Genomic DNA, 72,089 nt, shown 5'->3' on the forward strand with positions numbered 1-72,089 from the left:
CTTCTTTGAGAAAGAAGTGGACTGGGGCACAACTTTTAGTCTGAGGGGAGCTAGTGGAAATCTAGACGATCGAAATCATCGATAGCAGCTTTTCCTCAAATGTGTGACTCCTCAGGGGCTGAACTGCTCTTAGCTTAGAATTATGCTTTACTAGAGATCCAGCAGAGAAGTGGGTTAATCACTACCATCCCGTGACTAGTTACATAGCTTCCAGACATGAGGGAGACTGATATCAAACAGGGACGGAAGCAACCCCAAGGATATGCAAGAAGGGCATGATGAGCCCCCTTCCCTCTGGCAGGAGAACAAGGCCAACCAAGGGACGGACTGGAAAGCACTTAGATGTTTAAGGAGGGAAAAGGGGAAGCTTTGGCGAGCCCTCCCCTTCTGCCAAGTTCAGCCAGTTCTCTGCTGCTTGCAACCCTCTAGCACAGTGACATTTGCAGAATTGCAGATTTTTTCCCCCAGATACTAGGAGGAAAGGGACTTTGGGGGGTGGGGAAGGGGTCGTGGTGTTTTAAAAGCATAAGTTACCTGTTTGCACTGTTTTAAGATAGGAAAAAAATAGTGGGCAAGGTGAACATCAGACGTAAATTTGTGTGTTTTTATTTTGTCATGCTCTTGAAAATGTTTGACCATTTGTAGTATACACAGTGAAACTTGATTCTCTGTTGCATAAAACACTATATTTTTTTGGAAATGTTACTGTCCAAAAGCCTCTTCCCTCCCTTTCCTTTTCCTGTGTACTTCCTTCATACTTGCTTTACTGATCGGCCAGGCAATAGCCATCCAAGAGCTAGAGCATGAAACAGGGCCCTTTCCAAGTAGGCTCTGGGTGTCCTAAGCCAGCGTGTGCCCTCTGGTTCGGTGAGCGTAGTAGAGTCCCTGGCACCTTTCTTTGCAAACAAGGCTTACAGACCAGACTGCAGCAAGTTGTCAAATTCCTCGATCAGATGCACTAGGAGTGAGGAGCCCAGGGATGGAGGGGATTCCTGAAGTGTTGCAGTTGGCTGTGGTAGCTGAGTTCTTTTCCATGTTACCGAAACTGTAGCCAGTTACAGTTTACTCAGGAAAACGGTAGATCAATTCAGCCATGGTAGTGCTGGTCGGCAGGGATTGGTAACGGAGAGAACTGCTTAGCAGCCAAAACTCAAGCCTTGCCTTTTAGGAGGCCACCGGCAGAGGGACTTGGTCCTCCTTGTCTGGCACTTGCGTCCATGCCAGCGACCTGAGGACTGCACTCACACTGGCGACCAAGAAGGGAACAGTGATTCTCTTTTCTCTCCCCACCCCCTGCCCTTTGTCACCAACACCAGTTTCCCAGGGGGTACATGAGTTTTTGAATTTTTAAAACATGTGTTTTGGTTTGGTTTTTCCGGGGACTGATAAGTGCTTTAAGCAACGTCCATAACCCGTCAGGACTCCCAGCTTAGTCATTTTCTTGTATTTTTCTGTTCACGGTATTTGTGTGTGTGCTTGTTTTGGCAGCTCATTTTGGCTGTATTATATATCGAGTGATGAATTGATCCTCTTTTTTTCCCTAAGGGATATGAATTGTTTTTCTTGTGTTATATTCTGCTTGTGAATAGCTGGAGCAAACCTGGGGCTGACACACGTAAGCTAGGGCTGCAAAGCGAGAAGAGAGCCGGTGGAGTGTACTTGTCCCTGACAGGCTGACCTGCCTGAGTCTCTGAGCTTTTCAGTCCAAATCTTTGCAAGGCTCAAAATGCCACAGAACCTCTCCTCTTCTCCCCACTCCTTCCCCATGGCAGGAACCGGACCATCCCTACATGCAACATGCTGTTCCTCCAGCCCCTCCCACTGCCATGGCAAAACAGGTACCTTGGGGCAGGGGGGCATTACATGGGATGCTTGTGTAATCGACCACCCAGCCTTCTCTGTCCCCTCCCGGCCTCCCCCAGAATCACTTCCTAGGACACCCGAGCTGCTTGCCCAGGGTCCTGTTTCCCTGCTAACTCCAGAGAAGCATCCCAGGGCTTTGTGACAGTCTCTAATTCCCTTCCCTTCTCGTTAAGAATCATATTGTATAGTAGCTTTCAGACCATACAGTATTCATTGGGTTACTCCTATTATTATCAAGTAGCTGGAATTGTGAAGGTCGGAGTAGTTAGATCTTTAGCTTTTATTCCTTATTTTTTTGTATTACTCTCCATGTGTATAAATTATTGATCATGTTGCTGGCTTTTATAAACTCTAAGCGAAGGAGGAGCACTGCCTCAGCCTTTGCACATGGTAATGAAGCACTGTTTTTAAATAAAAGAGAGAAACACCATTCTTTGGCCTGTGTGTATTAATCCTCGTTCCCTGTTGCCTCTGCCTGAGGCTCCAAAGATACAACTTGGATTTGACTTTTTAAGTGGGGGTCGGGGGTACAAGAAGGAACAGTGCCAGGCGTTCTAAGGTGAGACATTCTAAATGGTGACGATAAGCCAGAAGGTAAACGAGGCCAGCAGCTGGGTCCGTGTCACTGCTCTCAGCTTCCCCAACTGCTGAACTCCAATCTGTCCAAAAGCTGGTTTTGTGCCTCTGCTTCCGAAATCTTTCAGCTTCACTTCTTCACCGTCCACCCTCCCCTAGACTCAACTGCTGCCTTTACTGCACCACAGACACTGTCCTTATCACTTGACCTTATCAAAGTGTCATTTTCCTGCCTTGCCTCCTCTGTCGCTGCTGCCCCTAGCTCTCCGGCTGCCACCCAGGCTCCCTCACTTTTTGTTCAGCCATAAAAAATATGTCCTGCCTCGCCCTTTCCTTCCTGTTTCTTTTCTTTTTTTCCCCTTAAGACAGGGTCTCACTGTGTCGCCCAGGCTGGAGTGCAGTGGTGTGATCAAGGCTCACGGTAGCCTCAAACTCCTGGGCTCAAGTGATCCTCCCACTTCAGCCTCCCGAGAAGCTGGAACTACAGGCACACACCCCCACACCTGGCTATTTTTTGAATTTTTTTGTACAGATGGGGCTCCACTGTGCTGCCCAGGCAGGTCTCGAACTGCTGGCTTCAAGTGATCCTCCAACCTCAGCCTCCCGAAGTGCTGGTATTACAGGCGTGAGCCACCACACCTGGCCTCTTTTCTTTCTTTCTTGTGCTTTTCACCCATCCCTTGCTGCGTTTGTTTTGTTTCTCAGCCAATAATTCCCAAATCTCTGAAATTCTCCATAATCCATAAATCTGTAACTCCCTTCCCTTAACCATATGAGATCATCATGCTTCCGGTTTCACAGAGAATACGGAGGTTGTCAGACACAGTCTCCCGGAATGAGTGTTCACTACCAGATCTATAAACCGACTTGCATCCCACACAGGGTGTCTTTCCCCTTCTCTCTCTCATTCTGTTAAGGGCATTCTTCACATCACTGTGAACCCCACACCTGCGCTCTGCATCCCAGCCTTTCCCACCTCCTCGGTGCTTTGCTTCAGTTTCCTCCCTTGCCTGGTTTGCCTCTTCCTCTCAATAGTCCCTTTGGCACTTAAGCATGCTTAAATCTTAAAAAGTTTTTTAAAAAATTGGAAAATCTCAAGTTATTCCTTGAACTTTTTTTTCTTGTTTTTGGGTTTTTGTTTGTTTGTTTTGTTTTGTTTTTTGAGATAGGGTCTCACTCTGTTGCCCAGGCTGCATGCAGTGCAATGGCGCTATCTTGACTCACTGCAACCTCCGCTTCCCAGGTTCAAGCAATTCTCCTTCGTCAGCCTGCTGAGTAGCTGGGATTATAGGCACGCACCACCAAGCCTGGCTAATTTTTGTATTTTTGGTAGAGACAGAATTTCACCATGTTGGCCAGGCTGGCCTCAAACTCCTGACCTCAAGGATTCACCCGCCTCGGCCACCCAAAGTCCTGGAATTATAGGCGTGAGCCACCACACCCGGCCCTAAGTTGTTTCTTTTGTGGCAAACTTCTGGAATAAGTTTCTACCAGCTGATTCCAATTACTTGATCTTCACCCCATGGCTGCCTGGCTTCTACCTCCAGTACCTGGAAGCAGCCCCTGAGGATGACAGTTAATGGATGCTCCTCTGTGCACTTACTTGACTGCCGAGTGTTCCCAAGGCTTCTTCCCTTGTGTGTTGGACTGTGACAGGCCAAAGTAGGCAAGTACCTCCCCACCACCACCCACTCCAAGCTGGCATGCCCTTGCCTGGCTTCGTCTTAGCTTCTAAACTGGTCTCCTTGCCTCTACCTTTTCTCCAACAGCACCCCATCTCTGAAGTGTGTTCTCTCAACAGCCTGTTCAATCGGATTGTGACATGTTTTTGTGCAAACTTCCTTTGGCTTCCCATCCCGTAGGCAGTTCCAAATCCTTATTTTGGTCTACAAGGCCCTGTACAATGTGCTCCCCTGGTAGTTTATTTGGTGTCTGTCTTTCTGTACTAAAACGTAAGCACCTGGAGGTCAAAGACTTTGTTCTGTTGGCTGCTGTATCGCCATTGCCTGGCGCGGTGAAAGCATTCAGTACATATTTGTTGAATTACTGTTTTCCATTTGGGATGTAAGTGATGCAGTTTTCAGCCCTGCCTTCCTCCACATTGCCACGCCTAGTAACAACAGTGGACATGTGTGCGGAGCACTGTTGGTGGCACTTGCCCATTTTCACTCCTTTCATCTTCCCAGCAGCTCTGTGAGGCGGGTGCCCCCGAGGCACCTCTCTCTGCTCCTGCTCCTGCTCCTGCTCCTGCTCCTGCCTTCCTGCTGGGTTTGACAAGCATGCAAAGCCTGGATTGCCCCTTCCCCAGGCCCTTTCTGGGGGTTGTGTTTGCAACAAGGAAACTTGTATCCCCTCAGGACAAAGAGCAAGCTTGCTTACTACCTGTTATAAAACAGGTGGATCCTCTAAGCTCAGTGCCCCTCAGCTGAGTGCAAACCTACTGCCTGCACCACATCCATCCAGGCCTGTGGGACTCGGGGGCTCATGCTGCCTGCTGCACCATGAGGAATAAAGTCCTTTGCCTCTGGCCGAGTCTTGTGTCTTCCACCAATATCCATGAAACTGTAACAGGTGAATGCATCAGCTTCTAAGGCGGGAGAAATCAAAGCCCATACCTGACAGTATTGTTATTCCTCTGTTAAAAGATGAAGCTGGAAGCATAGAGAGATTAAATAACTTTGCCAAAGTCACATAAGTAGGAAGTGGCAGAACCAGGATGCAAACCCAGGCAGTTGCTCCCAAGTCTGTGCCTTTAACCTCTGACTGCTAGTGTTTCTAAGTGCTGCTCTTGTAGAAACCCCACAGAAATCAGAGCCAGCACTGCACTCCTATCTCTGGCTGCCTCTCTGCCTCTTGTAGGCTCCTCTTCCTCCAGCTCTCTTTTAAACCTTGTTATTCCTCTAGGGCTCAGTTGTAGGCCACCTTCTTCCCATACTCCACTGAAAAGATCACTGTTGAGACCAGTGTCTGCCTGTAAGCTAATGACTCTTAAATCCAAACTGGAGTTCATAGAGCTTTCCTAGAGTCTAGACTAACATCCAGCTGCAGCCCCATAGGCTCCTAAAATTCAATGTGCTTGAAATAAACCCTCTTTCTACTCAAAACCTATGTTCCTGTCTCTAGTCCCTTTGAGCTGATAACAAAATACCATAAACAGTAATTTTTAAATAACAGAAGTTGACCAGGCTCTGTGGCTCGCGCCTGTAATCCCAGCACTTTGAGAGGCCGAAGGGGGTGGATCTCCTGAGGTCAGGAGTTTGAGACCAGCCTGGCCAACATAGTGAAACCCCAACTCTACTAAAAATACAAAAATTGGCTGGGCATGGTGGCGCATGCCTGTAATCCCAGCTACTCAGGAGGCTGAGGCAGGAGAATCGCTTGAACCTGGCAGGCAGGGGTTGCAGTGAGCCGAGATTGGGCCATTGCACTCCAGCCTGAGCAACAAGAGTGAAACTCCATCTCAAAAAAAAAAAAAGAAAATTACAGAAGTTTATTTGTCACAGTTCCAGATGCTGGGAAGTCCAGGGTCAAGGCTCCAGCAGATTCTATGGCTGGTGTGGGCCCATTTCCTGGTTTAGAGCTCCTTCTCACTATTCTTCAAATGGTGGAAGAAGCTAGCGAGTTCTGTGAGGCCTCTGATAAGGGCACTAATCCCATTCATGAGGGCACCATCCTAATGATCTCATCACCTCCTGAAAGGCCCCATCTCCTAACACCATCACACTGGGGGTTACGATATCAACATAGGAATGGGATGTGGGGGAGACAATCACACCAAGCAGTAAGTTGGACAACAACTGGCAATCACCATGTCAAAACCCTAAGGAGGAAAGAGAGAAAATGATGTAAAGAAAAATAGTTTGCTAAAGGTGGGTGTGTTTCTACTTTCATGTTGGGCGGCCGCCGGTCCTCAGTGAGGACCTCTCTCCACTTGCAAACAGTCAGCAAGTCGAGCTGATTCCTTGGTCTCCACCCATAGTCCTCAGGTGTAGCACGTGGCTGTCTGACCTTTTATCAGGCAGTGACCTCTGGACCAAGTAGACGGACAGCATCCAAAGATAAGTCATCTTTGTCTAGCACGTAGTAGATGCTTTATACATTTGATTTTTTTTTTTTTTTTTTTTGGCTCAAACCCCTTCCACTTACATAATTCTTCCTGTTTTGACAGGCTTTAGCAATGATGTGTTTTTCTCTGACTCAAGCTCAGCCCCAGTCCGCAGCCTCCATTCATCACATGAACATTGATTGGTGACGTGCAGCCATATATTGGTGCCATTTGGAAACAAAGCCTGGAGAAGCTGGATTTTCTCTTAGGTAATTCTGTACATGTCTCTCCCCGCCACCAGACTGAGCTTCCAGAGGGCAAAGGACCAGATTAATCATGTCCAGCTTCCTAACACCTCACTGAGGCACCTGCTGGAGCTCCCATCATATAAACCATACTGACGGTTCCACAAAGAGACACAGACTCAAATGCACAGCCAGGAATATGACAAGCACAGGCAGAGTGTCTAAGAATGAAACCACACATAATTCTCTGAGACTTTATTTAAAACACAAGGTGAATTTACAAAAAGTTCAAGATGAATCAAAAGGTGGCCCTGGCCTCAGGCTTCCATGTCTGTGCCTCTGTGGAGCAAGGAGTGCTCAGAGCAGCTGCCTCTCCATGCTCCCAAGTAGCCAGTGGCCCCTGTGATGGCAACCAATGATGCAGGTTTGTTTTTTATTGTTTGAAAAGAAAACTGAATTTCAAGGAGCCAAGTTTCTCTTTCTCCCTGAGCCATAGTAAGCTGTGTGGTCTCAGTCAAATCTCTGCCCATCTGCCCCACAGCTTCCCCATCTGTAGGATGTCAGGACAAATCAGCTATTCTGGCCGGGCGCGGTGGCTCATGCCTGTAACCACAGCACTTTGGGAGGCCGAGGCGGGTGGATCATCTGAGGTCAGGAGTTCGAGACCAGCCTGGTCAACATGGTGGAACCCGGTCTCTACTAAAAACACAAAAATTAGCCGGTCATGATGCTGTGCGCCTGTAACCCCAGCTACTCAGGAGGCTAAGGCAGGAGAATTGCTGGAACCCAGGAGGCGGAGGTTGCATGAGCTGAGATCGTGCCACTACACTCCAGCCTGGGTGACAGAGTGAGACTCCGTCTCAAAAAAAAAAAAAAGATAAGCTATTCTGTGGGCCCCTCCCAAGGCGGAAGTGCTGACTCTGTATTGTTGATAACAGAACTTGTCTCTCCAGGTGGAAATCAAGCCTAAACAAATGCTCAGTCCCAGGGACAGGGCTGATCCCATCACGCACTCCCACGCTCCGCCTTCCCCTGGGAGCTCAGTTCCTTCTACCTCACAGCTCGTAAAATGCCTGTGCATTCACTAAGTCCCGTCAGAAACTGCACAGGAGCAATTGTGACCAAGTAGTCACAAAAGCTGGCACCACACAGTGGCATGTCGGGAAAACGATGCCTCCATGTTGGAGACTGCCTGACCCAGTTCTAGGCCGAATATCGGAGGTTCTCAACCAAAGGAGCAAATCAGAGCCCCATTTACACGCCCAGGCTGCAGACCCGCAGGTTCCAACTCATTGGGTCCAAGTGGGGTCTGAGCATCTGGATTTTGTGAAGAGGCCAAAGATGATCCTAATGTGCACGCTGGTTGGAATCTGCCACTACAGGATTTTGGATCCTGCCGTCTTCTCAAAGCGTGCCGAGAGACAGAACAGAAAAGTTCTTTTTTTTTTTTTTTTTTTTTTTTTGAGACAGAGTTTCGCTCTTATTGCCCAGGCTGAAGTGTAAGTTGTGATCTTGGTTCACTGCCACCTCCGCCTCCTGGGTTCAAATGATTCTCCTGCCTCAGCCTCCCAAGTAGCTGGGATGACAGGTGTGTGCCACCATGCCTGACTAATATTGTATTTTTTTTTTTTTTTTTTTTTTTTTACTGGAGACAAAGTTTCACCATGTTGATCAGGCTGGTCTCAAACTCCTGACCTCAAGTGATCCACCCACCTTGGCCTCCCAAAGTGCTGGGATTACAGGCGTGAGCCACCGTACTGGGTCGAAAAGCTTGTTTTTAAAAAGGCTGGGACTGATGTCTCTATGAAGGTTCATCGGTGGTGACCAATGTTACCACACGCTCTGGATGATGATGGTCTAGGGTGAGGGGAGAGGGTGTAGGGGAGCGCTCTGTGCTTTCCACTCAATTTACTCTAAAACATAATTCACGTTAAAGCCTATTGATTTAAATGCAGGGAAGAGGCAGCCAGGGTATGATGGAGTCAATGGAAATATTCAAGGATCGTGGTTCTGTCCCTCTCAGCCAGATCACTCTTCCTAAACACCTTTGTTCTCAGATGAGCTCCTGCTCCATCTCCATGGACGGCTTCTGCTGTCTGTGGGCAAAATTCTAAACTCCTCAGCCCGGCATTGACGGCACCTCCCGGTCCTGGCCTCAGACCGTCTTTCAGGCTTAGAATCAATAACGAGGAGCCCAGACTGAAAGGGACCTCAAAGACCATCCCCACCAGATTGTAAGTCCCGCAAGGGGGGCTGTCCTTGTCTGTTCACCACAAGGACCTAGGACGTGACCAGGGTCTGCAAGGGCAGAGACCTACACCCGGATCTGGCTCCCGGTAGGAGTACATGCCCTGGCCCAGCCACCAGCCATTGCATTCCGGCCCGGCCCCCCTCCCTCTTTTTTTTTGAGAGGGACTCACTCTGTCACCCAGGCCGGAGTGCGGGTGGCGCGATCTTGGTTCACTGCAACCTCCACCCCCCAGGTTCAACTGATTTCCTGCCTCAGCCTCCCGAATAGCATGGATTATAGGTGCCTGCTATCACGCCTGGCTAGTTTTTGTATTTTTAATAGAGATGGGATTTCACCATGTTGGCCAAGCTGATCTCAAACTCCTGACCTCAAGTGATCTGCCCGCCTCAGCCTCCCAAAGCACTGGGATTATAGGCGTGAGCCACCATGCCTGGCCAGAAATCCCCTTTTTCTTTCTCCCACACAGCCTGTCCTTCCACCTCCTTTTGCCTCAAGACCATTTCTCTGAACATTTCCGACATACTCCAGCCCCCTTCATCTCGCTTGCCTCTGAGCTCTCTGCAGCATGACTTTATTCTTGCCATACTTGGCTTCGTGCTGCATTATCTGGAATTATTTGAGGCCAGGCCTCTTTTGTATTCAGCTCTGTCTCCAGTGCCAGAGCCCTGGAGCTGCCATGCATCCCTCAGTGTCTGTGGGACCTGCCAGGCCAGCTGTGGGAGTCAGGACTAGGATTGATCTGAGCAGAGCCTTCATGTGTGTTTTTTTTTGTTGTTTTGTTTTTTTGTTTTGTTTTTTTGAGATGGAGTCTCACTCTGTCGCCAGGCTGGAATGCAATGGCACGATCTCGGCTCACTGCAACCTCTGCCTCCCGGGTTCAAGAGATTCTCCTGCCTCAGCCTCCCAAGTAGCTGGGATCACAGGCAGGTGCCACCTGCTCCTCTGCTCTAAGAAAGCCTTATTCTTTTAGGATGTAAAGCATGGGCTCCGGATCCCAGCCGTCTAAACTTGAAATCCGGCTCTGCCACTTCCTGAACGTGTGCCCTTGCAGGAGTTGCTTAGTGTGCCTCAGCGTTTCCATCTGTCAAATGGAGATAGTATTAGTCTGTACTTGAGAGTAAGGATTTTAAAAGTTCATATAGGGGCTGGGTGCAGTGGCTCATGCCTATAATCCTAGCACTTTGGGAGGCCAAGGCGGGTGGATCACCTGAAGTCAGGAGTTCAAGACCAGCCTGGCCAACATGGTGAAACCCTGTCTCTACTAAAAATACAAAAAAAAAAAAAAACTAGCCGGGCGTGGTGGCGGGCACCTGTAATCCCAGCTACTCAGGAAGCTGAGTCAGGAGAATCACTTGAACCCGAGAGGCAAAGGTTACAGTGAGCCAGGAACATGCCACTGCACTCCAGCCTGGGCAACAAGAATGAAACTCTGTCTCAAAAAAAAAAGAAAAGAAAAGAAAAGAAAAGAAAATTCATACATGTAAAATGCTTAGAAATACATGGCACATAGTATTCACTCAATACATGTTCTATTATTGTTATTGTTAATCGTGTGATCCACAGGGATGAGCCAAGCACTCTGGACAACCATCCCAGGCTCCAAAGACAGGACAATGACATGGGTTCTGAGCCTTAAGTTCCAACATCCCCTTGACCTCCCAGTTCTAATTGGTCAGGTCCTATCTTCCCTGCTGAATTATTTGCTTCTTGTGTCCTCAGGAAACTGAGGCACAAAGAGGTCATAGAGCAAGGCCTCAAACCCCAGCAAGAACCCAGGCAGCTCTCCTGGGGCCGTGTCCCTAGGCCCCCCACAGATCCTGGCACCCAGTGGTCATGGGGGCTCCATGAGCCTTTCTTCACTGAGTGGAGGCCCTTCCACTCCTTCCCCCTGTCTTATTCTCTTCATCGGTTCGTACAGTCAAGGTTGTGGAATTGTAGAGTCGGGCACAAGCCTTGACGTTCAAATAGTTCAAGCCTCTATTTGACCAATAGGAGCAAAAGGCCCAGAGAGGCTACACACAAGAGCATACGGCCAGTTATTGGCAGGAGTCGGGGCTGAGGAGCCTCCCCTTTTCCAAATGTTGCCTTGCTGGTGTTTGAAAGTGTTTGCCTGATAGAATAAACAGGAGCATAAAATGGTTTTTCCAGCAGAATGCTAAGTTCTCTAAAGTTGGGGTCTTCTGTGCTAGCTCGGGGTTCCTGCCAGGGTTCTCTTCATCCAGAGCAGTCAGTAAATGCTTCCCCAGTCTCCTGTCGTGCTTTCTGGAAGCACAGCATTGGCTGAACGTCTGTCAGTTACCGGGGGTGGCCTTAGGTGCCTTCGCATATGAGATCTCATTGAATTTTCACTTCAAAATGAAACTGAGTTATTCGTAAGAACTCCTCATTCTCATCCCCATTTTGTGAGAAAGTCAAAACAGTGGCAGGAGGAGCCTTGCACAGTTTCACACAGGTGGAATGTTTTCTGAGCCTGGATCCACGGGTCTTGCACAGTTTCACACAGGTGGAATGTTTTCTGAGCCTGGATCTGTGGGTCTTGCAGTTTCACACAGGTGGAATGGTTTCTGTGCCTGGATCCACAGGTAAGCTGAGGAATAGTGCAGAGAGAACTGGTCTGCCGGTGGAGAAACAGGCCAGGTGGAAAGTGGGGCAGTGAGCTCCTTGGGGGCGGGAGGGGCGGGGACAGTGAAGACTGCCCAGCGCCAGGCCTCTCCTGAGGGCGGCACTGATCCTACCCCCAACCTTTCACCTTTCACACTTGAGGGCTGCCTGGCCCTGTGACAGAAAAGAGGCAAGTGTGCAAAGTGTTCTCACAGGAAACACCATCGCCCCCTGGTTCCTTCTAGGTTCGGAAATCGGCTTCCCGCCCCACGGATGGCAATTTCTTATTTTGAAAGCCAGAATTCTAGATCCTCAAAGTTGCTTGTCTTGAATCCTTTGGACCAGGGGTCAACCCGCTGTTTCTGAATAGCAGCAGATAGTAAATATTTTTGGTTGCACAGGCCTTTCGGTCTCTGTCACAGCTTCTCAACTTGGCCACTGTAGCACAAGAGCAACTGCAGACAGTCAGTGAAGGACCTGGTAATCTTCCAATAAAACTTTTAAGAAACAGGCGGTAGGTCTGATTTGGCCCACGCACTGCCGACCCTTGCCTGAGTTTGGATCAGTGCTTAAATCCCTGCCAAGTGCAGACTGACTGTAACTATTAATTTTGATGTGCATGTGTGGAAAATATTAATCTCCAAATCATTTTAAAAGTGTTGCCAGAATTGGCAACACTTGCTCAGGCTCAAACTTCAAATTTCTGCCTTAGGCCTATAAGCACAGGCATGTATGAATTTCAGCCCTCCCATGCTTTAGTGGTGTGACCTCAGGATAACCAAGGCAGTGCAAGGTAGTGGTTAAGAGCAAGGAACCAGGCCGGGCGCGGTGGCTCAAGCCTGTAATCCCAGCACTTTGGGAGGCCGAGACGGGCGGATCACGAGGTCAGGAGATCGAGACCATCCTGGCTAACATGGTGAAACCCCGTCTCTACTAAAAAATACAAAAAACTAGCCGGGCGCGGTGGTGGGCGCCTGTAGTCCCAGCTACTCGGGAGGCTGAGGCAGGAGAATGGCGTGAACCCGGGAGGCGGAGCTTGCAGTGAGCTGAGATCCGGCCACTGCACTCCAGCCTGGGCAGCAGAGCAAGACTCCGTCTCAAAAAAAAAAAAAAAAAAGAGCAAGGAACCAAGAGTTGGAAGGTTCTGAGTCAGATCTGCCACCTGCTAGGTGGATTACCTTGAGCAACTTATTAATACTTAACAGCTCTGCACCCTAGAGTCCTCGTTTATAAACTTTAGACAATAAATGTTCCTACTTTAGCAGTGTTTTGCAAGGATAAGACAGGATGTGTAGAGTACTCAGCACCGTGTCTAGAAACTGTTAAGTTTTCCGTAACTATTTGCCATTTGTCATTCGATGAAGTTGGGAAAGCACTTAGCAGAGTTCCTAGTGCACAGTAAACTTTCAGTGAATATTTTGTCTTCCCTTTTTGTCAGGGAGGGGAACAGGGATCAAGGAGTTTCTGGGCAGGCTGGAGTGCAGTGGTGCAATCTTAGCTCACTGCAGCCTGAACCTCCTAGGCTCAAGCGATCCTCCTACCTCAGCCTTCTGAGTAGCTGGAACCACAGGCATGCACCACCACAGGCATGCACCACCTGGCTAATTTTTGTGCTTTTTAAAGAGATGGGCTTTCACCGTGTTTGAGGCCAGCTGGGCAACTCCTGAGCTCCATTAATCCTTCTGCCTCGGCCTCCCAAAGTGTTGGGATTATAGGCACAAGCCACCGCACCCTGCCTGAAATGAATCTTGTGGCTGGTAGGGGATAGAGCAGGAGATTCTCCAGGATGGTATTCTTACACATCCACACTGAGCTCCTGGTGTGAAAAAGGAGAACTTACCTACAGAATGTCATAGATCAGATTTTACTGGCACGTTGCCATGTATCTCTAAAAAGCATGTTGCAGAGGGTGTGGGGTAGGTGGGACAGAGCTGGCTGGGAGGTGCCGCCAGGATGTATGGTCTGGAGACAGGGTTCCAGTGCAGGCTGCATCCATCACAGGCACCGGGAGCTGAAAGGGTGGGGGACACTCCCTGGGCGTTTCCTCCACCATCTCTTCCTTATTGGATCATCCTCATCAGCACAGAACCATGCTGGTATTTCTTCCATCTTTAATTTTTTTTTCCCTTTCTGACCTCACTTCTTCCTCCAGCAAAACCCCTCCAAAACATTGCTTGTACTTCCTGCTTTTTTTTTTTTTTTTTTTTTGAGACAGAGTCTTGCTCTGCGGCCCAGGCTGGAATGCAGTGGCGCAATCTTGGCTCACTGCAACCTCCACCTCCCAGGTTCAAGGGATTCTCCTGCCTCAGCCTCCTGAGTAGCTGGGACTACAGACGTGCACCACCACGCCCAGTTAATTTTTGTATTTTTAGTAGAAACAGGGTTTCACCATGTTGGCCAGGCTGGTCTCAAACTCCTGACCTCAAATGATCCGCCCACCTTGGCCTCCAAAGTGCTGGGATTACAGGCGTGAGCCACCGCGCCCAGCCTTTCTGCCTTCTTTTAAAACTTCTCCATTCAGGCTTTTTGTCCTCAGCCATTTCACCATAACCACTCTAGTCGAGGCCACCAGTGGTCTTCATGTTGCTAAATCAGATCGATTCTCCTGTCCCTGACCTGTCAGCAGCACTGGCCTGGTGCATCGCTTCTGTGCTTTGAGGCTTTCCTCGCTTGGTGTCCTGGACACCTGCTCCTGGTGCCCCTCTTCCCTCAGTGGCTGCTTCCTTCTCAGTCTCCTTTGAGGGTTCCCCGGCTCTCCACATTCTCTTCAAGCTGGGGTGCCCAGGAGTTGGCCTTTGACATATTTCTCCGACCTGTGTTCACTCTTCTGATAATCTTACCCACTGTCAGGTTTCAGATACCATCTATTTACAGATTTGTATCTCCGACTGATTTGGTGTTGGAGACCCCACATCTTGAACCGGATGCATGGAACTCATCACCTACTCGGCACCTCCCCTTGCGTGTGTCTCTGGGCATCACAAACGTGACACGTCCACCCCCAGCACCTTGCTCTCACCCCACCCCTGCTCCCACCTGTCCGTTTCAGGTGCCGACAGCTCCATCCCGCCAGTTGCTCAGGCCACAACCCCCCCATTATCCCAGCTCTTCTTTCCCTCACACCACAGGTCCAGTCCACGAACAAAGCCTGCGGGCTCTCCCTTGAGACTGGATCCAAAATCTGGCCCCTTCTCACCGCCTCTGTTGCCACCACACTGGTTCAGGTCACCAGCCTTTCTCCCAAGGGTTGTTTCTGACACTTGCTAACAGAAGTGTCATCACCTTGCCCTGTGGTCTCCTCTCAACGCAACAGCAAGTGATCCTCCTAAAATCTAAGCCATCAGGTCACTCCTCTGCCTGAAATCCCCCATGTGTCCCCACCTCACTCAAAGTAGAAGCCCAAATCCTTACTGTAGCTCTAAGACCCTGCACCTTTTGGCCTCCAGCTCCCTCTCCAGCCTCCTCTCTACCCTCCCTTCGCATTCCCCTGCCTCTCTCTGCTCCCGGCACCGCAGGCACCGCACCCCACCTGCAGCCCCTGAACGTCCCAAGCAGGTGTTTGCCCTCGCTGCTCCCTCTGTCTGGAAAGCTCTTCTCCCAGATACCCTCACCACTTCCATGTCTTTGCTGAAAGATCAGCCTCTCAGAGAGGCGTGCCCCGATGATCCTATTTGAAATTGCGTTCCTGCCCCATCCTACACTCCGTATAACTCCTTCCCAAACTCATTTTTCTCCCCAACACTCATGACTTTATAAGACACTGCAACACTGATTTCCTGTGTTTCTCCCCAACACTCATTACTTTATAATACACTGTAACACTGATTTCCTGTGTTTCTCCCCAACACTCATTACTTTATAAGACACTGTAACACTGATTTCCTGTGTTTCTTTTCCGTGTTCCCCTGCCCCCACCTTGAGAATGAAAACTTCGTGAAGGCAGGATTTGTTTTGTTTACTGCTTTTCCCCAGTGCCTAGAACAATGCCTTTTTGGGTTTGGATGGACGGATGGGTGGATGGACAGATGGGCTGGAGGCTCCCTACGCTTTCCAGCCATTGCTAACACCATGGAGTGGTCGTCCGTGGAAACACCCATTCTCCCACTGTTGCCTTGTTCCGTGATGAGGAGTCTGCGTGCACTCAAATGAAGACCCGCTGACTATGAGTTTGTCCTCTTTTGTTGTTGTTGTTTTGAGACAGAGTCTCGCTCTGTCACCCACGCTGGAGTGCAGTGGCGCGATCTCGGCTCACTGCAACCTCTGCCTCCCAGGTTCATGCTATTCTCCTGCCTCAGCCTCCCGAGTAGCTGGGACTACACGTACCTGCCACCACGCCCGGCTAATTTTTAGTATTTTTAGTAGAGACAGGGTTCTACCGTGTTAGCCAGGATGGTCTCAATCTCTTGACCTCGTGATCAGCCCGCCTCAGCCTCCCAAAGTGCTGGGATTACAGGCTTGAGCTACTGCACCCGGCCTCTTTTTTTTTGAGAGGAAGTCTCCCTTTGTTGCCAGGCTGGAGTTCAGTGGCACAATCTCAGCTCACTGCAACCTCTACCTCCTGGGTTCAAGTGATTCTCCTGCCTCAGCCTCCCAAGTAGCTGGGACTACAGGTGCGTGCCACCCCACCCAGATAATAATTTTTTTTTTTTTTTTTTTTGAGACGGAGTCTTGCTCTGTCACCCAGGCTGGAGTGCAGTGGCCGGATCTCAGCTCACAGCAAGCTCTGCCTCCCGGGTTTACGCCATTCTCCTGCCTCAGCCTCCCGAGTAGCTGGGACTACAGGCGCCCGCCACCTCGCCCGGCTAGTTTTTTGTATTTTTTAGTAGAGACGGGGTTTCACCGTGTTAGCCAGGATGGTCTCGATCTCCTGACCTCGTGAATTTTTTGTATTTTTAAAAGAGATGGGGTTTCACCGTGTTGGCCAGGCTGGTCTCGGACTCCTGATCTCGTGATCTGCCCACCTCGGCCTCCCAAAGTGCTGAGATTACAGACGTGAGCCACTGCGCCTGGTCGAGTTTGTCCTGTGTTTAAACATTTTATTTTAGATTTGCTGTAAATATTTATTATCTATATTCCTTCTATTTTATAAAACAGTAATGTGCATAACTGAAAACTTGAAAAACACAGAAAGGCAGAAAGAGGGGAACACATCACCAAATTTACCCCTGAACAGCCACACTGTGACCTTGCTGTACTCCTTTGAAGGGTTTTGTTTTCCTATGCACAAGTTTGCGAGATGTGCTTTCCTTAGGTAAAAGGTAAGAAAGTCCCTGCTCTTTTCCACCTAATAATACAAGCAGCACTTTCCCCGTGAACCCAGTCATTGAGGGAGCATCATTTCTGACAGCTACCTAGTGTTTTATCAAGTGGATGAATATTTTGCATGTAACCAGTTCCCTAGCATTGGAACATTTTAATGGCTTCACATTTTTCATGATTATAAATTATGCTACAGTAAAGGGATGATTTTCTCCCAATAACAGCTTTTCTCAAATCATTAACTTGTCATTGCAAGACCCTGGGAATGGAGAATGGATCTTAGCTTGAGCAACAGTCTCCACGCAAAGGTGCTGACTGCAGAGTCATGACAGATGACAGGAGGGAAGAGGGGGAGGAGGGGCAGGTGATAGTTTAAAATTTTTTTCATTTTCATTATGAAGGTACTATGTAGTTACATACAATTTGGAAAATACATGAGTTTGGAATGTGTTCCAGCTCCAGTTTTAATTAACATGAACATGTAGGTCTTCTCGGCCTCCAACTCCATCTGTACCCACAAAAAACCTGTTCTCTTGCAAATGTGTCTTCCACCCCAGGTATTTCTGGAGTCCCCAAGGGTGACCACAAACCATTGCAGGTTTGTCTTCTATTATCATTGCTGCTGGTTTTATCATTGCCACTAGAAGCTTCCCTACCCCCTTATTCTTCATCAAAGACTTGCATTTTGCCTCTGTTAAATGAAGGTTCAATGGTGACAGGGTGACCCACTAGGGTAAAAAAAAAAAGGAAATAGTTTACTCACTTCTGCAGCCTCTTAGGGATCCCACAGTGGGTTCACTTGAGCTCCCAGAAATTACAGGGCGGGGCGAGGTCATTCTTCACTTTGCACACCTAGCCCTTCTCTGTCTTATTCACTGCTAGGCCTGGCATGATGCCTGGCACAGAGGTGTGCCCAATTGAGATTTGTGCATTAACCTCATGAATGAGCGAATGGCCCATCTGGCAGGAAGTACAGAGAGAGCTCCGTGAGATGACTGGCAAAGGCACCAGGTGACGTGGCAGGGGCCAGATGGAAAGCTAGCAGCAGCCCCTCTTCCCGTTAGGCCCTCCCTTCCCTTCTCCGAGGCCTGCCCACCCAAGGAGGGGTTACTTCACTGTCAGGGGTTCCCACAGCTCCTGGCTTGCTTGCATCCCACTTACCTCTTCTCGTTGTCGGTGTCTTCCCGGGGCCTGGTGCTGGTGGGGCTGGCTGGTGGCCAAGTGTCCTTGGGGCAGTGACTGTCCTCTTTGGTATTCTCGGTGTCCCGCCAGGGCCCAGACTAGGCTGGTGCTCCACGACAGGCCAGGGGAGAGGTGAGCGAGACCCTGTGGAACATGAGTCTCTGCGTCTCACAGCTTCCAAGAAAGTGATTTCTCTACATAGGAAAGTCTACAACTATAAACTATCTTTCAAATAAAAATCCTTTCCCAACTCATTGGAAGTGTCATTTTTAATCACGCAATGCCACATTCATGTCATTCAACACGTATTTCTGGCACACTGGCTATAGGCCAAGCACTGCTAGGTGCTGGGGATACTGGTATGGACAAGAGGGACACGATGGCCCAGCCGTCGCCACCCAGACTGATAAACTGGCTCATCTGGTCTTGTCGCCTCTACCCAGGAACCGGCTCAGCACAAGAGGGTGACTTCGACTTCCTATGATGTCATCTCCAATCCGAGCAACCAGCACTCCTCACTCCCCGGACCCCTGTTCACCAAATTATCCTTCCCTGCTGGAGCCTGCAGACCACAAGAGAGGCAGACAGGAAGCACCCCCACAAACACACACATATGGGATTTCAAGAATTTATGGTTATTTATGGTCAGGGCTTTGAGAGAAGAGAATGCAATCCTGGGAAGAACTGAGGGCAGCTAGTTAATGTCAGGGGTGTGGGGCAAGTCCTCTCTTTGAAGAAAGGACAGCTGTAGTTATGCATTGATGTGTCCGTTTGCTTAGCATTCCTCGCCTCCACCCCCAGGCTAAGCTTTTAGAAGAGCAAGACCACATCTGTGTTATTTGCTGCCTTCCTACCTTCTGGTTTAACCACACGGGATCCTCGAACAGCCCTTCCCCGGCAGCTGGAACAGGTCCGGCTTGCCTTCTGCAGCAGGTGCTGGTGGCGCTCAGTGAGCTAGTTCAGGTCCTGCTCCAGCTTCTTAGCAAGTGTCCTCAGTTCCTCTGCTGTCTCTGTCCTTGCCCCATCCTCCAGGTGCTTCCAGCTCTGCAGGAAGCTGCTCATGTCTTTCAGAAGTAAGAAGCCAGCCCCAGCAGCACCCATCACCCGGGCACCATTGGTCATGGCCAGAGTTGTGCCCTCAAAGGCTCTCTGCACCCCTCTAGCCCTCCAGAAAGGGATGTGTCTTGTGACCACAAAATTCTTGACCATAGCCATGAACCCAGAGTTGGCTTTGGCCATCTGGTAGGCACGAAGGTCCCTGATGCCCATGATGGCTTTTACACACTTGTCAACACAAAAGCTAGCAGCCCCGATTTCAGACCAATTTATTTCTCCAAAAGCCTCATGTGATGTCGTCAGAGGCCCCAGTCGGCTGGCTTTGTCTCTTGCTGCTGAATTGCTCCTATTTTCTAAAACATTTGTTACTATGTTGGTGATGGCAGCTGCTGCCCCCAACTCTGTCGCAGCTGCTGAGAGCACGAGACTGTCTCCTGCTGTCACAGGTGCTAGGGCCAAACCCAGGATGCTCATGACCCCAGAAACAGCCCCGGAAGAGCTGGCCACCGGGCTGGTCTTGGTCAGCAACTTGTGAGTGGTGTCAACTTGGTCCGCAAGGATGTTAAGTTCTTTGATGTTCTGTTCTAGCTCAAATTTGTGCAAAGGAAAATACGAGAGAAACAGTTTTTCTTCCTCTGACAGCCAGCCGTCTGGCATGGAATCTTTGTCACACCGCATCAGTTCTTCAAACAGAACACAGGACAGCACATCAGCCTCATCACTGTGGACAGCTGACATCAAATTGTTAATTTTCCAACTCGGCACAGGTTCACCAGTGAGGCTAAAGACATCGAGGTAATCTGAGTACTAAAATGTGTGTAGGAGGCAGAGCCCTGGGAATCGAGGTATAATGTCAAAACCACCTTTGCAGAAATTCTAACAGTGGGGAAATTATGGCAGTGAAAGGGGTCTGACCTAGCCGGCTTCATCTTGCTTCTAACCTCCAAGCTGTTCTTGTTCTTTCTTCTGGGCATAGGCTCAACTAACTTTGGGAGGAACTTAGTTTATAGTTTAACTTTGAAACAAAGATGACAACAGCCCCTTCCCGAAACAAACCCCCTTCTTGCCTAGGGACCAGACTGCCTTTACAGGACTAAAAAATTAGCCATAATATTAGAAATTATAATTTAGGTGTTATTCAACCAGAGGCCACAAGATTCTAAACCTCCCCACTTGCTCCTCGACATAACATCACTATTGGAAAACCTAACACGAGTGCTTGAGATATTTTTCAGACCCTGCACTCAGACTGATCAACTGGCTCATCTGGTCTTGTGGCCTCTACCCAGACACCGGCTCAGTGCAAGACGGTGACTTCGACTTCCTATGATTTCATCTCCAACCCCAGCGATCAGTACTCCTCATTCCCTGGACCCCTACCACCAAATTATCCTTTTAAAAAAACCAGTCCTGGCCAGGCGTGGTGGCTCATACCTGTAATCCCAGCATTCTGGGAGGCCCAGGTGAGCGGATCACAGGGTCAGGAGTTCAAAACCAGCCTGGCCAATATGGTAAAACCCCGTCTCTACTAAAAATACAAAAGTTAGCTGGTCGTGGTGGTGGGCGCCTGTAGTCCCAGCTACTCCGGAGGCTGTGGCAGGAGAATTGCTTGAACCTGGGAAGCGGAGGTTGCAGTGAGCTGAGATCGCGCCACTGCACCCCAGCCTGGGCGACAGAGTGAGACTTTGTCTCAAAAAAAAAACACCACCACCAACAACAGCAAAACCCACTCCTCGAATCTTTGGAGAAACTGACTTGAGTAATAATAAAACTCCAGTCTCCCATTCATCTGGCTCTGCATGAATTAAACTCTTGATTGCAATTCCCCTGTATTGATAAATCAACTGTATCTGGGCAGAGGGCAAAATGAACCCACTGGGCTGTTACAGTGTGGGTGGCAGACAGACAGACAGACAGAAGGTCCACTCTGGCCTGGAGCCCTGGGTGGGGGTGGCCATGTGTTTTGAGCAGGAGCACAGCTTGAACTACCCCTATACAGGCCCAGGCTGGTGGCTTACTATTCCATTCATCCACAAACAGCTCTCTTCCAAATGTATGTGGATACCAGCCCAGGCACAGTGGCTTGTGTCTGTAATCCCAGCACTTTGGGACACCAAGGTGGATGGATCACCTGAGGTGAGGAGTTCGAGACCAGCCTGGCCAACATGGTGAAATCCCATCTCTACTAAAAATACAAAAATTAGCCAGGCATGGTAGTGGGTGCCTGTAGTCCCAGATACTCAGGAGGCTGAGGCAGGAGAATCGCTTGATCCTAGGAGGCAGAGGTTGCACTGAGCCGAGATCGTACCATAGCACTCCAGCCTGGGCAACAACAGTGAAACTCTGTCTCAAAAAAAAAGATAATAATAATAAAATAAATGTATGGGGATACTGATGTTATGAATAAAATGTAACTTAAAAGCTTTACTGACTTTTGTCACCAAGTCTTTTCCTAAAAAAGACATACGTACATGTATACATTTATAATTTATACATATATAAGTTGTGACTAATTTGATTAAAAAACAGTACCAAAAGTATACAGAGCAGATGCCTTGATCTTCTTTCTTTCTTTTTCTTTTTCTTTTTTTTTTTTTTTTTTTAAAAAAACATGTTTGCTTGAAAATTGTGGTTGCTTCTGCGCAGGGAACCTGGGACATCCGGAAATAGGATTTAAGGGGAGACTCTTTTTTTTGTTTTTGAGACGGGGTCTCACTGTATTGCCCAGGCTGGCCTCAAACTCCTGGGTTCAAGTGATGCTCCCCAGCAGCTGGGACTACAGGCACATGCAATCACACCTAGTGACACTTACTTTTTACTGTTTGCCCTTTTGTTCCTCTTAGCTTTTGTGTCATATGCATGTATGATCATTTTTAAAAATTAGTAAAAGAGTCTACATTTCCAAAGCAAAAGTTTGGGGATCTCCAAGAAGACAACCACATATCCCCCTTCCACGGGAGAGGGCTCACTGTCATTCAGTTGGACAGTGTTGAATATTTTGAAAACAAAGTAGATTTTTTTTGTTTGTTTTGAGATGGAGTCTCACTCTATTGTCCAGGCTAGAGTGCAGCGGCGCGATCTCGGCTCACTGCAACCTCCACCTCGAGTTCAAGCCATTCTCCTGCCTCAGCCTCCCAAGTAGTCAGGCATGAGGCACCACCATGCTGGGCTAATTTCTGTATTTTTAGTAGAGACAGGGTTTTGCCATGTTGGCCAGGCTGGTCTCGAACTCCTGACCTCAAGTGATCCACCCCCTCTCGGCCTCCCAAAGTTTTGAGATTACAGGTATGAGCCACCGCGCCCGGCCCAAAGTAGACTTCTAACAAAAGTGTGGTTATACTTAGAAATAGTGAGATCTACTCTGGCCACTTGTTAACGGGCAAGTGACTGAAGCTTGTAAATCTTAAGAAAAAATGAGGAAAAGGGAAAAAACGCACAACTGGGAAAATTCTCTCCACTCAAACTTTTCCTGTAATTTTAAAAAAGAATCACCATTCAGTTTTCCTGTTGAATCATTTTGGCTCAGTATCTGGAACTTCAGGGTTAGGCAGGACCTTTGAGAATCACTGTTCTTAAGAACCTTGATCTTATGAATTTGGGACTCCCAGCGTGGGTATTGCTGGACTATGGACTGTGTGTGTGACTTTCTACAGCACGTAACACGGTCTGACTTGTATGTTCCCTAGGTTGGTTCTGGCCTGTCTCCTAATGGAGCATCTACAATAGACTTGGCTTGGGTTTGATGGATAGTGAGAGAGGGTCTATGGGAAAGGATGCAAGGCTGTGGGCAAACCGTACTTGGACCAAGGAACCCCAAGGCCTGAAAGGAACTGTGGACAATGGACTTAGAATCCTCTGCTCCCTAGCCAAGGCCATTAGCAGCCTCAAGTGGACCAGCCCTGGGTCCCTCCCTCCTCCCTCCTGGGGGAAGCGGGAGGGGCCTTCTGACATCCTTCCTCATCTTCAAGTCACTCTTTTAAGAAAGGACTTCATCGGGGTTTAAAGTGAACATCTCTGTAAACCTAGGATTTCAGTGCCCCCTCTCCAACCTAAGTTTTAGAACTATGAGATGTTAGACCTGGAAGCCCTTCCAGGTCGCCTGGTACACAGATGGCAGAGGCATAACCTCCCCGCTATTTAGTGAGGGTGTCTAAAGCACAGGAGAATCGCGGTGCCGCATCTAGGCTCTTTGGGAAAGAGTGCTGCTGTGACCTAGTGGGCGCCGTCTAGGCGCAACACAGAAGAAAAACAGTCATCTGCCACATTTTTGCCATCAATGAGCCCAGTCCCTCATTTACAGAGGAGCAAACCGGCTCCAAAAAGGAGGGACATTCCCTGATTACAACTGAGTTAGTGGTGGAGTTAGGCTAAGAACCTAGGGCCGGGCGCAGTGGCTCAGTAATCCCAGCACTTTGGGAGGCCTAGGTGGGCGGATCACTTGAGGTCAGGAGTTCGAGACCAGCCTGACCAACATGGTGAAACCCCGTCGCTACTAAAAATACAAAAATTATCCAGGTGTGGTGGTAGGCACCTGTAATCCCAGCTACTTGGGAGGCTGAGGCAGGAGAATCGCGTGAACCTGGGAGGCAGAGGTTGCAGTGAGCCAAGATCGCGCCATCGCACTCCAGGCTGGGCGACAAGAGGGAAACTCTGTCTCCTGAAGCCTCTAGTCTGCCTCAACTACTGGCTGATTTTCCCCGAGATACAAAAAATCATCCCTCTCCCTTTACCAAAGGAGGAGAGGTGAACATTGTACAAGCACATAGGAAGGGCCCCCGTTAACTCCAGTCCACGCAGCATGCATCGGCCAGTAGCCAAAGTCACAGATAAGTAAAATGGTTGTGCCTGTGCCTGAAAAATCAATGCCTTTGTTGGGAGCTTTCCCAGACTTAACGAGAGCCTTAGGGGGAAATCTTGACAGCAGAGGTGGGAGAGAGAACAGTAGAGGGAGGTTGGGCCAAGGACACTGAGAAGTGAATGACTGTACCTGTGCCTGAAAGCGCAGGCAACCCATTTGCATGACGCATGAAGATTTTATCTTTAGGCGCTTGGCTGCTATAAATTGCGGGAGCACTGCAACCCACTTTAGAGAACCTTATGGACACTTTGGCAAGAGTGAAGTGCAGCCTCTGTTAGGCAGCAGAGTCTGTTGTGAGTCTATTGCTGCAGCCGAGCTCTGTGGGAGAGTCTAAACGCCCAGGCCAAGGCAATAGAAAGGCACGTCCCAGGAGCTTGGATCTCAAGGCAAGACTCAGACACTTCATGGGTTGGGAAAGGGTGAAGGCAGACCCAGGAAGGAATATTCCTGGATTGGGAGAAAACCAGCAAATTCTGCTTCTAGGATTTCATTGCCCTCTAAGCCATGTGTCTGGGCATCTATCCATATACAATGTACTTACCATTACCAAAATTTTTTTTTTTTTTTTTTTTGGATGAAGTCTTGCTCTGTCGCCCAGGCTAGAGTGCAGTAGTGGTGCGATCTTGGCTCACTGCAACCTCTGCCTCACGGGTTCAAGCAATTCTCCTGCCTCAGCCCCCCATGTAGCTGGGATTACAGGCATGCTCCACCACACCTAGCTAATTTCTGTATTTTTAGTAGAGACAAGGTTTCACCAGGTTGGCCAGTCTGGTCTTGAACTCCTGACCTCAAGTGATCCGCCCACCTCGGCCTCCCAAAATTCTGGGATTACAAGCATGAGCCACCGTGCCTGCACTTACCAAAGGTTTTACATTTTTTTTAACTAAGATATTTTTTATGCGGATGTGTATGTTTTTCCCCTTTTTTGCATATCTCCAATTGCACATGAGACAACATGAGCAACGTGTCAGCCAACTTGGTTGGAACCCATTTGTAGTTTCATCCCTCATGAAGGTGGCTACAGATCTGGATATTAACAATCAGATTTTATTCCTTCATTCAAATACTCATTGACGGCTAGGCGTGGTGGCTCACACCTGTAATCCCAGCACATTGGGAGGCCGAGGTAGGTGGAGCATTTGAGGTCATGAGTTCAAGACCAGCCTGGCCAACATGGCAAAACTCCGTCTCTACAAACAATATAAAAATTAGCCAGGCGTGGTGGCAAGCGTCTGTAATCCCAGCTACTCAGGAGGCTGAGGCAGGAGAATCACTTGAACCAGGGAGGCAGAGGCTGCAGTGAGCTGAGATCGTGCCACTGCACTCCAACCTGGGTGACAGAGAAGAGACTCTGTCTCAAAACAAAACAAAACAAAACCCAAATACTCATTGAGTGCCGGGTCTGTGCCAGACACTGTTTTAGATGCTGGGATTGTGGCCATAAGCATAACAGTCCGTTCTCTGCCCTTACGGAACTCAGGTTCGGGGACTTCCCCTAGACATCACCTCTGTAGATTGCCTTTGGAAGCCACATTTCTTCACAACCTTCTCCCAAGCCTGGAGATGGACGAAGATTAGGGACATTTCTTCTTGAGTCATCTCAGTCCAAAAAGACGTAACAGCGCTCCGGGAAAGTCGGCTGTCTAATTACAATATTGGAGAATTAGAAAAAAAAAAAAGTTAGAATACAACAAAAATGTTAATGTCTCAGAAATGTCACATGATTTTTGTCTGATTTTAACCGAACAAACCATGGGAATGCCCAAGGCTGACTAGGATGCAATAAAACTGGAAATCTCTTAGGCTTCTGGTGGCAAAGTAGATTGGTAAAGCACTTTTGAAATGTTGACATTATACATTAATGAAATGGGAGTGGGCGGGGAAGTGCTGCATAGAGAAGGGCATGGTCCCTGGTGAGTGTTCCACCCTCCGGCCTGGGCCCATGGATCTAAGTGAGGACAAGCATTTCTGTTTTCGTTCCCAAATGTTGCATTTTCCAAGACCTCTCTGGCTCGCCATGTCCCGACCTAGCAGGCAGACACACACAAGCAGCTGGACATCGAGAGGAACACACAGGCAGAACACACCGACAGATGCTGACAAGTCATCCACGGCTGGATGACATGGAATTCAGCCAAAGGCAGTTGGAGGAGAACCCGGCCGCTGAGTGGCCCAACTCCAGGGGAAGACCACCTTCCCACTCCATCCCCTTTCTGGCTCCCCATCCATCTGCTGAGAGCTACATTCAATAAAACCTTGCACTCATTCTCCAAGCCCACGTGTGATCCAATTTTTCCGGCATACTAGGGCAAGAACCCTGGAATACAGAAATTAAGACCAGAGCTCTGCCTTATCCTTCCGATAAGCTCCCTGGGGCTTTCGGGAGCTGCAAACACTGAACCCTAGATGGCACTGCTGTGGGGTCGGAGCCCATGCTCCTCACGACCTGCACGTCCGTATGCTGCCCCTAGGGGTTTGAGCTGCAGGGCACCGAAGAAGTGAGCCACAGCCTGTTTTATACCGTGCAAGGGGGATAAGGGAAACTTTTCCAATTCCATTAAGTCACAAAAATCTTCTGAGAATCATCCAATAACACAATGATAGGCACCAAGACAATCGGGGCCATGTTATTGATAACACTGTTAACTTGGGAGCAAGTGAACGACCATTCTGTCCAGTGCCTATCATCTATAATCCTGAGAGAGGCACAGTCTGGTCCCTGCTGAATGACACCTGCCTGATGACAAGGCTCGTGGGCGGGATGGTGGTTGGTTTTGCCCAGGCAGGCAACACGGCAGAGTCCACCTTGTTCAGATACTCTTTCTCACATTGCAGCTTCTTTTGTTGCTCAAAAATCACTTTAAATGTATTTTCAATATAATTTGACAAACAAATTGTCAAATTTGACAAAAAATATAATTTGACAAAAATCACCGCTAGTTCCATTACTATTGATTTTATTCTCTACTTCCAGTAATTTTTCAAATTCGTATTATTTCTTGCATGGTTTTTATACTTATAATGGTGTGTCCTGTTTTTATTATTTATTTATTTTTTTTTTTTTTGAGATGGTCTCACTCTGTCACCCAGGTTGGAATGCAGCGGTGCGATCTCAGCTCACTGCAACCTCCACCTCCTGGGTTCAAGTGATTGTCCTGTCTCAGCCTCCCGAGTCATTGGAATTATAGGTGTGCACCACCATGCCCAGCTAATTGAGAGATGAGGGTTTCACCATGTTGGCCAGGCTGGTCTCAAACTCCCAACCTCAGGTGATCCATCTGCCTCAGCCTCCCAAAGTGCTGGGATTACAGGCATGAGCCGATGTGGCCAGCCACATGCCCTGTTTTTAAAATGTAATGTTATACAAGTATTTTCCATCTTGCTATGCAGTTGTTATAATGATTATTTTTGATGACTCTATGCTGTTTCCTTAACAGAAGATGTATTGTCCTGTTTATAGAAACACTCCCTTATCATGGCACTTTGGCATCTTTTTTTTTTTTTTTTTGAGACGGGGTCTTGCTCTGTTGTCCAGGCTGCAGTGCAGTAGCACTATCTCCCAGTTCAAGTAATTCTCCTGCCTCAGCCTCCCAAGTAGCTGGGACTACAGGTGTGCACTACCAACCTGGCTAATTTTTTGTATTTTTAGAAGAGACAGGGTGTCAACATGTTGGCCAGGCTAATCTCAAACTCCTGGCCTCAAGTGATCTGCCTACGTTGGCCTCCCAAAGTGTTGGGATTACAGGCGTGAGCCACCGTGCCCAACCGTGCTTTGGGGTCTTAACACATTTGTTATCCAGATGAGTTCTTTGATAATGTTGCCACCTTGTCCTGCCTGCTGCCTCTACTGTAACCAGTGATAGAACCAGTGATTGGCCCCTTCCCCCCTGCCACACTGCTTCATGCAGGGGCCTCAGGAGCTGCTTAGGTTTTTAGTTAAACTTTACATTTTTAGTTAAACTTTACAAAGGAAGTTATTTGATGTAGTATTTTCAAACACGAGCAGTTGAGAGGGTCTCAGGATGACTCCCTCATTAAGGCTAAGGATCTGCTGTATCTCCACCCAGCAATAGCATATGGCTTCCCAGGGAGTCACGGCTTCCATTTTCTTTCACATAAGACTTGTTGATTCTTTACATTTGTTGCTAACGTGTATTTCTTTGATGTTGTACATTGTTTTGATGCAATTACGAATAGTGGTCTTTTAATGTAATGTTTTCTAACTTGTCTTGTTACTTATAGAAATGTTACTCATTTTTAATACTCTCGTGCTTGACTACATGTTTATTACTGTAGTAGTTATTGAATGAATAATTCATGAATGAATAATGCTGGACTTTTATTTCTGTTTTTAGTATTTTGTTTTCTTATGTTGGTTTCATGCCTTATTGGGTTTCCTTGGATCCTTATCTTATATTATGATATTGACTCTAGTATTTCACAGTTGGCAGTTGGTTTTCATCATGATAAGGCAGTGTGTTTTATTCCTATACTTAGACATTTTTATTAGGACTAAGTGTGGAAATTTCAAACTCCAATGAGATGATTATTCTTTTCCTTTTTTGTTTATCCCATGAATGTGGTGCATTCTTAGCACAGATTTCCATATATTGAATTACTCATACATTCCATGAAAACCCCCAACTTGGTCAGTGCATATTTTTGAATCAGAATGTTATAGATTTATATCCTCTAGTATTTTATTCCTATATTCATCATAGAGAAATACATGATATTGAGCCATAGTTTTCTTGTGATCACAGTTTATCATCAGTGTTATATTTGCTTCACAGAATGTATTCAATAGCGTATTTTTTCTATTTCTGGGACAATTTGTACAACATGAGAATTGCTTGTTTTCTGAAAGCTTTAGAGAACTTACCAGGTAATACCTTGGAACCAGAAACTTGCAAATTTCCTCATTTGCCACATGGGATGCTTTAGATTTTTTTTAAATTTAAGCTTATAATATGATTAATAAATGTGACTCCCTTCCCCATTCCTGAAACCTGTCTCTCCCAGTCCTCACCTAAGTCTATTTTTTTTCTTTTTATTTATTTCTTTTTTTTTTTTGCAATGGAGGCTCTCTCTGTCACCCAGGCTGGAGTGCAGTGGTGTCATCTCAGTCACTGCAACCTCCGCCACCTGAGTTCAAGCGACTCTCCTCCCTCAGCCTTCTGAGTAGCTGGGATTACAGGTGCCTGCCACCATGCCTGGCTAAGTTTTGTATTTTTAGTAGAGACAGGGTTTCACCATGATGGTCAGGCTGGTCTTAAACTCCTGACCTCAGGTGATCTGCCCGCCTCAGCCTCTCAAAATGCTGGGATTACAGGCACAAGCCACCGCACCCAGCCTGCCTATTCTTTTTTGAAGAGACTTTAAAAACCCTAGCAAAGTCCATGGTCTTTCAAACTGCACCTGGTTCTAATTTTCTATGTACAATTATTTCTTATGTTCTTTGAACAGGTGTTTCACAAAAGAAGTACTGTGGCCAGTAAATATGGGACAAGGCGCTTGACATCACTAGTCACTCCAAAACACAAATTTAGACCATGGCCAGCTGCTGTTTCATTGATTAGTTTGGCATCCTGTGTGGGCGAAAGAGAGACAGGAGAACACGTACACTTGGTTGAGACATAAGACACTTGGCTGAGCCTAAGGTTAGATTGCTTTTTTTTTTTTTTTTTTTTTTGAGGGCGAGTCTCGCTCTGTCACCCAGGCTGGAGTGTGGTGGCACGATCTCAGCTCACTACCTCTGCCTGCCAGGTTCAGGTGATTCTCCCACCTCAGCCTCCCAAGTAGCTGGGATTACATGCACCCACCACCACGCCAGGTTAATTTTTATATTTTAAGTAGAGATGGGGTTTCGCCCTGTTGGCCAGGCTGGTCTCGAACTCCTGACCTCAGGTGATCCATCCATCTTGGCTTCACAAAGTGCCGGGATTACAGGCGTGAGCCACTGCACTCGGCCACTATGGCTTTTGGAAGGATGATTTAGGGTATCTTTCTTTTTTTGTTTTGGAGATGGTCTCATTTTGGCAACTACGCTGGAGTGCAGTGACACAATCTCGGCTCACCGCAGTAACCTCCCAGGCTCAAGTGATCCTCCTATCTTATCCCCCCAAGTGGCTGGGACTACAGGTGTGTGCCACCATGCCCAGCTAATAAATATATATATATCTTTGTGGAGATGGGGATTCGCCATGTTGCCCAGGCTGATCTCTAACTCCTGAGCTCAAACAATCCACCCTCCTTGGCCTCCCAAAGTGCCAGGATTACAGGCGTAAGCCACTGCACCTGGCCTTCTCAGGGTGTCTCTTAACATGAGAAGTACACATGCCTGACACTCAGCATCCCACCTCTAGAAATTCACCCACCACAGACACAACACAACGGCAGGTACACAGACAAACATGTACGGATGTTCATCCAGTTATTTGAAGTTGTATAAAGGAAATGGAAACAATTTGAAAAATCCATGTCTGGGACTGTTTACATGAAAATAGAGCAATACAAAATAAAGGCTTATGGATGTGAAAAGGAACGAGGCAAATCTATGTAAAACTGACCTAGAAAGAGGTCTAGGATATATTAAGCAAAAGAAAAGAGGTTGAAGAAAATGTTCTTTATATTCTTTTCTCATTTTTTTTAAAGTACTATATATGTGATGTAGGAGTAGGGGAATATTCTCGAAGGAGATACACCAAACGTGAACAGGCTTAGGGAGTGAGATTTAGGGCTGGGGTGACAAAATACTTTTGCACTTTTCGCTCATCTGTTATTGAGCTTTGTTACCAAAGTAACATGTTAGTTTTATAATAAAAGCCAATAGAAGCCAGGCATGGTGGCTCACGCCTGTAATCCCAGCACTTTGGGAGGCTGAGGCAGGCAGATCACTTGAGGTCAGGAGTTTGAGACCAGCCTGGCCAACATGGTGAAACGCTGTCTCTACTAAAAATACAAAAATTAGCCGGGCATGGTGGGGGCACCTGTAGTCCCAGCTACTCGGGAGGCTGAGGCAGGAGAATCTCTTGAACCCAGGAGGTGGAGGTTGAGGTGAGCTGAGATTGCACCACTGCACTCCAGGCTGGGTGACAGAGCAAGACTCCGTCTCAACAACAACAAAAGCCAATAGAATAAAAAGAGTTTAATAATGAGATTTATTATTCATTTTTTATCATTATAAAATCTCCAGCTTGTACAGTAATGCATGGGGTGCTGGGAATGCTGCCAAGCACATGGTAAGACAAAGAAAGTCTGACAAATTCATACTATTAAATATTCATATTGTCTTCTTTGTTTGTTTGTTCTGTGTAAGTTTTTCTAACTTGTTATTTTGGCCTTTTGTGTCCTATTTATTTCAGGCTATCTCTTAGATGTAGAAAATTACTCAAATCTGATTTTGACCCAATTTGATACTCTTCTTCATGTTATTCATATTCATATTAATTATTTTCTGTTATAATTGTTCAACTTTGATTTGTCGCATTATTTTAGGCATTCTGCTTTGTATTTCTTTGCTCTCTTCCTATGCTCTACATAGATAGGTACGGTGCAGAGGTTTCAGCTGATGCAGCGAGTGGTTTATTGTGGCAGCCCGGAGCTTCACCTTGAAGGTAGAGATGTGTCTTATCTGTGCTTTCCTGCCTATTCTGTGTATGACCAGTAAATGGCAGATACTGAACAACACTTAGAATAAGACTTCATTGTTCATGACACTAAGTTTTGTTTTCTTATGTATGTATTTAATTTTTGATATACCGTCTTGCTCTGCGGCCCAGGCTGGAGTACAGTGGCATGATCTCAGCTTTGCAACCTCTGCCTCCCTGGTTCAAGCGATTCTCCTGCCTCAGCCTCCTGAGTAGCTGGGATTATAGGTGTGCACCACCATGCCCAGTTAATTTTTGTATTCTTAATAGAGACGGGGTTTCACCATGTTGACCAGGCTGTCGACCTCCTGGCCTCAGGTGATCCATCCGGCCACTTCAGCCTCCCAAAGTGCTGGGGTTAAAGTCCTGAGCCACTGAGCCCAGCTGACACTAAGTTTTTTATGTTTAAAATATTGCTCAGCCCTCCCTGCTGTACCGGGCTAGAATAGATCTTGGGAGATGACTCTATTACACTTTATTTTGGGGAGGAGGCAAGAAGGGAGTGAGCAGGGCTGAGACCCAGCAAAGGCAGAGGATGATCAAATAGCGGGAGTGGGAGAACCACTGGACGGGTTCTGGGTCTGTCCATGAAACGGGCTCATAGTTTCCTTCCAGTTAAAATCATCTCGTATGCAACTTTTGTGCTTTATACATAGGAAGAGAGGTCAAACAACGTCAACTTGTGTTTGATTATGTACACAGCTGTTTCATGAACCATCATATTTCATAATCGATCCATTTCTGATAATTTAAAAATGTGTCTTCCACTGAGAAAGCTCAGAATATCACACCGAGGGGTGAGAAAAAACTGCCCTTCTCCCCCTGCTTTGCCTCACATCTCCCAAAGAGGGTGTTGGACTCTTCTGATTGGTTTCCATTACAAGACACCCAGGGGGTCACCTTTAGTGGAGGCTGTGGCCACTGTGCTCAGGGATCACACACAGATGCAAGAAGCCCGCTCCTCGCTCCTGCCTCCTCTCTCAACATGGAGTTTGAGTTCATTTATCTTGCTTTCTCACCTCTTCTCAGCCGGGCACCCTGCACTCATCGCTGGAGGACAGAGTGGTCCTGAACTTGGAGTCTGGTTTTAGAGAGAGGGAGAGGCTCGTATAGACCTAAGCCATGTAGTTCAGTCCATTCTGCCAGAGACCTCCGATCTGGAGAGTCAGCCCCATGCCAGAAGGTAAAATGAGGCATTGTCCTTTTCTGCTGCTACTGTTTGCCATTGTCCCTCATGCTAATATGTCCCTCGGGGGCCATGTAGTGAGAAGGCATGGCTGGACCAAAAACAAATCTGGAATTCTCGACCACACAATCAGATAGCAGTGCCTGGACTGACCACAAAACTGAACTCATTAAGAGTTGCAGGCGTGGCCGGGCGTGGTGGCTCATGCCTGCAATCCCAGCACTTTGGGAGGCCGAGATGGGCGGATCACAAGGTCAGGAGATCGAGACCATCCTGGCGAACACAGTGAAACCCCATTTCTACTAAAAATAGAAAAAATTAGCCGGGCATGGTGGCGGGCGCCTGTAGTCCCAGCTACTCGGGAGGCTGAGGCAGGAGAATGGTGTGAACCCAGCAGGCAGAGGTTGCAGTGAGCCGAGATCGCACCACTGCACTCCAGCCTGGGCGACAGAGCCAGACTTTGTCTCAAAAAAAAAAAAAAAAAAGGAGTTGCAGGCGCAGGAGGGATAACACAGGTTTTTTGTTTTTTTTTTTGAGACAGAATCTTGCTCTGTCACCCAGGCTGGAATGCAGTGGCGCAGTCTCAGTTCACTACAACCTCCACCTCCCAGGTTCAAGTGATTCTCCTGCCTCAGCTTTCCAAGTAGCTGGGATTACAGGTGTGCACCACCATGCCTGGCTAATTTTTGTATCTTTAGTAGAGATGGGGTTTCACCATGTTGGCCAGGCTGGTCTTAAACTCCTGACCTCAAGTGATCCACCTGCCTCAGCCTCCCAAAGTGCTGGGATTACAGGCTTGGCCACTACAGCCAACACAGATGTTGTATTCTGACTTGAGTATGTATCCGGATCTGAGGTTCATGAAGTATAGTCACCATAGCTAAAGAAACCAGGATGACAGGTCTCTAATTGTAGGAGGAGCGTGAGCAGAATCTCATGGGAAATAGGGCAGGAAAGGGACTTTAGTTCCTCACCTTCACTTTCGGACCCGGGAACAGCCACATCCAGTACCTCAAGTCACTTCATAATCTCTAGCATCTCCCATCATAGGTGGGGACAGTGAACTGGGGTCAAGAGAACTTACTGAACAGGGGAAGATTACCTGGGTGGATTTTGGTTGGCGCTGCAGTCATGGTGTCTCTGAGGATCCCTTGGCGCTTCTCTCTCTGCAGGTAACAATGGATCCTGGCCCGGAAGAGATGCAGCTTCCCTTCCTAAAGAAGAAAACCAACCCCACAGTCATTCAGAGAGGCAATGAGTGGCTGGGTGCCATATGGAGCTGAGGCCTGGTGACTCCAAGATGGGAATTCGTAAACATAAAATCCATGGAGGATGGAGAGCTTGAAGAGGAGAAGAGCACTGAGGCTGGAGCTGGGAAACACCAATGCTAGGTGGAGGGGTCGAGGAATAACTCAGAGGAAGCTGCCCCAGAGAGAGGGTGCAGGGAGGGACCCCAGCATCTGTTTCTTTTGCTGTCAAGCCTCTCACTGTCTCCATCATAATACAGTAACTCTCAGAAGTGCTTGCAAAGACTTCTGGTTTGAACATGAATGGATCACATTCTCAATTTCTCTTCTTTCAAAAATTACCCATAAGCAACAAGGAAAATGAAACAGATACCATCTATTAGAGACTAGGGGAAATAGATAAACTAGATTAAAAGGATGCCGAAAGCAATGGGAATGAGCAGGGCTTTGGGAGGAAGAGGAGAGAGGATGTTGATAAATGCAAATTTCAGGTGAGGGGTATCCCCAAAGTGCAACAATAAAACTCTGTGTTCAAAATAGTAAGACTAAGGTGTACAGGTTGGCAGTGAATCCGGATTGGTTTCACAAAGCAGTGAAGATATGACTAAATGAGGAAACACAGTGAGACAAGTCATATTTGTAGGAAGCAGTTTGTTTTTGAGGCAGAGAGGGGAAAACACCTCACATTGTGAACAATCTGAAAACTGCCAATTCCGTTGCTGGGGAGAAACATATACTAGAAATTCAGGTGGAAGGCCTAGGTCATAAAGAACAGTTCTGCTATCCTAGAACACAGCCCTGGCTTTTTTCTATTTAATTTTCCCTAAGTAACTGGCCCATGAAAAGAAGAAAAGCCATCAACACAAGGTCTACACAAAAAAAATATTAATAACAAAAACACCCCAATTTTTAAAATGGACAAAGGACGTGAATAGATATTTCTCCCAATATGTGCCAATGAGCATGTGAAAAGATGCCCATCGTCTCTAATCATTAGGAAAATGCGAATGAAAACCACAATGAGGTTAGGCACGGTGGCTTATGCCTGTAATCCCAGTATGTTGGGAGGCTAAGGTGGGAGGATCGCTTGAGGTTAGGAGTTCAAGATCAAGCTGGGCAACAACGGTGACACTCTTTGTCTCCACAAAAAATTAAAAAATAATAATTATTTTGAAAACCACATGAGATACCACTTCACGCTTATGCGGATGACTCTTACCAAAAAATAAAAATGAGCCGGGTGTGGTGGCTCATGCCTGTAATCCCAGCACTTTGGGAGGCCGAGGCGAGTGGATCACCCGAGTTCAGGAGTTCAAGACCAGCCTGGCCAACATGGCCAAACCCCGTCTCTACTAAAATACAAAAATTAACCAGGTGTGGTGGTGACGCCTGTAAACCCAGCTACTCGGGAGGCTGAGGCAGGGGAATCACTTGAACCTGGGAGGCAGAGGTTGCAGTGAGCTGAGATCACACCACTGCACTCCAGCCTGGGCGACAAGAGCAAAACTCCGTGAGGGAGGGAGGGAGGGAGGGAGGGAGGAAGGAAGGAAGGAAGGAAGGAAGGAAGGAAGGAAGGAAGGACGGACGGACAGGAGGGAGGGAAAGAAAGAAAGAAAAACATGGTGAGATACATATTGTGGAGAAGCTGGAATGCTTGTGAATTGCTGGTTGGAGTGGAAAACAATGCAGCTGCTGTGTAAGATAGCTGGTCCATAAAAAACAACACGTTTTTCACCCTGTGTGAACCAACAGGGTGGTTCCTCAAAAAATTAAAAATAAAACTAACATATGATCCAGCAATTCCACTTCTCCATATATATATACCCAAAAGAATTGAAAGCAGGGTCTCAAAGAGATATTTGTATACCAATAGTTATAGCAGAATTATTCACAATAGCCAAAATATGGAAACAAGCCAACTGTCCATTGATGGATGAATGGATGAACAAAAGATGATACATATACATCATGAACTATTATTCCTCCTCAAGAAAGAAGGACATTTTTTTTAGACGGAGTCTCAGCCTGTTGCCCAGGCTGGAGTGCAGTGGCGTGGTCTCGGCTCACTACAAGCTCCGCCTCCCCGGTTCACAGCATTCTCCTGCCTCAGCCTCCCGAGTAGCTGGGACTGCAGGCACCTGCCACCTCGCCCGGCTAATTTTTTGTATTTTTAGTAGAGATGGGATTTCACCGTGTTAGCCGGGATGGTCTCGATCTCATGACCTCATGATCCACCCGACTCGGCCTCCCAAAGTGCTGGGATTACAGGCATCAGCCACCGCACCGGGCCTGTTTTTTTTTTTTTTTTTAAGACGGAATCTCGTTCTGTTGCCCAGGCAGGGGAGTGCAGTGGCACGATCTCGGCTCACTGCAAAGCTCCACCTCCCGGGTTCATGCCATTCTCCTGCCTCAGCCTCCCGAGTAGCTGGGACAACAGGCGCCCGCCACCACGCCCAGCTAATTTTTTGTATTTTTAGTACAGATGGGGTTTCAGCGTGTTAGCCAGGATGGTCTCAATCTCCTGACCTCGTGATCCACCCGCTCAGCCTCCCAAAGTGCTGGGATTACAGGCGTCAGCCACCGAGCCCGGCCTGTTGTTGTTTGAGACAGAGTTCCACTATTGTTGCCCAGGCTGGAGTGCAATGGCACGATCTTGGCTCACTGCAACCTCCCCCACTCCCAGCTTCAAGCGATTCTCCTGCCTCAGCCTCCCGAGTAGCTGAGATTACAGGCATGTGCCACCATGCCCGGCTAATATCTTTTTATTTTTAGTAGAGACGGGGTTTCACCATGTTAGCCAGTCTGGCCTTGAACTTCTGACCTCAGGTTATCCACCCACCTTAGCCTCCCAAAGTGTTGGGATTACAAGCCTGAGCCACGGTGCTTGGCCAGAAGGAAGTTCTGACCCATGCTACAGCATGGATGAACCTTAAAGACATTCTGCTAGGTGAAATAAGCCACTCACAAAAGGACACATGCTGTAGGATTCCCCTCATATGGGATTCTTAGGGTAGTCAAATTCATGAAGCTAGGGAGAGGAGTGGCGGTTGCCAGGGGCTGGGGGAGGGGAATGAGGAGTTATGTTTACTTGGGGCAAAGTTTCAGTTTTGCAAGAGTTCTGTAGATGGTGGTGGCCATGGCTGCACAACAATGTGAGTGCACCTAATGCCACTGACCTGTACATTTAACAATGCTTGAAATAGAAAACTTTAGGTTATATATATTTCACTATAATTAAAATGAATATATATATACACACACACACACACACATTTATAGGCATTTAAGTATATAGACAAAAAGGGATTGGGTGAGGTGGCTCACACCTGTGATGCTAACACTTAAAGAGGCCAAAGCGGGAGGATCGCTTGGGCCCAGAAGTTCAAGACCAACCTGGGCAACAAAGTGAGATCCTGTCTCTATTTAAAAAAAAAAAAAAAAGAATAAAAAAGAAAAAAATTAGCCAGGTGTAGTGGTGCACACCTGTAGCCCAGCTACTTGGGAGATTGAGGTAGGAGGATTGTTTGAGCCTGGGAGATTGAGGCTGCAGTGAGCCGTAATCACAGCACTGCACTCCAGCCTGGGCAACAGAGCAAGACCCTGTCTCAAAAAAACAAACAAAAAAAAAAAAACCAGAAAGACCTAAAGACAGACAGCAACAACAGCAAAAACAAAGGGCAGATAAAGAACACTCACCAGAAATGTGCTGCCAGCAAGCTGATGGAAACTATCATTCTTCTATAATTAATTTTATTAAAGTTGGTGAAGCAATTTCCCCTACAATGTAAGAGCATAAAACAGAGATGTGAGGGCTCAGAGGAAACATGGCAAGGTAACAGGAGGAAAGTAAATGGAAGCTGGTGGAGCTTAGGAAAGAAGAGAACAGAAAAATAAACTCATTACAAAAAATCAATGCTCATTGGATTTTATACAAGAGAAAACAGACACTATTAAGAAAAAGACATAGAAGACAGGGATGAAGTTAAAATAAAGTGCTGAGAAAAAGTTTAACAAAAACATATGGAAAAGGTAGGAATTTTGCTAATGCCAACATATGCTCCTTGGAATCCTCAAAGAAGAAAACTGGAAAATGTGAACAGAACAAATATTTGAAGATAAAATTCAAGAAATATTTCTAGATATAAGAGAGCACAGTAGGTCCCAGGAAAAATGGTTGCTGAATGGTGGCAGCAGGCAAAATGTAAGGAAGTTACTAGATTTCAGATACAACAAAGGAATTTCTTGAGCAACCAAGCATGTTGGCGTCAGACTTTCCAGAACATTCAGCACAGAAACAACAGACTGGCGCCTACAATAGCCATGAAAATAGAAACTCTCAGAAGTGTGTGTGTGTGAAAATTTTGTGTGTTTTATACCTTAGTATAATTTTTTTGACATGCTATTAGTTCTTCAGAGCATAGAAGAAAAGACATTTTGATTCATAATACTATCTTAGTTTTGCTTGTTAGAATCTATCTAGATACTGATAAAGATGATATCTTTTTAGCTTTTTATTCGAAACCTGCATACACGTTTTGCATGTTCTTGATAACAAATGTCAACACTTTGATAAGCAAAAGGAAGTGAACACAGGTCATTTCAAGTCCACCACCCGTGGTAACCACCATCCACACTAATCTTTTGACTGACATATCATTTAACAAAAAAAAAAAAGACTTGACATCCATTTTCTCATGTACCACTCAAAATAACATTGAAGGTAAGCACATTTGTTACTCGCATTGTGTAGCCAAGGAAATTAAAGTTCATTCGGTTGAAGTACTTACCTGGGTCACCCCCTGTTGTCACAGTCTGTGGGCGCTGGGTAGCTACCTCGAGAGATCCACATTTTGTTCCTGTATGGGTCTGCACGTGACAGTAACTGGAATTTCAGGCAGATGAGCTGAGGCAGCTTTGAGCAAGGAGTCCAAGGGTTCGGGCCACTGTTGACCACTGCCTGCCCCTATAAATATATAACCACTCAAGGGAGTTGCATAAATATTCTGGTCTTCTCATCAGAAAAAATCAGCACAGAGGAAAGCGTATATTTACCTTGGAACAGAACCATGACCATGGACAGCTCTGCCCCTTCTGCCCTTTTTAATCCAAGCAATGTTTGTGAAGAGCACAGATGTGACCCTGAAGGTTCTTGACAAACCAGCACTGCCCAGACGACCGTGTAAATGATTCCCTGGAGACCTTATCAAATTGCTGATTGTGTTTCAGGAGGTCTTGGACAGGACAGGGCCTGGAATTCTGTCTTTTTTTTTTTTTTTTTTTTTTTGAGACAGAGTTTCGCTCTTGCTGCCCAGGCTGGAGTGCAGTGTTGCAATCTCGGCTCACTGCAACCTCCACGTCTCAGGTTCAAGCGATTCTCCTGCCTCAGCCTCCCAAGTAGCTGGGACTACAGGTGCATGCCACCATTCCCAGCTAATTTTTGTATTTTTAGTAGAGACAGGGTTTCACCATGTTGGCCAGGCTGGTCTCCATTTCTTTTTTTTTTTCTTTTTGAGATGGAGTCTTGTTCTGTCTCCCAGGCTGGAGTGCAGTGGTGCGATCTTGGCTCACCGCAACCTCTGTCTCCTGGGTTCAAGCAATTCTCCTGCCTCAGCCTCCCAAGTAGCTAGGACTACAAGTGTGTGCCACCATGCCCAACTAATTTTTTTGTATTTTCAGTAGAGATGGGATTTCACTATGTTGCTCAGGTTGGCCTCGAACTCTTAACCTCAAATGATCCACCTGCCTTGGCCTCCCAAACTGTTGGGATTACAGGCATGAGCCACCGCGTCCAGCCGGAATTCTGTATTTTTAACCGAACTCCCAAATGACACGGATGCTGTCAGTCTTGAAGAGAACAGAATAGTCAGGTGGTAAGAAACCCTCCTCCAGGGCACCATGGCTCTCAGGCTAAGGCCAAGGGCTTTTTCTGTGGTTTCCATGGCTTGATGAGAGGCCCCGCACCACTCTCCACCCTCCTCCTTCACTCTCGTTACTGAACAGTCCCTTGATCAACAAAAGGCCCATTTCCAGCAAACATGAAGCACTCCTATAATTATTAAGAAGAAGATAAATAGTTCAATAGAAAAGTGATTGAGAAACTTGAATAGGTACTTGACAAAAGATATCCAATGGCCAGTAAATATTTGAAAAGATGCTCAACCTCATTAGTGCAGTCATTCATCACCTAACGAAGGGGATACATTCTGAGAAACGCATCCTTAGGCAATTTCATCATTGCACAAACATCACAGAGTGTATTTACACAAACCTAGGTGGTCTGGCCTATTCCATGCCTAGGCTACGTGGTATGGCCCATTGCTCCCAGGCTACAGGCCTGTACAGCACGCGCTTGTACCGAATATTGCAGGCAACTGTAACACAATGGTAAGTATTTGTGTCTCTAAACATCTCTAAATATAGAAAAGGGACAGTAAAAATATGATATAAAAGATTAAAATGGGCTGGGCAAGGTGGCTTACACCTGTAACCCCAGGACTTTGGGAGGTCGAGGCTGGCGGATCACCTGAGGTCAGGAGTTTGAGACAAACCTGGCCAACATGATGAAACCCTGTCTGTACTAAAATAAAAAATTAGCCGGGTGTGGTAGCGCATGTCTGTAATCCCAGCTACTTGGGAGGCTGAGGCAGGAGAATCACTTGAACCCAGGAGGCAGAGGTTGCAGTGAGCTGAGATCGTACCACTGCACTCCAGCTCGGGTGACAGAGTGAGACTCAATCTCAGAAAGAAAAAAAACTGCATTATAATTTTATGGGAGCACTATTGTATATGCAGTTCATCTTTGACCAAAATGTCGTTATGCAGTGTGTGACTGTAATTTGTGGGTTTTTTTTTTTTTTTTTTTTTTTTGCTTAAAGACCAGTGTGATAGTATGTAATTTACAATTAGGCAAGTGCAAATTAAAAGCGCAATGATAGACACGCCCTTCCCAGGCTGTGAAGCGTCATCACATGGTGAAGACCTGCCCTCTGCACACCAGGGAGACCCCAGACCTTCCAGGCCAGTGTCTGACAGCACTCACAGGCCTAACTCTTTGTCAAAGTCCTACAGAGCCCTAAGATCTCATTGCAATGAAAAATGCACTTACATCATCAGCTCCCAGGCCAAACAACCCGGAGGAGTCTGAAAGGGGAAAAGGGGATGTGTTGCGGGAAGTCAGGGACCCTGAACGAAGGGACCGGCTGAAGCCGCGGCAGAACATAAATTGTGAAGATTTCATGGACATTTATTAGTTCCCCAAATTAATACTTTTATAATTTATTATGCCTGTCTTTACTGTAATCTCTGAACATAAATTGTGAAGATTTCATGGACACTTATCACTTCCCCAATGAATATCCTTGTGATTTCCTATGCCTGTCTTTACTTCAATCTCTTAATCCCGAAATCTTCTTTGTAAGCTGAGGAGGATGAATGTCGCCTCATAGACCAGTATGAACTGCACTAATTGTTTGTAGAGCATGTGTGTTTGAGCAATATGAAATCTGGGCATCTTAAAAAAAGACCAGGATAACAGCGATGTTCAGGGAACAAGAGTGGTAACTTTGAACTGGCCGTCAGTGAGCCAGACGGAACAGAGCTATATTCCTCCTCTTTCATAAGCAAATAGGAGAAATATCGCCGAATTCTTTTTCTCAGCAAGGAACATCCCTGAGAAAGAGAATGCGCCCTGAAGGTAGGCTTATAGACGGCCCCTTTTTAAGGCGACCCGTCTTTTATGGTCAAAGCCGAAGCCGATGGGATGAAATAAGCCCCGGTCTCCTACAGTGCTCCCAGGCTTATCAGGTGGACAAAAATTCCCACCTAATAAATTTTGGTCAGACAGGCTATCTGCTCTCAAACCCTGTTTCCTGATAAGATGTTATCAATGACAATGCGTGCCCGAAACTTCATTAGCAATTTTAATTTCACCTCATCCCGTGGTCCTGTGATCTCGCCCTGCCTCTACTTGCTTTGTGATATTTTATTACCTTGTGAAGTATGTGATCTCTGTGACCCACACCCTATTCGTGCACTCCCTCCCCTTTTGAAAATCGCTAATAAAAACTTGCTGGTTGCTCGGGGAGCATCACGGATCCTGCCGACATGTGATGTCTCCCCCAGACACCCAGCTTTACATTTATCTCTCTTGTGCTCTTTCCCTTTATTTCTCAACCCAGCTGAGACACTTGGGAAATAGAAAAGAACCCACGTTAAACATTGGGGGCGGGTTCTCCCGATAGGTAGTGATGCCCAGGAGAAACCCACGGAGTTGCATCACCTGGGGGTGCTGGCCCATCCTCAGCGGGGTTTCTTTACTGAGACCCTCTCTGGGCTGGAGATGCTCATGTCCAAACTGGGACCTGCAGGTGCCTCTCCAGAGGCTTCAAAGTCTCCTTGAAGAGGCCGGGCGCAGTGGCTCACACCTGTAATCTCAGCACTTGGGGAGACGGAAACAGGCACATCACTTGACATCAGGAGTTCAAGACCAGTCTGGCTAACATGGTGAAATCCCGTTTCTACCAAAAATACAGAAATTAGCTGGGCATGGTGGTGCAAGCCTGTAGTCCCAGCTAATCAGGAAGCTGAGGCAGGAGAATCACTTGAACCTGGGAGGTGGAGGTTTCACTGAGCCAAGATCACGCCACTGCACTCCAGTCTGGGTGACAAAGTGAATGAGACTCTCTCTCTCAGGAAAAAAAAAAAAAAATTAGCCGGGCGCGGTGGCGGGTGCCTGTAGTCCCAGCTGCTGGGGAGGCTGAGGCAGGAGAATGGCGTGAACCCGGGAGGCAGAGCTTGCAGTGAGCTGAGGTTGCGCCACTGCACTCCAGCTTGGGTGACACAGCGAGACTCCGTCTCAAAAAAAAAAAAAAAAAAAAAGTCTGGAAGCAAGCAGCAACAAAACTGCGGAGCTTTGATGACCCCAGAATTTGAGATGGTTGGTAATTGTTCTCAGAACATGAAACCCAGAAAATAAGTTGGAACATCGATAAGGCTTTATAACCTCCTGTATAAATTTCCCTTATCTGGCTGGGCACGGTGGCTCACACCTGTAATCCCAGCACTTTGGGAGGCCGAGATAGGTGGATCACCTGAGGTCGGGAGTTCAAGACCAGCCTGGCCAACATGGTGAAACCTCACCTCTACTAAAAATACAAAAATCAGCTGGGCGTGGTGGTGGGCTCCTGTAATCCAGTTACTAGGGAGGCTGAGGCAGGAGGATCACTTGAACCTGGGAGGTGGAGGTTGCAGTGAGGTGAGATCATGCCACTGCATCCCAGCCTGGGTAACAAAGCGAGACCCTGCCTCAATAAATAAGTAAATAACTACATTTCTCATATCTTCATCATACGCTGGAATTTGAAATCTATATTATCCAGAGTGTGCACTCCAACCATGAGTCATGCTTGTGGTTGGAGAATCCTGCAGTTCTGCTGGAGCAGGAAATGTGGTATTTTGCTTCTGCACAACTAGTCATTTATATTGCCAGACTCAAGATACCTACACATGACTCGATCATTGACATTCTACATGAATTCTTGAAAAGTCCCCATTCTTTGCTCATCTTTTCCCTCTACGGACAACATAATATGCTGGGAAGGGCTTTTCAGGTAGGCTTACTGGGGTCTGAATCCTGTATTGCAGGGCAAGTTTTCACCTCTAAGCCTCAGCTTCTCCATCTGTAAAATGGAGCTAACCCTACCTGCCTTTATGATATCTCATAATCCTCACAAATAACCTTGCATGTAAAAGGCCTCAGATCTATGTAAGTGCTTTGCAATATTCATTTTCTTCCAGCTTCTCGTTTGTTTTGAGACAAGGTCTCCCTCTATCGCCCAGGCTGGAGTACAGTGGTGCGATCTTGGTTCACTGCAGCCTCAACCTCCCAAACTCAAGTGACCCTCCTGCCTCAGCCTCCCAGGTAGCTGGGACCACAGGCGTGCACCACCACCCTCAGCTAATTTTTGTATTTTTTTGTACGTATTAGAAAAACATCAAAGTTCAACCATGAATCCAGCACATTATCAAATGAATAGACAACAATTCTACCAACAAACTTAAGAAAATATCATTATCTATGAAATTCAAGTACTACTGCCTGAAGGGCATTTACAGAACTCTCACCTCAAGGTTTCCCTGCAAAACAAGGTGAAATGCATACTCAAGCCTCTTTAAGTATGAGCCACTGATAAAAACAATATACTTGCAACTTGTGTAACATTTCATACATTTTTTTCAAGCACTGCACAATAACTAATTCACATCAGGCTTTCCAAATTAGAAAAGCTTCACTTATAGAACTTCTTTCCAGTGGGAGTTTTCACATACTTCAAGCAAATGTTAAAACTGAAAGTATTCTTGCAGTTTCTAAACTATTAAGAGTTTTAATCCTGTGCACGTTCTTGTATTTACAAGGTCCAGCCAGCTACAGTGTGCATTTTCATATGTCCTTGAGTGGGTATGAGAGAAATGAAGCATTCCCATGTTCTGGACATTCATAGGGTTTTTCTCAGGAATGAGCTGATGTCTTCAAATGGGACTAACACAACTGAAGGCCTTACCACAAATTTAGATTCAAAAGGCTTTTCTCCACTCTGAGTCCTCCCAAATCTTCAAAAACAGGAAAATCTGAAGACTTGACCACATTTCCTACATTCTTAAGGTTTCTCTGCAGTGTGAGCTCTTTCGTGTTTATGAGGGAATGGGAAAGAGTAAATGTTTTAGCACATTTCTTACATTCAAGGGGCTTTATTTATTTATTTATTTTTGAGATGGAGTCTCACTCGTCGCCAGGCTGGAGTGCAGTGGCACAATCTCGGCTCACTGCAACTTCCGCCTCCTGGGTTCAAGTGATTCTCCTGCCTCAGCCTCCTGAGTAGCTGGGATTACAAGCATATGCTACCACACCCAGCTAATCTACGTATTTTTAGTAGAGACAAGGTTTCACCATGTTGGCCAGGATGGTCTCGATCTCCTGACCTTGTGATCCGCATGCACAGGGCTTCCCCACAACCCCCCGTGGCTTTTTATGTCCTTGAAAAAGAACTAAGACAACTGAAATGTGCCACCATGCCCAGCTAATTATTTTCTTTTTTTTTTTTTTTTTTTCAGACAGAGTCTCGCTCTGTCGCCCAGGCTGCAGTGCAGTGGTGCAATCTCGGCTCACTGCAAGCTCCGCCTCCCGGGTTCCCGCCATTCTCCTGCCTCAGCCTCCCGAGTAGCTGGCATGAGCCACCACACTCGGCATTATTTTATTTTTTGTAGAGACGGGGTTTCACCATGTTGCCCAGGTTGTTTCACATTGTTTTAATCCAGGCTGGTTATGAACTCTTGGGCTCAATACACACACACCTTGGCCTCCCAAAGTGCTGGGATTATAGGCTGAGTCACTACACCCAGCCTCTATATCATGACTTCTTTCATGGCGAGTAAGGTGACTGGAACAAGTGTAGGCTTTACCGCATCTCTTACATTCATAGGGTTTTTCTCCAGTATGAATTCGTTCGTGGAGGTGAAGGGAACTGACGCGACTGAAGACTTGGTCACACTGTTTACATTCATAGGGTCTCTCTCCAGTATGAACGCTTCCATGGTCATGAAGGGAAGTGGAACAGCTGAAGGCTTCATCACATTTGGTACATTTATAGGGTCTTTCTCCAGTGTGAGTCCTTTCACGCGTCTTAAAAGAACAAGAAAATCTGAATGTTTTCCCACATTCCTTACATTCGTAGGGTTTCTCTCCAGTGTGAGTTCGTTCATGTATTAGACAAGAACTGGAAACAGTGAACGCTTTACCACATTGTTTACATTGATAGGGTTTTTCTCCTGTGTGAGTTCTCTGATGTCTTTCAACTGAATTGAGAAAATGAAAAGCTTTCCTACATAGCGTACATTTATAAGCTGGATTTCCACTGTGCATTACCACATGTCTTCTGACACCTGGAACAGAAATGAAGAATTTCTCACACTGTTCCCATTTATATGGCTTCTCTCCGTATGGTTTGTATCCTGAGTGAACCAGGATGTGCCTATTAAGGCCTATTAAGGAGGGAATGACGTACAAAGACTTTTCCACAAATACTGCATTTACATTGTTTTCATCCAGTAGAAATGTTCTCATTCAGATCAAGATTTGGAATTTGGCTGACAACTTATCCATACTGACTACCTTCTTTGCTTTCACACAATCTCTGTACCACATGATTTCTATAAAAAAATGACAAGCACATTATTATTGGTTTAATAACTTTCTACTTATTAATAGGTCTTGGACTTACACTGCTACCAATACCAGGGAAAACGCATTTTTTTTTTTCCCATGACTGAATTATTTGAAAGCAAATGGGTTACTACTGAAAACACAGCTACCACCTGCATGGCTATGACCAAAATAGTAACATTCATATACACTCTTGTAGTACTATTTTCAAGTAAACTGTTTTCCAAACACTGACTGCTACACTGAAGTACGTTACATTTTGGGTGAAATTTTTCTAAAAAGAAAGAAATTTCAAGTGACCCTTACTTGTTTTGATTGCTTGTTTTTAAGTTCATGACATGCTAAGATTCCTTCAGAGGACTTTATTTCCTCTTCTCAGTGCAAATTATCTTATATCTTTCCCAGGTTTTTCGAAGTGATCTACAATATTCTGGTCTTTCCATTTGTTTCCTAAACTGCAGACCCACAAAATTATCATGAATTATTACAAGCTATAGAAACATTACTAGATTTCATGTTCATTGTACACCGTGCCCATGCCTGATTTATTCACCAAATCATTCCCTTGCCACATTCCAAATCACAAATAGCACTGATGATAGGGAAATACTTCTGTAATTAAGTGAAATGTGTTGTCATTCTCACCTACAGAAGCCAGGTTCCTGCAGGTTTCCTGCATCACTTCTCTGCAGAGATTCTTCTGAGAAGAATCTAGCAAAGCCCATTCCTCCTGGGAAAAGTTCACAGCCACATCCGCAAAAGCCACGGAGTCCTAGAACATTCCACACATGTGGATAGAAGGATGGGTGAGACTGACAGCACTGGGAATCTATACTCAATTCATAAGCTGTTTACATGATTCTAAAATTTCCAAGCATTTATTCTATGACTTGATTGTCACAACTCTTACTCTGTTCACACATACTCCCTCCCACACAGCAGTACTAATGCTAGAATTGAACTATTCAAAAAGGCAACAGCAAAGGAGAAACAACCATCTCATTAGAGAATCCAGGGAGTAAGATGTGCTGCTAGGAGTTACCTTTTAACTTCACTTTGTACATTTCTAGTATCTGTCATAATAAAGTCCTACCTGATGTGCATAAGGGAGTTAATATTATCAGTCCTGAGACTACTTGTTCTTAAAAATGCCTGCTCCCAAAGTTCAATCTTTGTTTGTATTAGTAACTTACATTTTGAAAGGGATTCCACCAACCTAGGTGATAAGAACGACTCACTGTCTCTAAATGGCTTACGCAATATATTTGCCAAAACTACTTCTGCTGAAGGTCTATTATTTTGTGTCACTGCAGTGGTGCTTAGGGAACTAGACACCAAAACACAGTCTGAAAGTAAGTGTTCAGTGAATTTCCCTGGTAGACAATATTGTACATGTGCTGTCACTTGTTAACTGGGGAGTTGAACCCATTCCATGTGATTACACCAAAAGAGAATAGGCTTATTAAATTTAATTGAGTAGTAAATAAAACAAATAATTGATATTTAACAATACTAATACAACAATTTTTTCAATTTCTATTGCACAATGTCAAGGCAGAAAGGAATAAAAGGAAATATGACACATGTTTTTTAAAATGACATTAATGTCACCACTTCCAGATGCTATTCCTATGAAATCACATAAATTCCCAAATCAGGTTTTTTTAGGCAAGAAAAACTACTTTTTCATATGTAGTAAAAATGACAAATGTCTAATGATTTTTAGTCGTCTAAAAAAAGAGTGATGGCTTGTCTAACATACTTCTAAGATTTTCAAATGAAAATATTCAGGACAGCACAGTATTAGCAGAGATGAGCAAGCAGACCAAGGGAAAAAAAAGTCTTAATGACCCAGCATTTATATGGAAAGTTGAGGAATGATAGAGTAGGCACTGTAGAATAGAAAAAGAAATCACATGCACTTTAAAATATGAGGCAAACCAGGCTGGCATCTACTTGGGAAAATGCATTGCATCCTTCTCTACTCTATGAACAATAGTCAACTTATTATATATCAAATATGAAAGATAAAACCAGAACACTTTCAGAAGTCACAGGAAGTTTTTTTTTATCAAGGATTAGGCAGAATTTTTTTTTTATGTAAGAAAAAAGTGATAAAGGAACAGACAAACTCAAACATATTAAAATTTAGGGAATAAAAAGAAAATAGAGTGGGCCGGGCGTGGTGGCTCACGCCTATAATCCCAGCACCTTGGGAGGCTGAGGCAGGGGATCACCTGAGGTCAGGAGGTTGAGACCAGCCTGGCCAACATGGCAAAACCCCGTCTTTTTGTTGTTTGTTTGTCTGTTTTTTGAGACGGAGTCTCGCGTTGCCGCTTGGGCTGGGGTGCAGTGGCAAGATCTTGGCTCACTGCAACCTCCACCTCCTGGGTTCAAGCAATTCTCTTGCCTCAACCTCCCGAGTAGCTGGGATTACAGGTGCCTGCCACCACGCTCAGCTAATTTTTTTGTATTTTTAGTAGAGACAGGGTTTCACCATGTTGGCCAGGCTGGTCTGGAACTCCTGACCTCGTGATGCGCCCACCTTGGCCTCCCAAAGTGCTGGGATTACAGGCATGAGCCACCCTGCCAGGCCTAAAACCCCGTGTTTACTAAAAATACAAAAATTAGCTGGGTGTGGTGGTGGGTGCCTATAATCCCAGATACGCGGGAGGCTGACACAGGAGAATCACTTGAACCCGGGAGGCGGAGGTTGCAGTAAGCAAAGATGGCGCCACTGCACTCCAGCCGGGCTACAGAGCAAGACAGTGTCTACAAAAAACAAAAAACAACAAAAAAGACCCTCAGATATCCAGATAAGAGGATACAGATGTGTCCAGTGTCATAAATTCTTCACCATGCTACAAGAGGGGAACTGACATTTTGGTGAATCTTTGTAAATCATCAATTTATCTATCACACTTTTATTTCACCAGTAGCATTTACAAAGCTAAGTCCTACAATTCCATTTGAAATTACCCTTAAAAAGAACAGACCTTTAAAACTTACTACACTCACTCTGGGGAAGAAATAAATACGAATTTCTAGCAAATAAAATACATCCTTTTACCTTGCCTCTTTGGAAATAGTATTTTTACCTTTCAAGCTGTACTGACAAAATGTATCTTACAGTCAATGAAAAACTGAAAGGCCAATAAGCGGACAAGCCTTTTCAAGGTAACAAACTCAGGGAGAGGCAGTGCTGACTCCAACACAGACCTTTCTAAGTGTCACGGCAGGCCATTCTATTCCTCTTCCTCTGGACACACATCCTGTTCAGTAAAGTACTCAGTGACCTCCTAGGAGGCACTGGCACTGCTCTTTGTCCTCCTGTGTGCCTTTAAGTGCATTTTAATATTCAGGTTCTTGCACATCCTCTCTGGGGCGGGTTTTCCTTGTCCTTTGGGACAATTTTTCTCTCTTCACAAGTCTGAGACTATCTAGAGAGCAGAAATCATTTCTGCCTTTTCCTCTCAGTATCAGCATCCCATTGGCAGACCATCAATGTGTCTCCGAGGAATAAAAACTCCAGCTGGAGCAACAGTTTTAATGACCTAACTTTCATGACATTACATTGTATTGTCCATTAATTTTAATATCCTAAAATTTTAATGACCCTAAGGGGTCACCATTTTAGATGAAACTATACCAGGAGATTCCTCTAAGGCCAAGAGCATCCAGCTGCTCCCCTGAGAGACTCTACCCCCTATCTCAGGCTGTCCCTGGCGATGAGATGACCCCGGGGCTGATACTCACTAGACCCTCCAATAGACATGGCCACTGTGGGTATCCTGGGTCATCCCCAGACAGTTCTAAAATACCAGGACTAGGAAAAGACAGGAGGGTGGCTGAGGACACAACACCCTGTAAAGTTTTCACCGGGGGACCTCAACCTAAAGACATTTTGGTAATATGTACACTTAGGAAAGATGAAGAGAGGCACAAAGATTTTTTTTTTACAGTAGAGTGTCAGATGATTTATTCCCTGCTTTCCTCTCATGTAAAATGTTTGGAAACAGAAACATTTTGGCCAAGGTGGCTCACGCCTGTAATCCCAGCGCTTTAGGAGGCCTAGACGGGCGATCAATTAAGGTCAGGAGTTCGAGATCAACCTAGCCAACATGGCAAAACCCTGTCTCTACCAAAAATACAAAAATTAGCTGGACGTGGTGGTGGGCGCCTGTAAGCTCAGCTACTTGGGAGGCTGAGGCAGAAGAATCGCTTGAACCCGGGAGTCAGAGGTTGCAGTGAGCTGAGACTGCACCATTGCACTCCAGCCTGACGACAGGGCAAGACTCTGTCTCAAAAAATATATATATATAAAATACATATGTTATATATACTATACAATATAAGATATTATATTATTATATATTATATAAAATATATGTATTGTATAATATATAATATATATTTTATATATATATGGTTTGCTTCCTCATTAACCTTATTAAAGCCTCTCATTTAGCCTCTCATTAGCTTCCTCATTAACCTTATCAAAGCCTCTCATTTACGCCCCTCCTGTGGACCCCAAACCACAAACCATGACTGCGGTACCCGGTTTATGATTCGCCGTTTGCTCAAACACACCGTTTAACGTTTTAACAAAACCTCAGGTTAATTTCAAGGGGAGAAAGGTAGGACTGGAAGCTCCATGAACCACAGCTCCTCCCACGCTGGAATCCCGCACACCGAGTCGGGGCTCTCCCGGATCACCCTCTGGTGGTCACCGCACTACCTGGGTGGGGGAGGCGCGGGGTTCCCGAGAGGGCTCCGGCCGGCCGAAGTGGCGCCCACAGGTACAGACCGGACGCAGGGGTCCCGCTGCCCGCCCCGCCCGGCTCTGCACAGAAGGGGACTGAGGCCCGGCTGCGCCCGGCGACTCGGTCCGCAGGTTCCGCAGCCGATGGCTGGTTCCAGGAGGTTTCAACTAGCCTTCTTCCCCACTTCGGGAAGCCAGGCGCAGTCCACTCACCATTCCTCTGCTTCCCGGGTGTCCTGGCGTCAGCTAGGGATGTCCCAATACCCGCAGGTCACAGGGTGGCAGAGGCTGCTGCAGAGCCACCTGGGCCTCCCAGAGTCAAGAAGTAGCAGCGGTGACTAACAGGAAGAGCCTACTGTGGCGAAAGCGAGACAAAGCGCCCGCCAGCCAGAGCCCGGAAGCCGCCCTCTCCTTTCCGGCGGCGCGCCTGATTGAAGGGTCCCCACCCCAGCGCGCCTGATTGTACGGGGCTTCAGGCCCCGCCCCCTCAGGCCCCGCCCCCTCAGGCCCTGAGTGACAGGAGATTGCATTCTCACGTGAGGCTGGATGAGGCCAGAATGACCGTTTTGGCCTAGCAGTTTGTAGGGGGTGCGTACTTCCTGCGCTGGGATCTGACCATGCAAGGAGGACATTCATATTTAACCTTGTATACAAGGTTATAGCTATTTGTGCATTTTATATATATATATATACACACATATAAAATTGCAAGCAATGTAATGACAATTCTGTAACTGCCCAGTGGGTTCACCTTGCCCGCTACCTAGACAGATCCAATTTCTCAAGACGGAGAAATAGCAATAGAGAAAGAGTAATTCACGCAAGAGTCGGCTGTGCGGGAGACCGGAGTATTTTATTATTTTATTTTATTTTATTTTATTTTATTTTATTTTTCTGAAACGGAGTCTTGCTCTGTCGCCCAGGCTGGAGTGCAGCCTCGGGGTTTTATGATTATTCAAATCAGTCTCCCTAAGCATTTGGGGATACGAGTATTTAGCAAGTTTATTTTGCCAAGGTTGGGGATACTTGTGCATGACACAGCCTCAGGATGTCCTGATGACAGTTGCCCAAGGTGGTCAGAGCACAGCTTGGTTTTGCTGGAGATAAATGCTCGGTGCCGCAAAGTGAAACAAGCACTCAAGCGAAAGTTTTCTCAGCAACGCAATTTACTTCTGCGGAAGCCTGCTGCTCGCATCCATCACAATCGCAAGAGCACACTGAACAAAGGAAAGCAGGGGTTTTTATTCCTAACGCAATCCCTACCTCTGGCATGGGCTGGGGCCAGACCTCAAGATCTAAACTGACCCGTTTGGCTATTTGTGAATATTTTCCCAAATAAGGAAGGGGAAAGGGGGATGTGAGTTACAACGGTGGGACGTGTGGTTTCGAAGGGAGAAATGGGTGCAGAGCAGGTAACCAAGGGAACAGATGTGAATTATTGATTAGAACTGACTGGAAGGTTGTTTACAGTAACCAAGGGCAAGCAGGCATGGAGAACAAGAAAGTTGAGTTCCAGAACAAAAAACAAGAACGTTAACATGCCAAACCCTGGAAGCGAAACTGACTGTATCTGACAGTTTTATACATTTTAGGGAGACAGAAGACATCAATCAACATATGTAAGAGGAACATTGGTTTGATCCGGTACAACCTGAAGCAAAAGTGGGTCAACTCGAAGCCAGGAGGGGGCTTCCAGGTCACAGATAGGTGAGAGACGAACGGTTGCATTCTTCCGAGTTTCTGATGAGCCTTTCCAAAGGAGGCAATAAGATATGCATTCTTCTCAGTGAGCAGGGGATGACTTTGAATACAATGGGAGGCAGGTTTGCCCTAAGCAGTTCCCAGATTGACTTTTCCCTTTATCTTAGTGATTTGGGGGTCCCAAAATATTTTCCTTTCCAATTTCCCCCTTTTGTTTTAAAAATATTTTGGAGAAAGCGTTTTAGAAGAAAATCAGTCTCTGGTGCCAGGTTTTGTCTGATTTCTCATGGAGTAGCTGGGATTACAGGCGCGCGACACCACACCTGGCTATATTTTTTTTGGTAGAAACAGGGGTCTCCCTCGTTTGCCCAGGCTGCTCTCTGGTGCCCAACGCGGGGCTCCCCATTATCTCTACAAATAATCCAGTGAAGGAACACTAGAGCGTGGAAAGCGGAGGACGACCGACAAAGGACTCCTGAGTAGGTTTTCACTTCAAGCTCTAGGCTGAGTAGGGCGCTCAGAGAATTCCAGGGAAACCTGGGGAAAATATGGGTCAGGCTGAGAGTAAGTTCGCTAATTACTTAAGCTTTGTGCAGCAGTTACTGCGCCGCGAAGGGGTAATTGTGAGTACCCAAAATCTCACATCTTTGTTCCATCTGGTAGACAAGTATTCTCCTTGGTTCCCGGAATATGGAACCATGAATGTAAAAGATTGGGATAAGGTCGGATCAGACTTAAAACCAGCACAAGAGGGCCGCGGTATTCCCGTCTCTGCTTGGTCTGTGTGGTCTGCAATTAAAACGGCACTGGAGCCCTTCCACACTGAGGAGAAGGAGGAGTTTCAGGATGATATAGGAAAGTTGAATAATCAGGAGTCTAATTATCAGCAAAGTGAACCATGACAGTCTAGTTTTAAAAAGGGCGAGAAACCGGAAGGTATGTATGCTAATCTCCAAAAATTTATAAAAGAAACCGTGCCACCTACCGCGCCTTTAGGGGAAGGTCTGGAATGGCCACCCCCAGGTCAGCCTTGGGAATTTTTGGAAGGGGAGACTGAGACGCGCCTTGGGGCTCCCATTGTTGCAGGCGCCGCCAGTAACTATGGCGAAGGGAAACTTCTGGCTTCTCCAACAGCCAATTAGGATGAGGGAATGATCCAGGCCTGCCCACCTGTTAATTATGGTAGAGGAATGCTACGAGCCGGTCCAAATACAAATGATGGCACGGGGACAATCCAGGCATCCATTCGCCAGGCACAAGAAATGGGGGATTTGAATGCTTGGCAGTTTCTGGTAATTATTTCGCCAGCTGAGGAGCCCAGAGAACTTGCTCAAGCATGCTGGGAGCCGTTTCCTTTTAAAATATTAAAAGACTTAAAGCAAGCAATTGGACAATATGGGCCAAATTCTCCTTACGTTCATTCCTTGTTACAATGTGTGGCTTATAACAGACGTTGAATACCTACGGATTGGCACTAGCCCGATCCACCCTGTCCCCCTCTGAATTTCTCCAATTTAAAACCTGGTGGACGGATGAAGCAACAAATCAGGCACACAGAAATGCTCAAGCCCAACATCCCGTTAATATCACATCTGATCAACTGCTTGGAATCGGACAGGCATGGGGTACTCTAAATTAACAGATGGTAATGGGTGATGAGGCTGTTGATCAGCTCAGAACTATATGCCCAAGACCGTGGGAAAAAATTCACGACCCTGCTACTGCTTATTCTTCTTTTCACACAGTTCAACAGTGTCCAGGGGAGCCTTATCCAGATTCTATCGCCTGTTTGCAGGATGCGGCTCAAAAGGCTATTTCCGATTCTCATGCCAAGAAAGTGATCGTTCAGCTGCTTGCTCATGAAAATGCTAATACAGAATGTCGGGCAGCAATTAGATCTGTTAAGGGAAAGGCAGATCTAAATGAGGAAAAAACTTTAAGTGAATACATTAAAGCCTGCGATGGCATTGGGGGACACTTATATAAGGCCAGCCTCCTTATATAAGGCCAGGGGGAGAGAGGAGGATCCTATTACTCCCCATATCGCAGTGGGTGCCTCACCCCCCTGCGATGTGGATCCTAACAGCAAGGGGGAGAGAGGGGGTTGCTATTACTCCCCATTACGATGTGGATCGTAATAATTACTCCCCCCTGCAATGTGTATCCATTATTAGCAGTCTCTTTTGTTCAGGATATTAGGAACAATTTCACAGGTTGTGTTTACACAGCCTGCAATAGGAGAACGAACACCATCCTCTGCACCTCCGGATATTAGGAAGCGTATCACACAATGGGTGTACACTTTTTGGGAGATTTGGGGTAATGTGGTCCTGTGTTTCCCTGAATATTCGGAGACATATCACAGGGCGGCTGTACACCCACTACTCTCTTGGCAGGAACATCATACTTTACCTACTGGAAATTAGGAGCAATATCACAGACTGGGTGTCAAGCCACTGTCATATTGGAAGTAATATCATGCTCTCCCCCCACAAGTTATGAGGAACAATATCACAGGGGGGTGTGTACCTTCTCCGGTAGTGGCAGTAGTATCATCATCTCTTCCTTTAGATGACAGGAACAGTATCACAGGGTGGGGGTACACCCCGTGTATTTTTGGAAGCAATGTCATTCTCTCTTCCTCTAGGTTTTACGATTCATATCACAGGCGGGGTGTACACCCCTTGTTATATTGGATGGAATCTCATCCTCTTTCAACCTGTATCTTTACAACAATATCCCATGGGGACTGTATATCACTTCAATATTGGTAGTAATACCATCTTATCCTTTCCTGGATATCAGAAACAATATCACAGAAGAGGTGTACACCCCTTGCAATATGGGTAGTAATATCACCTCTCCCCTGTGGTTATTAAGGACAAAATCCCAGGGTGGCTATACGGTTCCTACTTTATTGGGAGTAGTATCATCCACTCACCCCCTGGATATCAGGAACCATATCACAGAAGAGGTGTCCACCCCCTTTGATATTGTCAGCAATGTCATCTTCTCGCCTAGATATTAGGAACGATACCCCGGGGTTGGGGGCCGTGTACACCCACTGTGATATCGCAAGTAAAATCAGCCTCTTTCCCCCTGGATATTAGGAACTGTATCACAGGTGTGTGTGCACCTTCTGGGATATTGGGAGTACTATCAGCCTCCATCCCGCTGCATATTAGGAACAATATACGTGAGGCAGGGTGGTTACATCCCCTGCGATATTGAGAGCAATATTCTTCCCTTGTCCCTGTACAGTAGGAACTATATCACAGGGGTCTGTACAACTTCTGCGATATTGGGATTAATGTTATCCTCTCCCCCACTGAATGTCAAAAATAATATCACAGAAGGGTGTACACCCCCTGCGATATGGCCAGTAATATCATCATCTCTACCTTCGGATACTAGGAACAACATCACAAAGGGTGTGTACCCTCCCCTGTGATATTGGGCATAATGTTATCCTCTCTTCCCTTGGATATTAGGAACAATATCCGTCATGGTGGGAGGTGGAGTACATTAAGAACAATATCACTGGGTGGGTGTACACCCCCTATTGGGTGTAGTATCATCCTCTCTTCCCTAGGATATTAAGAACAGTATCACAGGAGGGGTGTACAGCCACAGCCCCTGCGTTATTGGGAGTCATAGCATCTTCTCCTCCTCTTGATAGAAGGAACAATATCCCAGGGTGGGTGTACATCCCCTGCGATATTGGGCGTGATGTCATCGTCTCCCAATGTGGATATTGGGCATAGTATCACAGGGGGGTGTACACCTTCTTCGATATTGGGAGTAATATCATCCTCTGCCCTCAGGATTGTAGGCAAAATATCGAAGGGGTTTTACAACTCGTGCACTATGGGCAGTAATATCATCCTCTCCCCACCTCAATGTTAGGAAGTATATCACAGGCGGCTGTATTACTCCCAATATCACAGAGAGTGAACAACCCTTCTGCGATATTGTTGCTAATATCCGGAGGGGGAGAGGATGATATTACTTTCAAAATCGCAGGCTGTGTACACCCACCCTGTGATACTGTTCCCAAAATCCAGGAAAGGAGAGGACAGTATTACTTTCCATAGAGTAGGAGCTGTACACCCACTCTGGGATTTTGTTCCTAATATCAAGGTGTGGAGAGCGTAATATCATTCCCAATATGGCAGGGGGTGTACATCCCCCCCGAGATATTGTTCTTGCCATTCAAAACAGGAGAGGATAACATGACTCCAGATATCGAAGAAAGTGTAAACCCCCATGTGATATTCTTTCTCATATCCAGAAAGGAAGAAGAGGATATTAATCCCCATATCGCAGGAGGTGTACACCCACTCTGATCTTTTTCCAAATATGCAGAGGGGGAAGAGGATAATCCTATTCCCAGTATCGCAGCAAGGGTTGTACACCCTCGTGTGAGATGGTCCTTCATACTATTCCAAGGCGGAGGAGATGATACGACTACATATATGGCAGAAAGTGTACACCCCCCAGGGATATTGTTCCCATGATCCTGGAGGGAAGAGGATGATATTACTTTAAAGATCACAGAAGGTGTACACGCCCCCAGTGATCTAGTTTCTAATTTTGACGTGGGAGAGGAGGATATGACACCCCATTTCGTAGGGAGTAGAAACACTCCTGGGATACTGCTCTTAATATTCAGGGAGGAAGAGGATGATATGACTCCCAATAAGGACGGGTGTACACCCTCAGAGGGTTCATAATTTCCAGACGGGGAGATGATATTACTCACAACACTATAAACAGGCTGTGAGTCCACCATGGACCGTAATAGCCAGGAGGGGAGAGGGGGTGGCTATGACTCCCCACATCGCGGGGAGTACACCCCCTGCAGTACAAGGAATAATATTATCTTCTCTTCCTTTACCCCTTGAGAACAATATCACATGGCGGGGGGTACACCCCCTGCACTATTGGGAGTAATATCATTCTCTCTTATTCTGGATAGTAGGAAAAATATCACAGGCGGGATGGACAACCCCTGTGATATTGAGAGTAATATCATCCTCTCCCAACGTGGATATTAGGAACCATATCACAGGGGGCGTGTACACTTCTTCGATATTAGTAGCGACATCATCCTCTCCTCCCTGGGTATAAGAAACAATGTGACAGGCGGGGTGGACACCCTCCGCGACTTGGAGAGTACTATCCCTCCCTGGATATTAGGATCCATGGTGGACACACAGCGTGTTTACGATTTTGTGAGTAATATCATCTCCCCCTCTAGACATTACGAACAGTATCAAAGACGGGTGTACACCCTCTGCAATATAGGGAGGAATATCATCATCCTCTCCCCCCCCCCGGATATTAGGAACAATATCAAAGGAGTGTTTATAACCTCTGCGATATTGGGAGTAATATCATCCTCTCCCACGTGGAAATTAGGAACAGTATCACCAGGGGTGTATACACCCCCTGCCATTTCGAAAGTAGTATCATCCTCTTCCCTCCCGGATCATGGGAACAACATCACTGTGGGGTGTACACTTTCTGCGATATTGGGAGTAACATCGTCTTCTCTGCCTTGGAATATTAAGGACAATATTGTGTGGGGGCGTGTACATCTTCTGCAATATTGGGAATAATATTATCCTCTCTTCCCCTGCATATGAGGAAAGATATCACAGAGTTTGTGTTCACCTCCTGCGATAGGGGGATTAACACCATCTTCTCCCCTTCCGGATATCAGGAAGAGTATCACATGGGGATGTACACCATCTGCGATACTGGGAGTAATATCAAACTCTTGGCCTTGGAATATTAAGAAGAATGTCACAGGGTGGATGTACACCCTCTGCCATATTGGGAGTAATATCAGCCTCTCCCCTCCATGGATATGAGGAACAATATCCCAGGCTGTGTGTACGCTTCCTGCTGTACGGAGTGTAATATCACCCTCTCCCTTCCAGGATATTAATAACAATATCACAGGGCCGGTGAACACAGCCTGCGAATTATTATCATCCTCTCCCCCTCCGGATAGTAGGAACAATATTACAGAAGAGCTGTACCCTCCTTGCGATATTGGGAGTCATAGAATAGGCTTCTTCCGGGAATATTAGGAGCAATATTACTGGGTGGCTGTCCAGTCATCGTGATGTTGGGAGTCATGTCGTACTCTACCCCCCGGGATGTTAGGATCAGGGTCACAGGGTGAGTGTACACTGACCGCGATATTAAAACTAAAATCATCCTCTCCGTCCCTGGATAGTAGGAACAATGTCACAAGTAAGTGTAATGACATTATTAATTATTAAACATCAATGATCGATTTTAATAATTATCAATGATAATATTAATTAATAGTATGACATCATTAATTATTGATAATTATTTTAAAGATATGATTATGCACGCTTAAAATTAATTATTAATATTAATGTCATTTAACAATATTATTAGTTCTTAATATTATTGTTTTATTACTAACATCACTTAGTGTTGATTTAAGTAACAATAATTGCTGATATCATTATTTTATTATTAATAGTGATATTACTATTATTAATACTAATCGTTAACATTTTTAACCAGTATTAATTTTTACTATCTTCATTGTGATTATTAATATCGATTATTACTATTAATTTTATATTTATTAATGTTAATAATTAATAGACTTGTTCCTGATATCCGGGGGGGAGAGGATGATATGACTCCCAATATCGCTGAAAGTGTACACCCCTGTATGTTGTTATTCCTAGTAGCCAGGGGGTAGAGGATGACATTCTTGAAACTATCACAGTGGGTGTACATCCCTTCGGTCGTCTGGTTCCTTATATCCTGGGTGGGAGAGGATGATATGACTTCCAATATCGCAGGGGGCATAGACCTCTCCCGTGATATGTTTCCTAATATCCAGGGGGCGAGAGGATGATATTAGTCTCAATATCATCCTCTTTCGCAGGAGGTGTACACTCCCTAGTGATATTGTTCCTAATATCCAGGGACAGAGAGGATGATATCACTACCAATAGAGCAGGGGGTGTACACCCCTTCTGTGACATTGTTCCTCATAGCCAGTGGGGGAGAGGAAGATATTACCCCCAATATCGCAGGGGGTGTACACCCCCTTGTGATATTGTTCCTTATATCCTGGGAGGGAGACGATGATACTGGTGGCAATATCGCAGGGGGTGTACGCACCCACTGTGATATTGTTCCGAATATCCAGAGGGGGAGAAAATGGTATGACTCCCAATATTGCAGGGGGTGTACATCCTCCTGTGATATTGTTTCTTACATTCAGGGGGAGAGGATGATATTACTCCCAATATCGCAGGGGTTGTACACACCTCCTGCGATATTGTTCCTAATATCCCAAAGGGGAGAGCATAATATTACTGTCAATACCGCAGGGGGTGTGCACCTCCTTTGTAATATTGTTCTTAATATCCATGATGGGAGAGGATGATATTACTCCCAAGATTGCAAGAAGTGTACACTGGGGTTTCACGGAAGCAAATCTCACCATGGGAACTTGTACTACCTTGAGCATTCAGACACTGCTTGCTCGTGTGTTATCAGCTCGTTTTTATTTTTAAAAGATGGAGTCTCACTCTGTTACCCAGGCTGGAATGTAGCGATGAGATCATGGCTCACTGCAGCCTCGAATTCCTGGGCTCAAACGATCCTCCTGCCTCAGTCTCCCCAGTAGCTGGAACTACAGAGGAGTGCCACCACACCCTCCATCAACTCTTCATTGTTGCTGTAGGCCACGTGGCTCCACCTTCACTTCCTCCCACCTCAAACACTTGACCCCTCTGTCTGTAATGCAGTGCACTGTGTAGTAAGAGGGAGTCTTTACCTCCTTAATTTATTAGAATCCTCGGACATGGGCTGTCTCTAAGCTGCTGTTCTAAAAATGAGCCAACAATGGCCTGGGCCTATGGACCCATGGGGTTGTTTATTTCTTCACTACAGATTCACATCTGTTAGCTCAAAAGCCCACTGCTACCAAATTCAAATTTGTACACATCCAGTTATTGTAAAAAATAGTCCCAACAATTAAACTATTAGCCATTTAGAGCTTGCCTGCTTTGCATGCCCTGTGAAACCTCACAGGACAAGTGTTATCTATGGATGAGCTGGAGCCTCAAAATTCTAAGGCCCTCAAGCTGCTGCCACCCTTGGGAGCTCTCTGACCCGAGACCCTGTGAGACACCACTAGACAAGTAAGCCCCTCTTCCCTCCACTTCTCCTCCCGAGTTCCCTTCCACTCCTCACTTCCCCTTCTAGCCATAAACCTCTACAGAACAAATACTCAAGTCATTTAACAAAATCCAAATAAAAACTTCCATTAAGCTAGAAATATGAGCAATAATTATCACATCAAAGCCAACTCTCAGAAACCAACAGCAAAATCATACTTTGTTAAAAATAAAATCAGATCAAATTTAAGAATTTTTAAGGTGATTGTGCATGCAAAAGAATAATTTGTGAACATGGTAAGAAGCAGCCCAGCAGTTACTGTGCAGCTTACAAAGCAAGAATGAGGAGGCACCTTCACCTCTGTCTTGCAAACAGAGCTGCACAAGCTTATTTGTATCAGCTTCATGTTTCCAGGTTGGCAAGGAAGAAAAGCTTAATTTTTATTTGTGGGTAGAGCCAGCATTTGAGGGGAAATCAGGATCAATTTAGTTTCAGTTACATGGCCATAGCTAGTCGGTTCAGGGCCTCTTTCCCTCCCTTCCTTCCTTCCTTCTTTCCTTCCTTCCTTCCTTCCTTCCTTCCTTCCTTCCTTCCTTCCTTCTTTCTTTCTCTCTTTCTCTCTTCCTTTCTTTCTTCTTTCTTTCGACAGGGTATCATACTCCAGGCTGGAGTGCAATGGCGCGATCTCAGCTCACTGCAACCTCTTCCTCCAGGGTTCCAGTGATTCTCATGCCTCAGCCTCCTGAGTATGTGGGATTACAGGCTCACACCACCACACAAGGCTAATTCTTTTGTACTTTTTGTAGAGAAGGGGTTTCACCATGTTGGCCAAGTGATCCACCCACCTCGGCCTCCAGAAGTGCTGGGATTACAGGCCTGAGCCACCACACCTGGCCATCTATTTTCTTATTTCTTTTTAACAATTGCCCAATTCGGGTCATTCTCTCAGTCAGACTCAGAGTGTGACCCACTGCTTAGCGCTACACTCGGTTTCCACATGACTTGGTCTCCATGCTGTCTGAAGATCATGAAGCCGAGTTTCAGTAGGTTTTTTCTTTTTTTGACAATTCCAATTGAAGCAGTTTTTGTTGCTCCATCCTCCTGAGATCACGTGATGAGTCAGTGGCTGCTGACAAGCATTGAAGACTCCTGAGAGAAGCAACAGATAGGAAATGTTATTATAGGACTAATGAGAGGATAATGCCGAGAGTTTGGAAAGTACCCTGAAACTAGGGTCCCCAAAAGCCAAGATTTAATCTCTTGATTTAACTAGATCAGTTGATGATGTTTTCCACATCTGCTGGAGAACCTGGACCTGGCCTTTTATACCTCTAAAGATCCAAGATGTGGGCATCTATTCCTGTCGTACTCACATAGAAATAGCATTTGTTTTTTCTTCTTCTGGTGTGGCAGTTTCAATCTGATGGGTTTTCCTGGTTTGCAGCTTGGATGTCTCTGGTGATATCATCAGGTTTCTGGTGAACTTTCTGTGTGGCCAACACAGCCTCAGGCACCAAGGTTGTCCAGGTATAACCTGTTGTAGCAATTTCTCTGAAGTCTCTATCAAGTCATCCAGCTCCCATTCGCAGGGCTGTAAGGCTTAAGAACAACTCCAGTTTAATGGGTTCAACAGTGTGAATTAAAAGTTATCAGACACCTACACTTGAGTCTTTTTTTATGAATCTCTTGAAATTTTGTGTCATAGCGATTTGCAAGTGCTTTCAGGAAAGCATCAGAGTAAATGATAACCGCCTGGTGGATGACAAAAAAAAATTAAAATGGCCATGGTTAAGGAACTCATGAGAGTTCATTTGAATTTTCATAAGAAAATTTAGTTATTCATGTGATATATGACATTTTAAAATAACAACTGGAATCATAGCTGATAACATTATCCCAGGACACATCAGATTTTAGAAATTTCATACAATTTCTGGAACACTTACATTAATAACATATATCTATACAAACATAACATGATACTATGTAACAAATAGCACCCTTCCTTATTTGATAACATAAAACATAAAAGTATAAAATACCAGGAGAAAATGTAAGACATTTTTATAATGTAAAAAATAAATGACAAGGGAAGTTAAATGGCAAATGACTGACTGAAGAATATATTTGCAGTACATGTGACAGACCACGGGTTAATATGCAAGAGTGTCTACAAATTAAGAAAAAAGTATAGGCAGACAGAAAGAAAATGGACCACAGATCTGAAAAGGTGTGAGGTATGGTAGGGCAAGGCCAGGCTTGCTGCACTGAAACCTCAAGTGGGTGCGATGGTACAGTAAGTAGTGGGATGTGGTGGGATGTACCTGTGATATAGAAGCATTCCCTTACATGTCACAGGAATGAATCTTTTTTTTTTTTTTTTTTTTGAGACAGAGTCTCGCTCTGTCACTCAGGCTGGAGTGCAGTGACGTGATCTTGTCTCACTGCACCCTCCGCCTCCCGGGTTCAAGTGATTCTCCTGCTTTAGCCACACCACCACACTTGACTAATATTTTTATATTTTTGGTAGAGATGGGGTTTCACCATGTTGGTCAGGCTGGTCGTGAACTCTTGAGCTCAAGAGATCCACCCCCCTCAGCCTCCCAAAGTGCTGGGATGACAGGTGTGAGCCACCGCTCCCGGCCCAAGAATGAATCTTGAATGCCGATCAACCCTTGACTCCAAACTAAAATACTGTAAAAGCCACAAGTTCTGGCTTGCTCTTATCGCCTCTGAAATAATGCATTCCTCACTCCATGGGGGCTGCCGAGAGCACCATACTTCAGGCAACCTCCTCAGGAAACCAAGAGAGATAGGCAAGCTACATCCCCTTCCTGGCATCCTTGATTTTGCCAAGTACAAATGCAGGCAATGACATCAAATGTTTCACCTCTCAGATGGCAAAAATGCAAATGATTGAGTACCTCGAATTTTGATGACAGTGTACTGCAAAAGGTCTGTCCACACACTACTGGTAGAAATAAGAATCTGGCAATATCTATAGACATTTTGAATGTGAATACTCTGTCAGCAGAATGGCAACTGGATTAGCTTGAGAAACTAAAGACTAACACATCTATGTCCTTTTCAGCCCAATTAGACAGAATCGAGTCATTTTACCTTAGGGACTGCACTAAGAGTAGCAGTTACAGGATTTATTGCTAATGACTTACGGAGCTCCAAATGACAATGCTTACAAATCTATAGATTCTTGAAGGGAAAGGAGCACTGTACAGCTAACATTAAAGTCACGATGTGTGCAGGGCACGGTGGTGCACGCTTGTAATCCCAGCACTTTGGGGGGCTGAGGTGGGAGGATTGCTTGAGACCAGGAGTTCGAGACCAGTCTGAGCAACACAATGAGATTCCCATCGCTACAAAAAATTTAAAAATTAACTAGGCCTGGGCTGGGTGCAGTGGCTTACGCCTGTAATTCCAGCATTTTAGGAGGCTGAGGCAAGTGGATCACCTGAGGTCAGGAGTTTGAGACCAGCCTGGCCAATGTGGTGAAACCCCATCTCTACTAAAAATACCAAAAATTAGCTGGGTGTGGTGGTGCGCACCTGTAATCACAGCTACTCGGGAGGCTGAGGCAGGAGAATTGCTTGAACCCAGGAGGCAGAGGTTGCCGAGAGCTGAAATCATGCCATTGCACTCCAGCTTGGGTGACAGAGCAAGACTCTGTCCCGCGAAAAAAACAAACAACAACAACAAAAACTAGGTGTGGTGGCACACACCTGTAGTCCTGGCTACCCAGGAGGCTGAGGTGGGAGGACGCTTAAACCTAAGAGTTGGAGGCTTCAATGAGATATGATCAAGCCACTGGACTCCACTGTGCAACAGAGACAAAAAAGAAGAAGAAGAAAGAAGAAAGAAGAAGAGGAAGAGGAAGAGGAGGAAGAGGAAGAGGAAGAAGAAGAAGAAAGAAGAAGGAGAAGAAGAAGGAAGAAGAAGAAGAGGGAGAAGAGGGAGAAGGAGAAGGAGAAGAAGAAAGAAGAAGAAGGAGAAGAAGAAGAAGAAGAAGAAGAAGAAGAAGAAGAAGAAGAAGAAGAAGAAGAAGAAGAAGAAGAAAGGGGAAGAAGAGAATCACAGCTATGGCTGAATCACAGCTAGTCATGGCAAAATGCACTTCCTCTTTCAGAACCCTTTACAGAACGCTTGGCAGGTGCACAGAGCACCACAGAACCAAGGGGCCCAAAAGAGAGTCTCGGCTGGGGTTTTTTATGTTTCACGGGTCACATACAGAAATTCCTGTTACATAACTAGCTTCTGCAGCACATCTCTCTGGGGGTCTCACCAGGAGCAAATCAGTCTCACTGTTATCAATAAACAATGCTGACAAGTTGGTACAAACCACGCCAAACTCCTTCTTGGCCTCCTGCCTACAAAGCGACACTATTCATCGGCTTTCCTGCCTTGGCCATCATCCGTGCCAGGCAGGAAGTTTAGTACAACCACTCAGTTTCATTCTAGGCGTGCTGCAATTCACGCTCAGAGCACAGGAACTAAACAAGGAAGAGATGTGTTTATTGGGTTTTTGGGCAAAAGGAGGAAAGATAAATGCAACTGATTTATCCATTCCCACAGTTCCGCATCCCTCACTCCAAACGCAGAACTCACATCCCGGGCCTGCCCCCTCAGGATGGAGCTCTCGGGGTCATGAATTGGCTCTCGGGCCTCTATTTTTGCTAGTGTGGCTTGTTTTAACAGTTGACGACGTCATAGGCTCCAGGTTGGGGTACAAGCATCCTATAAATAAACCAGTGCGTTCCACAGACCCCCAGCCCCAGGCCAGCTCTTCTGCTGGTCATCTGCTACCTATCACACACGCACACTCTGTTTATATCTACCAGACACAGACCTGCCGAGGCTGTTCCATCAGGACAGGGGAATGGTGGATATCTTTTATACTTTGCCCATCATAATTACCTTCCTGGAAGTGTGGCTGCACCTCCTTTGCAGAGGAGAGTGCATGACTCAGTTGGCCTATCCCATGACTGCAGAGGATTGCAGAGGTTCACAAACCATTTGGGCCTAGCCACTTGGTAATTGAACTGTTTGGTAACCTAGGGACCAAACCATTTGGTAACCAAACCATTTGGTGACCTAGGGAAGCTGTAAAAAAAATTGCTGAAACACTAAGGGTCTCAGACACTAACTGGAGAACCTCTGCCATGCTGGTTGCTTTGGGCAGAGCCATTCCCAGGACTTCTGCGGGAGAAATAGGTAGGAAAGATGGATTCCCTTCCCTCTGGGCCTGTTAGTTTAAGGACAAGGTAAATCTAGATCTCTGATGGCCATCTTTTCCATGATGTACAAAGGTCATTCCTAGGAAAGGAACCCACGCGGACGAAAGCAGACCTGAGAGAGACAGGAGTCCTAGGCCAGGCGCGGTGGCTCACAACTGTAATCCTAGCACTTTGGGAGGCCAAGAGGGGCGGATCACTTGAGGTCAGGAGTTTGAGACCTGTCTGATTTTGTAAAAATACAAAATCAGCCAGATGTGGTGGCACTTGCCTGTAATCTCAGCTACTTGGGATGCCGAGGCAGGAATCACCTGAACCTGGGAGGTGCAGTTGCAATGAGCTGAGACTGAACCACTGCCCTTCAGCCTGGACAACAGAGTGAGACTCTGTCTCAAAAAAAAAAAGTCCTAGTATGTAGTTAAGCACCTGCAATCAACCTTACCTTAAGCAGGGCCATCGCTGGACTTTTCATTATATGACCTAATTCATGCCTGAACCAATCAGCAATCCTAGCTGCTAACAAAAGGGGACCCAAACTAGCTTAATCAGAAAAGCAATGTATTACCAAATATTAGGTATCTCAAAAGCTCTCTAGGAGAGAAGGAAAAATGGCCTGTATACAATTTGTGTCCATAAGCAACACCCCCAGAAACAGCACCCAAAATCACACTGAAAAGTGGTTTAGTGGGAAGCACTGCTAGACACAGACAGCTCTGACTTCAGCACCATTGTCACCAACGCGACCAATGCTGGACACACGACTACAGCCTCTTATGCTGTTGGCTCTGGAAACAGGATGTAACTGCTGCCATTATCCCCAGAATAGATTCCGGAGCAAGCTCATGATTTGAAGTCTAATATGGGTACAACTGTTTGGCTGCATCTCTGCATCAAGAGAGGCTGGGAATGAATATCTGATTTCTGTAGTCAGAGGCTATCGCCACATCCCACCAAGAGCTATAGAGCAGGGAGCGCCCCCAAATGGAGGCAAAGTGTTTACTGGGCAAAAAGAATCACCAAAGTCTACAAAGCCTTTAACTATCCAACGTCAGCGAGTGTACACGCGCGCACACACACACACACACACTCTTAAATAAACAAAACGAAGTAACAGAAAATAATATTTATAAACCCCTTTTAGCCCACATACACACAAAAATACTCTTTTCAAAACAGGATCAGGACACATCAGTTACTGCATCCAGCTCCAAGTCAGCTTCCAGTTCCATCCCAGGGCAGATCACCCATGTTTTCATTCTAGCATCTTGGAGGCTGAGAAAGGGAGTTTACCGATCAAGTGCTGGGTGGCTGTAATGGTTTATAAATGTCCACCAGAGTCCATGGCAGTTTCTCTCCTCCTCTCCTTCTCTCTCTCTCTGTCATTCCTTCTCTCTTTCTCTCTCTCATTCCTTCTCTTTCTCTCTTTCCTTCTCTCTCATTCCTTCTTTCTCTCTGTCATTCCTTCTCTCCTTCTCTCTCATTCCTTCTCTCCATTTCTCTCATTCCTTCTCTCCTTCTCTCTCTCCCTCATTCCTTCTCTCTCTCATTCCTTTTCTCCTTCTCTTTCTCATTCCTTCTCTCTTTCTCTCTCTCATTCCTTCTCTCCTCTTTCTCTCATTCTTTCTCTCCTCCTCTCTCACATTCCTTCTCTCTCTTTCTCTCTGTAATTCCTTCTTCTCTCTCTCTCATTCCTTCTCTCCTTCTTTCTCTCATTCCTTCTCTCCTTCTCTGTCTCTAATTCCTTCTCTTTCTGTCATTCCTTCTCTCCTTCTTTTTCTCTCATTCCTTCTCTCTCTCACTCCTTCTCTCCTCTCTTTCTCATTCCTTCTCTCCTCTCTCTCTCATCCCTTCTCTCTCTCTCTTATTCTTTCTCTTCTTCTCTCTCTCATCACTTCTCTCTGTCTCTCTCATTCCTTCTTCTCTCTTTTGCTCATCCCTTCTCCAATCTGCATATAAGTGGACCTAAACAGTTTAAACCCATGTTGTTCAAGGCTCAACTGTAATTTTACGTGTAGAAAATCCAAAATAATGTATGGGTAATTCATTAGATTATAATAAATTTAGTGAGGTCCCTGGATACGAGGTCAATATACAGACATGCATTGTATTTCTTCATACTAAAAGACAAACAATAATAAAGTAAAATAAATAATTTATGACATTAGAACACATCAAATACCTAAGAATATATCCAGCAAACAATTTTCAAGACACTCAAACTACAAGGCATTGTTAAAATAACTGAAAGACCTAAATAATTGGAGAGATACTATGAATCAAAAAATTCAATTTTGTCAGGAATTCAATTATTTTCAAACTGATCTATAGATTCAATAAAATAGTAGCAGATATTTTTATTGGAACATTGACAAGTTGATTCAATTTTAAAATTTATATGGAAATAAAAATGACCTAGAGTAACAGAAGAAATCTTGGTGAAGAACAAGTTGGAAAATTTACATTACAGGATCTAAAAGAGTCATTGTAAATCCACAGTAATTAAGAGTATGGTATTGCACAAGGCCAGACAAATAGACCAACGGAACAACACAGAGAATCCGGAAACAAACAGTATAAGTTCTGTTGGTCTATTTGTCTAACCTTGTGTTTGTACCATCACCTCATTTACAACAAAGGCACCCTGCAATGCAGTAGAAGAATGGTCTTTGCCACAAATAGTGATGATCAATTAGATATTCATATGCGAAAAAAGTGGATTTTTTTTGAGATAAGGTCTTGCTCTGTCTCCCAGGCTGGAGTGCAGTGGCATGATCTTGGCTCACTGTAACCTCCACCTCCCAGGTTCAAGTGATTCTCATGCCTCAGCCTCCTGAGTAGCTGGGATTATAGACACATGCCACCACACCTGGCTAATTTTTGTATTTTTAATAGAGATGGCGTTTCACCATGTTGACCAGCTGATCTTGAACTCCTGGCCTCATGTCATCCACCCACCTCAGCCTCCCAAAGTGTTGGGATTATAGGCATGAGCCACCGTGCCCTGCCAAAGAAAGTGAATCTTGATTCCTTCCTCACATCACACATAAAAATCAATTCCTGATGATGAAAGATTTAAAGGTTAAAAAAATAAAATAAAATCTGTAGAAAAAAATCAAAGGAGGATATGTGCACTATCAAGGGATACACAAATATTCTATACAGCATTAAAAGAACTGATGGAAGAAAACATTTATAACTCGGACTTCACTAACATGAAGAAATGTTGTACATTAAAATATACCAGTAAGAGCACACCCATGTTTATAGCAACGTTATTTACAATAGTCAAAAGGAGGAAGCAATCTAAGTGTCAGTGTGATAGAGACGCAGGAGATGGCCAAATGCCGAGGCAGATAGGGAAGGGTTCCTGGAGAAACTCTGACCCACCCCAGGTTACACCAGATGTAATCACCAAATGTTTACACCAGACCTTTTGTGCAGATAAGGGAACCTGCACAGGGGGCTTGCCTGGGCATACCCACAGCAGATCGGGGGCCCACATGCCCTGGGGGAATGGGGTGGAGCTACTGGAAATTCACACCTTATGCAGGGGAGGAGCCTGACCTTCAGTTTGTGTCTGGTGGCCCTGGTATTCAATTTGTGAAATGGAAATCTGCTTGCAGAGCCCCTCTCTTTGCTGAGAGCTTTCCTGTCACTGAATAAATTCTGCCCTCCTCACCCTTCAATGTGTCTGCGTGCATAATTTTTCTTGGTCGTGAGACAAAAACCTGGATTTAGCTGAACTAAGGAGCAAAAACCCTGCGTCACATGGATGAATAGATAAACAAACTGTGGTACAACAAAGATTGGTGCAAAAGTAATTGTGGTTTTCATTTAATTTTTAACTTTTAATTGCAAAAACCACAATTACCTTTGCACCGACCTAATATATACATCCAATATTAGTTAGCCTTGAGAAAGAAGGACATTCTGACACATGTTACAACATGGATGACCTTTGAAGACGTTATGCTAAGTGAAATAAGCCAGGCTAGGCACAGTGGCTCATGCCTGTAATCCCAGTACTTTGGGAGGCTGAGGCGGGTGGATCACTTAAGGTAAGAAGTTTGAGACCAGCCTGGCCAACATGGCGAAACCCCATCTCTACTAAAAATAGAGATGGGGTGTGGTGGCATGGACCTGTAATCCCAGCTACTCAGGAGGCTGAGGAGTATTGCTTGAACCCAGGAGACAGAGGTTGGAGTGAACCAAGATCATGGCATTGCACTCCAGCCTGGGTGGCAGAGTGAGACTCTGTCTCAAAAAAAAAAAAAAAAAGAAATCAATCACAAAACAAATACTGTATAATTGTACTCATATGTGATATTTAGAGTAATCAAATTCGTAGGAACAGAAAGTAGAATGATGATTGCCAGTGTATAAGGGAAGAGGGAGTGAGGTGCTATTGTTTAATAGGTAGAGAGTTTCAGTTTTGCAAGATGAAAAAGTTCTGGAGATAGATGGTAGGGATGGTTGCACAACAATGTGAATGTACCTAATGCCACTGAACTGTACACTTCATAATGGTTAAAATGGTAAATTTCATATTATATATATAGTACCAAAAATTTAAAAATACATATACCAGTTAGAGGGTATATATCAGTAAGAGACTATCAGTTTAGAGACCACCTTGAAATTGTTAGTGCCTCAAGCCACAGCCTGAGAGAAGATATTTATGATAAATATATTTGACAAAAGACTTAAATGTAAAAAAAAAAAAAGAAAGTCTTCAATCAATAAGAAAAATAACAGAATAAAAACGGGCAAAAGGCTTGGACAGGCATTTCACAAAAAAAGAGATTAAAGGGGTCAATAAGCACATGGATACTCAATATCATATGTCATCAAAGAGGCCAGTGCGGTGGCTCACACCTGTAATCTCAGCACTTTGGGAGGCCGAGGTGGATGGATCATGAGGTCAGGAGATCAAAACCATCCTGGCTAACATGGTGAAACCCCATCTCTACTAAAAATACAAAAAACTAGCCAGGCATGGTGGCCGGTGCCTGTAGTCCCAGCTACTAGGGATGCTGAGGCAGGAGAATCCTTGAACCCAGGAGGCAGAGGTTGCAGTGAGCTGAGATCGCGCCACTGCACTCCAATCTGGACGACAAGAGCTAAACTCCGTCTCAAAAACAAGCAAACGAACAGACATATGTCATCAAAGAAACATACATTCAAATCACAATCACAAAGATATCACTACTTGCTCAGCAAACTGGCTAAAATTTTTTAGTGACGATACCAATAGATGGTGAGGATGTGGAACAACGGGAACTCTAACCATTACTGGTGGGAATGAAAATAGATACAATCACTTCAGATGTGTTTTTTTTGTTTGTTTGTTTGTTTGTTTGTTTGTTTGTTTTTTGAGACGGAGTCTCGCTCTGTCGCCCTGGCTGGAGTGCAGTGGCCGGATCTCAGCTCACTGCAAGCTCCGCCTCCCGGGTTCCCGCCACCTCGCCCGGCTAAGTTTTTTTTGTATTTTTAGTAGAGACGGGGTTTTCACTGTGTTAGCCAGTATGGTCTCGATCTCCTGACCTCATGATCCGCCCGTCTCGGCCTCCCAAAGTGCTGGGATTACAGGCTTGAGCCACCGCGCCCGGCCAGATGTGTTTATTAAAGCTAAAATATGTACACTCTACAAACTGTGGTTCTACTACTTGCCATATGTCCGAGAGAAGTGAGTGTATAAACCTACCAAAACGTACTGTATTAATCTGTTCTAATGCTGCTAATAAAGACATACCTAAGACTAGGTAATTTATAAAGGAAAGAGGTTTAATGGACTCAGTTCCACATGACTGGGGAGGCCTCACAATCATGGTGGAAGATGAAGAAAGAGCAAAAGGGCTTCTTACATGGCAGCAGGCAAGAGAGCATGTGCAGGGAATTCCCATTTATAAAGCCATCAGATCTCATGAGACTTACTCACTACCACAAGAACGGTATGGG

The 72,089-nt window shown here is 45.8% G+C and overlaps 2 protein-coding genes and 1 pseudogene across 13 annotated transcripts in view; 1 reads left to right on the top strand and 2 right to left on the bottom strand.

Moving 5' to 3' along the window:
- Positions 1-2,293, top strand: part of RBFOX2 (RNA binding fox-1 homolog 2) — a 296,039-nt gene extending 293,746 nt beyond the window's left edge. For all 12 annotated transcript variants that reach the window (XM_025398157.1, XM_025398158.1, XM_025398161.1 and 9 more), the window contains one exon: positions 1-2,293. This exon is cut by the window's left edge and continues 3,235 nt beyond it. The gene's annotated coding sequence lies outside the window, so the exon portion shown is untranslated.
- A 15,151-nt stretch (positions 2,294-17,444) lies between these two features.
- Positions 17,445-32,633, bottom strand: APOL5 (apolipoprotein L5). The gene is given in 8 exon segments (XM_025398087.1): positions 17,445-17,568; positions 18,002-18,166; positions 18,877-19,839; positions 19,842-19,859; positions 25,408-25,425; positions 25,428-25,493; positions 28,819-28,874; positions 32,605-32,633. Coding segments are annotated over 8 exon segments (1,383 nt in total). The 3' UTR covers positions 17,445-17,500.
- A 1,208-nt stretch (positions 32,634-33,841) lies between these two features.
- Positions 33,842-51,213, bottom strand: LOC112632367 (annotated as a pseudogene).
- Positions 51,214-72,089: the final 20,876 nt, after the last annotated feature.

The sequence above is a fragment of the Theropithecus gelada genome, chromosome 10 (genome assembly GCF_003255815.1).
Source record: "Theropithecus gelada isolate Dixy chromosome 10, Tgel_1.0, whole genome shotgun sequence".
Classification (NCBI taxonomy): Eukaryota; Metazoa; Chordata; class Mammalia; order Primates; family Cercopithecidae; genus Theropithecus; species Theropithecus gelada.